The 72,089-nt window shown below is 38.4% G+C and overlaps 1 protein-coding gene across 1 annotated transcript; it reads right to left on the minus strand.

Moving 5' to 3' along the window:
- Positions 1–32,686: 32,686 nt before the first annotated feature.
- On the minus strand, positions 32,687–33,637 carry LOC110285928 (olfactory receptor 9I1-like). The gene has a single exon (XM_021152406.2). The coding sequence runs from the start codon at positions 33,635–33,637 to the stop codon at positions 32,687–32,689; it is 951 nt and encodes a 316-aa protein (XP_021008065.1).
- Between the last annotated feature and the right edge of the window lie 38,452 nt (positions 33,638–72,089).

Consider the following 72,089-nt stretch of genomic DNA (forward strand, 5'->3'; position numbering starts at 1 on the left):
CATCCTGACCAAGTAGGTTTCATCCCAGGGATGCAGGGATGGTTCAATATACGGAAATCCATCAACGTAATCCAGTATATAAACAAACTCAAAGACAAAAACCACATGGTCATCTCCTTAGATGCGGAAAAAGCATTTGACAAGATCCAACACCCATTCATGATAAAAGTCTTGGAAAGATCAGGAATTCAAGGCCCATACCTAAACATGATAAAAGCAATCTACAGCAAACCAGTAGCCAACATCAAAGTAAATGGTGAGAAGCTTGAAGCAATCCCTCTAAAATCAGGGACTAGACAAGGCTGTCCACTTTCTCCATACCTATTCAACATTGTACTTGAAGTCCTAGCCAGAGCAATTCGACAACAAAAGGAGATCAAAGGGATACAAATTGGAAAAGATGAAGTCAAAATATCACTTTTTGCAGATGATATGATAGTATATATAAGTGACCCTAAAAATTCCACCAGAGAACTCCTAAGCCTGATAAAGAGCTTCGGTGAAGTAGCTGGATATAAAATTAACTCAAACAAATCAATGGCCTTTCTCTACACAAAGAATAAACAGGCTGAGAAAGAAATTAGGGAAACAACACCCTTCTCAATAGTCACAAATAATATAAAATATCTTGGCGTGACTCTAACTAAGGAAGTGAAAGATCTGTATAATAAAAACTTCAAGTCTCTGAAGAAAGAAATTATAGAAGATCTCAGAAGATGGAAAGATCTCCCATGCTCATGGATTGGCAGGATCAACATTGTAAAAATGGCTATCTTGCCAAAAGCAATCTACAGATTCAATGCAATCCCCATCAAAATTCCAACTCAATTCTTCAACGAATTAGAAAGTGCAATCTGCAAATTCATCTGGAATAACAAAAAACCTAGGATAGCAAAAACTCTTCTCAAGGATAAAAGAACCTCTGGTGGAATCACCATGCCGGACCTAAAGCTCTACTACAGAGCAATTGTGATAAAAACTGCATGGTACTGGTATAGTGACAGACAAATAGACCAATGGAATAGAATTGAAGACCCAGAAATGAACCCACACACCTACGGTCACTTGATCTTCGACAAGGGAGCTAAAAACATCCAGTGGAAGAAAGACAGCATTTTCAACAAATGGTGCTGGCACAACTGGTTGTTAACATGTAGAAGAATGCGAATCGATCCATTCCTATCTCCCTGTACTAAGGTCAAGTCTAAGTGGATCAAGGAACTTCACATAAAACCAGAGACACTGAAACTTATAGAGGAGAAAGTGGGGAAAAGCCTTGAAGATATGGGCACAGGGGAAAAATTCCTGAATAGAACAGTAATGGCTTGTGCTGTAAGATCGAGAATTGACAAGTGGGACCTCATGAAACTACAAAGCTTCTGCAAGGCTAAAGACACCATCAATAAGACAAAAAAACCACCAACAGATTGGGAAAGGATCTTCACCTATCCTAAATCAGATAAGGGACTAATATCCAATATATATAAAGAACTCAAGAAGGTGGACTCCAGAAAGTCAAATAACCCCATTAAAAAATGGGGCTCAGAACTGAACAAAGAATTCTCGCCTGAGGAATACCGAATGGCAGAGAAACACCTGAAAAAATGTTCAACATCCTTAATCATCAGGGAAATGCAAATCAAAACAACCCTGAGATTCCACCTCACACCAGTCAGAATGGCTAAGATCAAAAATTCAGGTGACAGCAGTTGCTGGCGAGGATGTGGAGAAAGAGGAACACTCCTCCATTGTTGGTGGGATTGCAAGCTTGTACAACCACTCTGGAAATCAGTCTGGCGGTTCCTCAGAAAATTGGACATAGTACTACCGGAGGATCCAGCAATACCTCTCCTGGGCATATATCCAGAAGATGTCCCAACCGGTAAAAAGGACACATGTTCCACTATGTTCATAGCAGCCCTATTTATAATAGCCAGAAGCTGGAAAGAACCCAGATGTCCCTCAACAGAGGAATGGATACAGAAATTATGGTACATTTACACAATGGAGTACTACTCAGCTATTAAAAAGAATGAATTTATGAAATTCCTAGCCAAATGGATGGACCTGGAGGGCATCATCTTTAGTGAAGTAACACAATCACAAAAGAACTCACACAATATGTATTCACTGATAAGTGGATATTAGCCCAAAACTTAGGATACCCAAGATTTAAGATACAATTTGCTAAACGCATGAAACTCAAGAAGAATGAAGGCCAAAGTGTGGACACTGTGCACCTTCTCAGAATTGGGAACAAAACACCCAGGGAAGGAGTTACAGAGACAAAGTTCGTAGCGGTGATGAAAGGATGGACCATTTAGAGACTGCCGTATCCAGGGATCCATCCCATAATCAACTTCTAAACGCTGACACCATTGCATACACTAGCAAGATTTTGCTGAAAGGACCCAAATATAGCTGTCTCTTGTGAGATGATGCTGGGGCCTAGCAAACACAGGAGTGGATGTTCACAGTCAGCTATTGGATGTATCACAGGGCTCCCAATGGAGAAGCTAGAGTAAGTACCCAAGGAGCTAAAGGGATCTGCAACCCTATTGTTGGAACAACATGATGTACTAACTAGAACCCCGGAGCTCTTGTCTCTAGCTGCATATGTATCGAAAGATGGCCTAGTCAGCCATCAATGGAAAGAGAGGCCCATTGGACTTGCAAACTTTATATGCCCCAATATAGGGGAATGCCAGGGCCAAAAGAATGGGAATGGGTGGATAGGGAAGTGGGGGGGCGCTATGGGGGACTTTTGGGATAGCATTGGAAACGTAATTGAGGAAAATATGTAATAAAAATATTAAAAAAAAAAAATTTGGGCCCTTCTGCCAGAGCATTATGAGCTCGGAATTACTAAGCCATTGCTTCAACCACATTTAACTTTGTTTTGAGACAGGCTTTCTCAATGAAACTAGAGATTACTAATGGACTACACGGATTAGCTACCATGTCTCTGAGATTCTCTTGACGCTCTGCCTCCCATAATCAAGATCTCAGGTGTACCATTGCATGCCTCTTTATTCACATGTGTGCTGAAGATCTGACCTCAGATATTTATATTTGTGCAGCATCTCTCCATCCACCATATCACCAAATCATTTAACAAGAAAGATATTTTATATTTTAATGGTTTAAAAACTATAAAAGAGTTCATGTTAAGGTGAAATGTTTAAAATATTCCTTTAAAAACCAGGAGCAAAAAAGAAGATATCTTTTATGTAAGGTGTTTATTATTAGGCCTACAAAATGTAATAGGAAAAAGGTAAAATATACTAAGAAATGTTATTCATTTGCTGATGATATGATGGTTTACTTATAATTGTATCTAATTCTACTAGGAAAGCATAAAGGAACATGTACAAAATGCACCAGAACTATTAAAAGAATTTCGGGAATTAAAGGTTGCTATACAAAAGGAAATGACAGAACTTTTACTTTTGTATCAATTACAAGAAAATAAGCCGGGCAGTGGTGGCGCACACCTTTAATCCCAGCACTTGTGAGGCAGAGGCAGGTGGATTTCTGAGTTCGAGGCCAGCCTGGTCTACAGAGTGAGTTCCAGGACAGCCAGGGCTACACAGAGAAACCCTGCCTTGAAAAACCAAAAAAAAAAAAAAAAAAAAAAAAAAAAGGAAAAAGAAAGAGAGAAAGAAAATAAAAATAAACTCCTCTCTTTCTGAGCAGCCATCAGGTAGACATACTTGATTATTTGTACCCTTCAAGACTTATGCTGAAGGTTTATTCCTTCATATTACATTGCTGTGGAGTGGAGACCGGTAGAGATATGATACTTTTTCTTGGTTGTTAACCTTGCTACATTTTTAATGAACTACAATCATTAATTACCTGAACTCTATTGTTTTCCCCAGGTGAATAGTTTTAAATCTCTTTTGCCACTGTATGTTGGTAGGCATAGTCAGAGGTACATGTGCAAAGAAAAACATTTCCTTGGTAGAGATATATTGTGGAACTAGTATAGCTTCAAATCCCAAATCAGGCCTCTGAAATTGGAGAAAAGGAAACATTGTTTGATGAATGTCTAATGATTCAAATATAATGTATTCAAATAAAAAAAAAAAAAAAAAAAAAAAAAAAAAAAAAAAAAGAATGCGAATCGATCCATTCCTATCTCCTTGTATTAAGGTCAAGTCTAAGTGGATCAAGGAACTTCACATAAAACCAGAGACACTGAAACTTATAGAGGAGAAAGTGGGGAAAAGCCTTGAAGATATGGGCACAGGGGAAAAATTCCTGAGTAGAACAGTAATGGCTTGTGCTGTAAGATCGAGAATTGACAAGTGGGACCTCATGAAACTACAAAGCTTCTGCAAGGCTAAAGACACCATCAATAAGACAAAAAAACCCAACAGATTGGGAAAGCATCTTCACCTATCCTAAATCAGATAAGGGACTAATATCCAATATATATAAAGAACTCAAGAAGGTGGACTCCAGAAAGTCAAATAACCCCATTAAAAAATGGGGCTCAGAACTGAACAAAGAATTCTCACCTGAGGAATACCGAATGGCAGAGAAACACCTGAAAAAATGTTCAACATCCTTAATCATCAGGGAAATGCAAATCAAAACAACCCTGAGATTCCACCTCACACCAGTCAGAATGGCTAAGATCAAAAATTTAGATGACAGCAGATGCTGGCGAGGATGTGGAGAAAGAGGAACACTCTTCCATTGTTGGTGGGATTGCAAGCTTGTACAACCACTCTGGAAATCAGTCTGGCGGTTCCTCAGAAAATTGGACATAGTACTACCGGAGGATCCAGCAATACCTCTCCTGGGCATATATCCAGAAAATGTCCCAACCGGTAAAAAGGACACATGCTCCACTATGTTCATAGCAGCCCTATTTATAATAGCCAGAAGTTGGAAAGAACCCAGATGTCCCTCAACAGAGGAGTGGATACAGAAATTATGGTACATTTACACAATGGAGTACTACTCAGCTATTAAAAAGAATGAATTTATGAAATTCCTAGCCAAATGGATGGACCTGGAGGGCATCATCTTGAGTGAAGTAACACAATCACAAAAGAACTCACACAATATGTATTCACTGATAAGTGGATATTAGCCCAAAACTTAGGATACCCAAGATATAAGATACAATTTGCTAAACGCATGAAACTCAAGAATGAAGACCAAAGTGTGGACACTGTGCACCTTCTTAGAATTGGGAACAAAACACCCAGGGAAGGAGTTACAGAGACAAAGTTCGTAGCTGTGATGAAAGGATGGACCAATTAGAGACTGCCGTATCCAGGGATCCATCCCATAATCAGCTTCTAAATGCTGACACCATTGCATACACTAGCAAGATTTTGCTGAAAGGACCCAAATATAGCTGTCTCTTGTGAGACGATGCCGGGGCCTAGCAAACACAGGAGTGGATGTTCACAGTCAGCTATTGGATGTATCACAGGGCTCCCAATGGAGAAGCTAGAGAAAGTACCCAAGGAGCTAAAGGGATCTGCAACCCTATTGTTGGAACAACATGATGAACTAACCAGTACCCCGGAGCTCTTGTCTCTAGCTGCATATGTATCGAAAGATGGCCTAGTCGGCCATCAATGGAAAGAGAGGCCTATTGGACTTGCAAACTTTATATGCCCCAATATAGGGGAATGCCAGGGCCAAAAGAATGGGAATGGGTGGGTAGGGAAGTGGGGGGCGCTATGGGGGACTTTTGGGATAGCATTGGAAATGTAATTGAGGAAAATATGTAATAAAAATATTAAAAATAAAAAAAAACAAAAAAACAAAAAAAATAAAGGTAAAAGGGGAAAACTGAAAAAAAAAAAAAAAGAAAATAGACTTTTTCTTTGATGCAAATATCTGGATTATTGTTTCTCCTCCCCGAAGTTCTGCCAGATTCTCCCAACCTTTTATCCACTCAAATACATACATTTTTCTCTCTTTCTCATTAGAAAGCAAACAGGCATCTCAAAAGTAAAATAAGATAAAATAAAAACAAACAAACAGAGACTCTTAGCTGGTCTGCTCCAGTGAAGACACCATATCCTGATTGATCCTAGAGAACCTGCTAAAATTAGAGCAGTTGGTTAGGACCCCTCCCCCCCCACCCCCCCTGCCTGAGTCTCAGAGTTGCTGCTGGGTGCCCTGTGGACTCATAACCCATCACCCACCAAAACTTCCACCGTCCCGAACACAACTCTTCTACCCAGTCCTTTCTGCTGGGGCAGACTCTTAGCTGATTTGCTCCAGTGAAGACACCATATCTTGACCCATCCTAGAGGACCCACTGCACTTACAGCAGTTGAGGATCATCTGAACTCAGTGCAGCAGGACAACAAACAGCTTGACAGCTCCACTGAAGACCAAGAGTCTGAAGGCCTCCCAGGAGATCTACTCCAGTCAGGGCAACAGATCAGCAGCTTCTCTGCCCCTGTGAAGAGCCCCCAGTTGGAGGCCCCACAGGTGGTGTGCTACAGTCAAGACTGGAGACCTACCAGGAGACCTGAAGCAAACCAGGGACAAAAGAGGCAGATTCTAGACAGTCCCCCAGACCAACAAACACTAGGGATATCCAGATGGTGAAAGGCAAGTGCAAGACCATAGGCAACAGAAGCCAATAAATGTGGGCATCATCAGAACCCAGTTCTCCCATCACAGCAAGCCATGAATACAACACACCTGAAAATCAGGAAGCTGACCTAAAATCCTACCTCATGAAGATAATAGAGTCCTTTCAGGAGGATATCAATAACTCACTGAAAGAAATACAGGAAAACACAGGTAAACAGGTGAAGGAATTGAATAAAGTGTTCCAAGACATAAAAGCAGAAGTAGAAACAATAAAGAAAACACAAATGGAGGCAAATCTGGAAATGGAAAACCTAGGAAAGAGGTCAGAAATTACGGATGTAAGTATCACCAACAGAATAGAAGAGATAGAAGAGAGAATCTCAGGTTTAGAAGATACTATAAAAGAGATTGACACAACTGTCAAAGAAAATTCAAAACATAAAAAACTCCTAACCCAAAGCATCCAAGAAATTCAGGACACAATGGAAAGACCAAGACTAAGAATAATTGGAATAGAGGAGAATGAAGATTACCAGTTCAAAGAACCTGAAAATATCTTCAACAAAAATCATAGAAGAAAACTTCCCCATTCTAAAGAAAGAGATGGCCATAAAGGTTCAAGAAGCCTACAGAACACCAAATAAATGGGACCAGAAAAGAAAATCCTTTTGTCACATAATAGCAAAGACACTAAACACACAGAAAAGAAGAAGAAGAAGAAGAAGAAGAAGAAGAAGAAGAAGAAGAAGAAGAAGAAGAAGAAGAAGAAGAAGAAGAAGAAGAAGAAGAAGAAGAAGAAGAACATGATGATGATTAAAAGCTGAAGGGGAAAAGGGTCAAGTTACATGCAAAGGTCAACCTATTAGAATTATACCAGACTTCTCAATAGAGACTATGAAAGCCAGAAGAGCCTGGTCAGAGGTAATGCAGACTCTAAGAGAACACAAATGCCAGCACAGGATACTATACCCAACAAAACTCTCATTCAACATAGATGGAGAAACCAAAATATTCTAGGACAAAACTAAATTCAAACAGTATCTATATACGAATACGGCCTTACAGAGGATCCTAGAAGGAAAACTCCAAAGACAAGGAAGGTTCCTGCACCAAAGAAAGAACAAGGTATTAAGATCTCACAACAAACCAAAAGGAGAGAACCACAAGCACATAAAGCCACAAAAACAAACATATCAGGAACTGACGGTCATGTCTCTTTAATATCTCTGAATATTCATGGACTCAACTCACCTATAGACATGTTAACAGACTTGATACACAAACAAGATCCAGCATTTTGCTGCATACAAGAAACACACTTCAATAACAAAGACAGCCACTATCTCAGAGTAAAAGGATAGAAAAAGGTTATCTAAGCAAATAGTCCCAGGAAACAAGCAGGAGTTGCTATCCTAATATCCAATGAAATAGACTTTTAACCAAAAGTTATCAAGCATGATGAAGAAGGACACTTCATATCCACCAAGGGAAAATCCACCAAGAGAAAGTCTCAATTATAAACATCTATACCCCAAATGCAAAAGCACCCACATTAATAAAAGAAGCTTTACTAAAGCTCAAAACACACATTGAACCCGACACAATAATAGTGGGAGACTTCAATACCCCACTCTCACCAATGGACAGGTTATTTAAAAAGAAAGACCCAAACTAAACAAAGACACAGTGAAATTAAGAGAGCCCTTGAACCAAATGGATTTAACAGATATCTACAGAACATTTCACCCTAAAAGAATACAACTTCTTAGCACCTCATGGTACCTTCTCCTAAATCGCACATATAATTGGTCACAAAAAACCCTTCAATTGATACAAGAAGATTGAAATAATACCAAGCATACTATCAGATTGCCGTGGTCTAAGGCTGGGTCTTCAAGAACAGCAAAAACTACAGAAAGCCCACATACACGTGGAAATTGAACAACTCTACTCACTGATAACTTGGTCAGGGAAGAAATAAAGAAAGAAATTAAAGACTTCCTGAAATTTAATGAAAATGTTGGCACATCATACCCAAACTTATGGGACTCAATGAAAGCAGTGCTAAGAATAAAGTTCATAGCACTAAGTGCCCTGGTAAAAAACTGGAGAGATCTTTCACTAAAAACTTAACAGCACACCTCAAAGGTCTTAACAATGAAAGCAAACTCACCCAAGCTGAGTAGAAGACAGGAAATAGTCAAACTCAGGGCTGAAATCAACCAACTAGAAACAAACAAACAAACAAACAAACAAACAAACAAACCACAAAGAATCAACAAAACCAGAAACTGACTCTTTGAGAGAATCAACAAGACAGATAACCCCCTATCCAAACTAACTATAGGGCCTAGAGACAGTATCAGACATAACAACAGAAACTGAAGAAAAAAAAAAAACCCATAAGATTCTAATACAAAAGCCTGTACTTGACAAAACTGGAAAATCTAGATGAAATGTATTATTTTCAAGACAGATACCAGGTGCCAAAGGTAAATAAGGACCAGATAAACCATCGAAACAATCCCATAACCTCTAAAGAAATAGAAGCAGTCATTAAAAGTCTCCCAACAACAAAAATGTTAGAATTAGTTAATGGGCAAGTTTTAGGGTAACAATTTGGGTGAAATTTTAGGTAACAGGGTTAATTGATATCAGTAAAATTTGGGTCATAGTAGTCTTTGATAAGTTCTAAGTTAGGCTTTGTATGTTATAGGGTTAGCTTCATGATGAAATTTTAGTTTTCAAGATTAAGGTAAGGTTTAGTGAAAAGGGATAGACTTAGAATTAGGGTTAGGGATTAGATTAGGCTTAGACAATGGGTTAGGGTTATGGCAAGGCTTAGGGGAAGAGTTAGAATTATACATTGGCTTAGATTTAAGTTTAGTTTTAGCTTTAGGGTGAGGTTTAGATCAGAGAAAGTTTTAAGTTAGTGCTATGATTAGGCATGGTTAGGCTTAGAGTTAAGAGTTAGTACTTGGGTTATGGTTATAATAAGGGTCAGAGTTAGCCATACATTTCAGTTTAAGATGAGTGTTTGTGTTAAGATTTATATTTATGTTTTAGCTTAGGGTAAAGGAAGTTGTTATTGTAAAATTTACAGTTAGATTTAGCATTTAGACATAGGATTAAACTTAAGAGTTGTAGATACATTTGAGGTTAGAGTAAAATCCTTTTTTTTTTTCAATTTTTATTAGATATTTTCTTTCTTTACATTTTAAATGTTATCCTGAATGTCCCCTATACCCTCCTCCCACCCGCCTTCCCTACCCACCCACTCCCACTTCTTGGCCCTGTACTAGGGTAGCTAGAGACACGAGCTCTGGGGGTACTGGTTAGTTCATATTGTTCATAATGTTGTTCAACCTATAGGGTTGCAGACCCCTTCAGGTCCTTGGGTACTTTCTCTATCTCCTCCATTGGGGGCTCTGTGTTCCATCCAATAGATGACTATGAGCATCCACTTCTGTATTTGCCAGGCACTGGCATAGCCTCACAAGAGACAGCTATATCAGGGTCCTTTCAGCAAAATCTTGCTGGCATATACAATAGCATCTGTGTTTGGTGGCTGATTATGGGATGGATCTCTAGATGGGGCAGTCTCTGCATGGTCCATCCTTTCCTCTCAGCTCCAACCTTTGTCTCTGTAACTCCTTCCATGGGTATTTTGTTCCCCATTCTGAGGTATGAAGTATTCACAATTTGGTCTTCCTTCTTGAGTTTCATGTGTTTTATAAATTGTATCTTGAGTATTCTAAGTTTCTTGGCTAATATCCACTTATCAGTGAGTGCATATCACGTGTGTTCTTTTGTGATTGGGTTTCCTCACTCAGGATGGTACCCTCCTGATCCACCCATTTGCCTAAGAATTTCATAAATGCATTGTTTTTTAATAGCTGAATAGTACTCCAATGTGTAAATTACCACATTTTCTGTATCCATTCCTCTGTTGAGGGACATCTGGGTTCTTTCCAGCTTCTGACTATTATAAATAATGCTGCTATGAACATAGTGGAACATGTGTCCTTCTTACTGATTGGAACATCTTCTGGATATATGCCCAGGAGAGGTATTGTTGGATCCTTTGGTAGTACTATGTCCAATTTTCTGAGGAACTGCCAGAATGATTTCCAGAGAAGTTGTACAAGCTTTCAATCTCACCAACAATGGAGGGGTGTTCCTCTTTCCCCACATCCTCTCCAGTGTCTGCTGATACCCGGATTTTTCAACTTAGCCATTCTGACTGGTGTGAGGTGGAATCTCAGGCTTGTTTTGATTTGCATTTCTCTGATGATTAAGGATGTTGAACATTTTTTTTTCAGGTGCTTCTCAGCCATTTGGTATTCCTCAATTGAGAATTCTTTGTTTAGCTCTGTGCCCCATTTTTTAATGGGGTTATTTGATTTTCTGGAGTCCAGCTTCTTGAATTCTTCAGTATAATTCTTAAGATTAGGGATAATATATTGTCTGGGTTTATGTTTACTGTTTGTTTTTATGTTAGTGTTTGTGCTAGAGTAGGGAAAATGCTTTGGGTTAGGGTTAGAGTTAAAGATATCATTCAGATTAGGAAAAGGGTTCAGAGTGAGGTTGTGGTTAGAATGGGTGTCATGTTTAGAGAACTAGGATTATCACCAGGTTTTTGTTAATGTTAGGTACAAGGTTTTATTTCACTGTCAAGTTTTGTGACTAAGGATAGACTGTTAAGCTTTAGAATTAGGGTTATGGTTAGGGTCTTTGAGTTTGCCTTTGGTGTATTGTTCCACCCTCTCAGAATTTTCATTCACTCATTAATTAATTTATTTATTGACATTACATCTCAATATCATCCCTGCATTTCCCCCAGCCCCCTCCTCACACATCTCCCCATACCGCCTAGCAGGTGTGTGTATCCCCCCCACATTCAATGGGTGGGAGAGAGAGAGAGAGAGAGAGAGAGAGAGAGAGAGAGAGAGAGAGAGAGAGAGAGAGAGAGAGAGAGAGAGAGAGAGAGGGAGAAGGCTAGCAAGAGAGAGTAAGAGGGAGAGAGGAGAGGAGAGGAGAGAAGAAGACAAAGAGAGAGAAGAGAGGAGAGAAGACAGAGAAGAGAAAGAGGGTGAGATTGAGAAGTAAGAGAGACAAGTAAGAGAGTAAGAGAGCGAGCAGTGGCTGAACAGCCCTTTTTATGGTCTTTACTGTTGCTAGGTAACTGGGGAGGAGTTAAGCCTGAAGGTCAGAAGCTTGGGCCATTGCCTATGTGACTTCTAGCCATGCTTCTTCTGTGGGCACTGTGTGGGGAGTAACTTAGGCAGGGGCCAGAGTTCCAGGAGCATAAGGGAATGCCTACTGTGTCATGTAGGTGAATTATCACCATTTTCAGGGTTCAGACCTCAGCTCAACTGGAGACCAGCCTACAATTCCCCACAGAATGGTTCTCAATTTGGGCCAGACATTGGTTAGCTATTCTGTCTGTCTCTCCTTCATATTTGTCTCTGAACATTTGTAGGTAGGACACATTTTGAGCCTAAGGTATTGTGGATGGGTTCTGTCCTTATCTCTCCACTTGGATTCCTTCCTAGCTACAGGAGGTAGGCACTTTAGACTTCATATCCTTCACTGCTGGGAGTCTCAGTTAAAGTCACTCCTGTCGACTCCTTGGGACCTTCCCCATTCCATGTCTCTGGCATGTCCTAGAGATGCCCCCCTCTGTCCACTGCAGATTTAATTCTCTCCCTTGCCCTTCTTACATCTGATTCCCCCCACCAGGCTTCCTTCCTCATCTTCTATACAAACTCCTTTATTTCACCATCTGAGAAAGATTCAACCATCCTTCCTTGGGCCTTCCTAGTTATTTGGCTTCTTTGGGTGTGTGGACTGTAGTATGGTTATCCTGTATTTTATGACAAATATCCACTTAAAAGTGAGTGCATACCATGTATTTTCTTTCGGGTTTGGGTTACTTCACTCAGGATAATATATCCTAGTTCTATCCATCTACCTACAAATTTCATGACATCCTTAATTTTAATAGTTGAGTAGTATTTCGTTGTGCAAGTGAACCACGTTTTCTTTATCCATTCTTTGGTTGAGGGCAGTCTGGGTTGTTTCCAGTTTTTGGCAATTATAAATAAAGCTGATATGAATATAGTTGTGCAAGTGTCCTTGTAGGATGACGGAGCACCTTTGGGTATATGCCTAGGAGTGATATACCTGTTTTTTGAGATAGAGCTATTCCCAGTCTTTTGAGAAACTGCCAACTCTATTTCCATAGTGGTTGTACAAGTTTCCACTCCCAGAGCAATCTAGAAGTATTCTGCTTGCTCCACATCCCCGCCAATGTGTCCTGTCCCTTTAATTTTTGATCTTAGCGATTTCAATGGGTATAAGATGGAATCACAGAGTCATTTTGATTTGCATTTCCCTGTAACTAAGGATGTTGAACATTTCTTTAAGTATTTCTTACCCATTCTAGATTCCTCTGTAAGCAATCTCTGTTTAGCTCTGTATCCCAGTTTTCAATTGGGTCATTTGGGTTGTAAGCATCTAACTTCTTGAGTGCTTTATGTACTTTGTATTTTAGCTCTCTGTCAGATGTAGGTTTGATGAAGGTAGGTTCCCAATCTGTAGGCTGCAATTTTGTCCTATTTATAGTGTCATTTTCCTTACAGAAGTTCTTCAGTTTCATGAGGTCCCATTTATTAATTGTTGATCTTACTGCCTGAGCCATGGGTTATTTGTCCAAAAAGTTGTTTCCTGTACCAATGAGTTCAAGACTATTCTCCACTTTCTAGTTTTCTGGATTTTAATGTATTCAGTTTTACATTGAGGTCTTTTATTCTCTTGGACTTGGGTTTCTGCAGGGGGATAAAATATGGATCTACTTCTGCTTGCTGACATCCAGTTAGATCAGTATCATTTATTGAAGATACTCTCCCTTTTTCACTGTATGATTTTGGCTTCTTTGTCAAAATCCAAGTGTCTGTGGGTGTGTTGCTTTATTTCAGGTGCTCAATTTGATTGCATTAGTCAACATGTTTGTTTATACACCAATACCACATAGATTTTATTACTATGGTATTGAGGGAATTTATTGTGATGAGATAGAGTCTATAGTCCAACTAACCCAACAATGATTAGCTGTGAATGGGAAGTCCAGGAATCTAGTAGTTGCTCAGTCCCATGACTCTAGTTGTTTCAGCTGGTCTACTATAGAAGTAGGTTCCAATAGATGTACTGGCAAGTAAGTGCAAGCAGGTGAAGAAGAGTGAATTTTCCTGTTTTCAATGTCCTTACATAAGCCTCCAGCAGAAGGTATGGCCCAGATTAAAGGTGTGTACCACCGTTCCTGGATTGGGACTTGCTTTGTCTCAGGCTGACATTAAAACTCAGAGGTGTTCTTTCCTTAGTCTCTTGGGATTAAAGGCATGCACTACCTTGCCTGGGCCTTTTAATGGTCACTATGTCTCAAGATCTCCATGCTAAAATCCAGGTCAGAAATGTATGTCTTCCAGCCTCATGATCTGAATCTTCCATGAGCCCTCCAATTCTGTACTGTAGTTAATTCCAGATATTCTCAAGTTGACAACCTGGAATAGCCATTATTGAACTAACCTTGCTATCCTGGGATGAAGCCTACTTTATTGTGGTGAATCGTGGTTTTGATATGTTCTTCGATTCAATTAGCTATAATTTTATTCAGTAATTTTTGCATTGATATTTATAAGCAAAATTGGCCTGAAGTTTATCTTTCTTTGTTGGGTCTTTGTATTGTTTAGGTATCAGGATAACTGTGGCGTCATAGAACAAATTAGGTAGTATTCCTTCTGCTTCTATTTGGTGGAATAGTTTGAGAAGTATTGGTATTAGGTCTTATTTGAAGGTCTGGTAGAATTCTACATTAAAAACATGTGGTCCAGAGCTTTATTTTGGTTGGGAGATTTTAATGATTTTAATGCTTCTATTTCATTAGTGGTTATGGGAATATTTAGGTAATTTATCTCATCCTGATTTAACTTTGATATCTGGAATTTGTCTAGAAAATCATCCATTTTTTCTACATTCTCCAGTTGTATTTAGTATAGGCTTTTGTAATAGGATCTGATGATATTTTGGATTTTCTCAGTTTCTGCTGCTGTGTCTGCCTTTTCATTTCTGATTTTGTTAAGTTGGCTAGTATCTCTGTGCCCTTTAGTGTTGCTAAGGGTTTGATATTCTCAAAGAACCAGCTCCTAGTTTTGTTGATTCTTTGTATAGTTCATTTTGCTTCTAACTGGTTGATTTCAGGCCCAAGTTTGAATATTCCCTGCCATCTACTCCTCTTGGATGTGTTTGCTTCTTTTTGTTCTAGAGCTTTCAGGTGGGCTGTTAAGTTGATAGTGTTGATTCTCTCCAATTTCTTTACAAAGGCACTCAGTGATATGAATTTTCCTCTTAGCCCTGCTTTCATAGTGTCCCATTAAGTTTGGGTATGCTGTGCTTTTTCTTTTTCAATTAGAGAAAACCTTTAATTTCTTCCTTAACCAGTTTATCATTGAGTAGAGAGTTATTCAGTTTTCATGAATATATCGGCTTTCTGTTGTTTTTCTTGTTATTGAAGACCTGTCTTAGTTTGTGGTGATTGGATAGAATGCATGGGATCCTCTCAATCTTCTTGTATCTGTTGAGACTTGTTGTATATCTGATTACATGCTCAGTTTTAGGGAAGGTGTCATGAGGTGCTGAGAAGAAGGCATATTCTTTTGTTTTAGGGTAAAATGTTTTATAGATAGCCATTAAAATCAGTTGGTTCATAACTGCTGTTAGTTTCACGGTGTCTGTATTTTGGTTCTGATTCAATGATCTGTCCATTATTGAGAGTGGGATGTTGAAGTCTCCCACTATTATTATGTGAGGTTCAATGAGTATATTTTGAGCTTCAGTAACATTTCCTTTACAAATGTGGTTGCCCTTACATTTGGGAGATAGATATTAAGAATTGAGAGTTCCTCCTGGTGGATTTTTCCTTTGATGAGTATGAGGTGTCCTTTCCCATTTCTTTTGATAATTTTTGGTCTATTTTGTTGGATATAAGAATAGCTACCCCAGTTTGTTTCTTGGGAACAATTGCTTGAAAATATTTTTCAGCCTTTTAGTCTGGGGTAGTGTCTGTCTTTATTACTGAGGTGTATTTCCTATATGCAGAAAATTGTGCACCCTTTTTATTTACCCACCCCATTAGCCTATGTGTTTTTATTGGGGAATTGTGTCCATTGATATTGAAAGATATTAAAGGCCAATGATTTTTGGTTCATATTATTTTTGTTGTTAGAGGTGTTGTTATGTTTATGTGATTCTCTTATTTTGTGGTTTTTGTATTTCGTTGGGTGTAATTTCTTTCCTTATATTGAAGTTTTTTCCTTCTATTATCCTCTGTAGGGCTGGATGAGTGGAAAGACATTGTTTATTTATTTATTTTTTTTGTAGAATATCTTGTTTTCTACATCTATGGTGATTGAGTGTTGGGTTGGGTATATTATCTTAGCATGGGCTCACATTTGGTTCTCTTAGGATTCACATGACATCAGTCTAAGATCTTCTGACTTTTAGAGTCTCTGTTGAGATGTCTGGTGTAAATCTGATAAGTCTGCCTTTATATGTTACTTGGCTTTCTTCCCTTACATCTTTTCATGTTCTTTCTTTGTTCTTTGTATTTAGTGTTTTGATATTCATGTGATAGGTGCAATTTCTTTCCTGGTCCAATCTATTTGTTGTTCAGTAGGCTTCTTATACATTTATGAACATCTCTTTATTTAGGATAGGGAAGTTTTCTTCTATGATTTTTTTGAAGATATTTTCTGGCACTTTGAATTGTGAATCTTCTCTGTCTTCTATTCCTATTATTCTTAGATTTTTTTTTCATTGTGTCCTGAATTTTCTGAGTTTTGGGTTAAGAAGTTTTTGCACTTTCTATTTTCTTTGACTGATTTTGTCAATATCTTCTATGTTATGTTCTACTCCTGAGATTTGCTCTAGCTCTTGTATTTTGTTGGTGATTCGTGCATCTGTAACTTCTAATCACTTTCCTCATTTTTCCATTTCCAGGTTTCCCTCCCTGTGTGATTTCTTTGTTCTTTTCTCTTTCTTCTTTTAGATCCTGGGTGGTTTTGTTTAATTCCTTCACGTGTTTGTCTGTGTTTTCCTGTATTTTTTGAAAGGATTTATGTGTTTTTTCTTTAAGTACGTTTACCTGTTTACTTGCCTTATCCTATATTTCTTTAAAGGGGTTCTTTATATCCCCCTTAAGGTCCTTTATAATCTTCATGGACTGGGGTTTTAGGTCAGCATCACGATTTTCAGGTGTGCTGGGGTATCCAGGCCTTACTGTGGCGGGAGAACTGTGTTCGGATGGTATCAAGTGGCATTGGATTCTGTTGCTTATATTCTTGTGTTTGCCTCTCACCATCTTGTTATCTCTGGTATTAACTGGCCTTACTGTCTCTTTACTGGAGTCTCTCCCTCCTATGAGCCTGGTTTGAAGGACCTTCTATGAGTCAAGATGTCTGTATGTGTGTGTGAGTGTGTGTGTGTGTGTGTGTGTGTGTATTACATGCTGGAGGACCTGATCTGTGAGCCTGACTGTGATGGATCTCCTGGGAATCAAGCTGTTTTTGGGTGTGGAGGGGATTTGGAGTACAGTCTCTCCCCATTGCAGCTTTTAATAGTCTTTCTTTGTTCTATGTATTTAGAGTTTTGTTACCTAATGTGGGACAACTTTCTTTATTGGTTTACTCTATTTGCTGTACTATAAGCTTCTTATAAGTTTATAGGCATTTTTTTCTTCATGTTAGGGGAATTTTCTTCTATGGTTTTGTTGAAAATACTTTCTGGTCATTTGAGTTAGGTGTGTTTCCCATTTTCTTTTCCTTTTCTTAGGTTTGGTATTTTCACAGTGTCCCAAATTTCCTGGATGTTTTGTTAGAAACTTTGTGATTTAGTGTTTCTTTTGATTGATATATAAATTTCTTCTATGGTTTCTTCTTCCATGTCTTTGTTTTCTGTTAGTGATGCCTGCATCTGTAGTTCCTGTTCCCTTTCCTAGAGTTTCCATCTCCAGGGTTGTCTCAGATTGTGTTTTCTTTATTGCTTTTATTTTCATTTTCAAGTCTTGAGCAGTTTTACTAAGGTATTTCACCTGTTTGATTATATTTTTCTGTATTTCTTTATACTTAATTCATTTCCTCTTTAAGGGCACCTACCTCTTTGATTACATTTTCCTGTATTTTCTTACCTGATTTATTTATTTCCTCTTTACGGCACTTTATTATCTTAGTCAGAGGGCTTTAAGGTAAATTTTTTGCAATTCAGGTGTGTTAGGATACTCAGGGCTTGCTGTGGTATATAGCTGGGTTCCGATATTGTCATATTACTCTGGCTTTTTTTTTTTTTTTTTTTTTTTTTTTTTTTTTGATAGTGTTCTTACATTGACCTTAAACGATCGGCTTGTCCCTAGTTTTGGAAGGCCTGGTATTCCCTTATGGGGACAGACATCTGGGACTGCAAGTAGAGTTTTTAGTCCCTGTGTCAGCAGATCTCTGGGATTGTGGTAGAGCTGGTTTTCCCTGGTGGCAGCAGGCTTGTTCTTGATGGCTTCATGCTACTGGTTGTCCTGGATGGGGCAAGCCTCCAGGGTTGCAGGTAGAGAGCTAGCTAGTGATCCCTAATGGTTGCAGGCCTCCATTTGTCCTGGGAAGCAGCAGGCATCCAGGGATTCAGATGGATTTGTGGCCCTGACAATAGCAATGCAGAGGAGGCAGGGTGGAGCTTGATGCTGCTAGGTTTCCCAGATGGGCTGGCAGGTATGCTTTTGGGACTTGGTGATTTCACCTTGTTGTCCCTGCCAGGCCTCCAGGGATTCAGACAGGGCTATGATCCATGAAATTGAGTGCAGAGGGTGCAGGGAAGAGCTTGTTCTACAGAATTTTCCCAGAGGGGATGTCAGCCAGGGAATTTGGGTATGGGTCTCACCTGGTGGTTGCTGATAGCTACAGCCAAGTGTGACTTGGGTGAGAGGTATGGATTAGAAGTCAGAGCACACACAGTCATTGGATCGATCACAGGGTCCCCCAATGGAGGAGCTAGAGAAAGTAACCATGGAGCTAAAGGGATCTGCAACCCTATAGGTGGAACAACATTATGAACTACCCATTACCCCCCAGAGCTCGTGTCTCTAGCTGCATATGTATCAGAAGTTGGCCTAGTCGGCCATCAGTGGAAAGAGAGGCCCATTGGTCGTGCAAACTTTATCTGCCTCAGTACAGGGGAATGTCAGGGCCAGGAAGTGGGAGTAGGTAGAGGAGCAGGTGGGGGACTTCTGTGATAGCATTGGAAATATAAATGAAATAAATACCTAATTTAAAAAAAATCAGAGCACAGAGGAGATTGGGTAAACCTCAAGGCTGCTGGGCTGGCTAGTAGACAGGGGTTTGGGACTTACCGATCTCACTTGGTTTTCTTTGGCAGCAGCAGGCCTCCAGAAATTCAGGCAGAGCTGTGGCCTGGGAAATGAGTGCTTCAATATATTGTTAAAGTGTTAGATTTAGGATTAGGATTAGGGTATAAGCTCTAAGTATTGAGGTAATTATTATTATTTTTTATTTAGAGGGCTTGACTTAAAGGTAGAATTAGCTTTAAGTTTATAATTCATATTCAGGTTGGGTTTTGTTTAGGGTTAAGGTTATATGTTTAGCCAAAATTTTATAGGTAGAGTTTTGTATCAGACACATCGTTATTGTTAGGATTAGATAAAAACTTAGTATTAGATTTAGAATTAATTTTGTTTTAGGGATAAGGGTCACAGTTAAAGTTACTCTTATAATTAGGGTTACATTTCATAATTAGAGTTTGTATTATCAAGGAGTTCAGGTGACAGATAGAGAGAAATGGTTATGGTTAGTATTAGGAATAGAAAATGATTTTGGTTAGAGTGATTGTTAGGATTAGGTCTAATGTTAGGGTCAGGCTGCTAGGCTTGCCAGTAGACAGGGCTTTGGGACTTAATTTTTCACTTGGTTTTCCTTGGCAGCAACAGGCCTCCAGGGATTCAGACAGAGCTGTTAATTTAAATAAAGGGTTAATGTTAGGGTCAGAATTAGTGCTAGGATTACGACTGGCTTGGTCAGGATTTGTATTGCTGCACAAAACATCATGACCAAGAAGCAAGCTGGGGAGGAAAGGGTTTATTTAGCTTACACTTTTATATTGCTGTTCATTACCAAAGGAAGTCAGGACAGAAACTCAGGCAGGTCAGGAACTTGGAGGCAAGAGCTAATGCAGAGGCCATGAAGGGTGCTGCTTACTGGCTTGCTCAGCTTGCTTTCTTATAGAACCCAGGACAACTGGGAATAGCCAGGAATAGTACCACCCACAATGGGCTGAGCCCTCTCCGATTGATGTCTAATTGAGAAAATGCCTTACAGCTGGATCTCATGGAGGCATTTCCTCAAGAGAGGCTCCTTTCTCTGTGACAAGTCCAGCATGTGTCACGTTGACACACAAAACCAGCCAGTACAATGGTTATATAAAACACTAGTGTTTTATCTATTTAATGCTAATATTTTAGCCAAAATTTTGTGGATAGTGTTAGAGTTAGTGTTGTGGTTAGAGTTATAGTTACACAGTGCTTTAGGGTTAAATTTAGGGTTTCTTTTAGACTTAGAGTTAGTTTTAAGATTATTGTCTTTATCAAGATTTAGGGTTGGTGTTGCAGGTAGGTTGAGTGATGCATAAATAGCTATAGTTATTGTTATATTTATATTTAGCTTTAGAGGGTGAAAGTTAAGTTTATGGTTAGTATTAGTTCTTGTTTTTAGTTAGTGATAGGTTTAGGTTTAGAGATTAGCTTAGGGTTTGTGTTTGGTTAGTGTATAGAGTTACTGTTCTCATAATATTGGTCTGTGGTTAGGGTTTTAAGATTAGCATAAGTATTGTGGTTGGACAAAGGGGTAAGTTAAGTTTTAGGAATAAGTATGTGGTTTATGAATAAGTATGTGCTATGATTAGCCTTAGGTTTTGGATTAGTGGTGTGATTACTTTTAGTTAAATGTATAGGGTGGTATTGTTAGAGCAGGGTTTAGACAAAATGATAGGGTTGTGTTACTGTTTGGGTTAGTGGAAGGTTATGGTTAGATTATAGGTTTCTCACTGGAATTATGGTTAGGTTCTTTTTTAGTAACCTAGTTTTGGGAATGGACTTAAGGTTAGACAAAGGTGAAGTGTTAGACTTAGGGTTAGTTTGAGGGTTTGTAGAATAGAAAAAGATTTGGGTTATGGTAAGGATTAGCCTTAGACACAGTGTTAGGTTATGATTAGCACTAATGTTAGATTTAATTTTACATTTGCAGAGTTTGTGCTAGTCTTAGAATTAGTATTAATGTTAAAGGCATGGAGTTACATGTAAGATTTACATTTTTTGGTTTGTTTTGCCTAATTCTGCTGCATTACGTTTTAAAATATTATATCTCATTTTATAATTATCCCAGAGAAGCCTCTTGATTTTCCTTTTTTAAAAATATTTTTAAAATATGTTTTATTAGGTATTTTCCTCAATTACATTTCCAATGCTATCCCAAAAGCCTCCCATATCAACCCCCCCCCCCACCCCCGACTCCCCTACCCACCCACTCCCACTTTTTGACCCTGGCATTCCCCTGTTCTGGGGCATATAAAGTTTGCATGTCCAATGGGCCTCTCTTTCCAGTGATGGCCAACTAGGCCATCTTTTGATGCATATGCAGCTAGAGTCAAGAGCTCCCGGCTACTGGTTAGTTCATAATGTTGCACCTACAGGGTTGCAGATCTCTTTAGCTCCTTGGATACTTTCTCTAGCTCCTCCATTGGGGGCCATGTGATCCATCCAATAGCTGACTGTGAGCATCCACTTCTGTGTTTGCTTGGCCCCGGCCTAGTCTCACAAGAGACAGCTATATCAGGGTCCTTTCAGCAAACTCTTGCTAGTGTATGCAATGGTGTCATCGTTTGGAGGCTGATTATGGGATAGATCCTGGGATATGGCAGTCTCTAGATAGTCCATCATTTTTTCTCAGCTCCAAACTTTGTCTCTGTAACTCCTTCCATGGATGTTTTGTTCCCAATTCTAAGAAGGGGCAAAGTGTCTACATTTTGGTCTTCGTTCTTCTTGAGTTTCATGTGTTTTGCAAATTGTCTCTTATATCTCGGGTATACTAAGTTTCTGGGCTAATATCCACATATCAGTGAGTACATATCATTTGAGTTCTTTTGTGATTGTGTTACCTCACTCAGAATGATGCCCTCCAGGTCCAACCATTTGGTTAGGAATTTCATAAATTCATTCTTTTTAATAGCTGAGTAGTACTCCATTGTGTAAATGGACCACATTTTCTGTATCCATTCCTGTATTGAGGGACATCTGGGTTCTTTCCAGATTCTGGCTATTATACATAGGCTTCTATGAACATAGTGGAGCATGTGTCCTTCTTACCAGTTGGAACATCTTTTGGATATATGCCCAGAAGAGATATTGCGGGATCCTTCGTTAGTACTATGTCCAATTTTCTGAGGAACTGCCAGACTGATTTCCAGAGTGGTTATACAAGCTTGCAATCCCACCAACAATGGAGGAGTGTTCCTCTTTCTCCACATCCTCGCCAGCATCTGCTGTCACCTGAATTTTTTATCTTAGTCATTCTGACTGGTGTGAGATGGAATCTCAGGGTTGTTTTGATTTGCATTTCTCTGATGATTAAGGATGCTGAACATTTTTTCAGGGGCTTCTCAGCCATTTGGTATTCCTCAGGTGAGAATTCTTTATTTAGCTCTGAGCCCCATTTTTTAATGGGGTTATTTGATTTTCTGGAGTCCACCTTCTTGAGTTCTTTATATATATTGGATATTAGTCCCCTATCTGATTTAGGATAGGTAAAGATCCTTTCCCAATCCGTTGGTGGCCTTTTTGTCTTATTGATGGTGTCTTTTGCCTTGCAGAAGCTTTGCAATTTTATGAGGTCCCATTTGTTGATTCTTGATCTTATAGCACAAGCCATTGCTGTTCTATTCAGCAATTTAATATTTACAGTTTTAATTGTTGTATTTGTTTTATTCAAAATGTTATGGTTATGTCTAGGGTTTTATGATTGAGAAAGACTATGGTTAGGATTATGATTATGATAGTGTAGGTGTAGAAACATATTTATGTTTAGGTAGAAAAATATTTATGATTAGAATATGATTAGATAAAAACTTTGTTTTAGGATTAATTTTAGGGTTTGTGTTAGGGTTAATGTTAGATAATTAGGGTTAGACAGGTATCTTGACTTAGTATTCATTTTAGGATTAATGTTTAGACAATGATACCACTATCATTATGGTTATATCTATAAGACAAATGATTATATTTAATGTTACTCCATGAGCTATGCCTACGAACATACTAAGCTTTAGTTTTTTTTTTTTCTGAGTTATTTTAGTGTTAGTAAAAACGTATGATTATAGTTATGGGAATATGTTTGTGTTTCATTGCCTAGAAACATGGGTACTTTAATACCTTGAGACATACTAGAGATATATCATGATGTTCTGTCTCTTCCAATGGCCCAGGCCAGATACACACCACACACACACACACACACACACACACACACACACACACACACACACACACACAATATATATATATTTACAGATGAGGGAACTAATATAGAGATGATAAGGAAGAAGAAGATGATGAAGAAGAAGAAGAACGTCATGAGGCCTGCTCCTGATGTCAAGATGACAAAGACCTCCACAACTACTGTGTCCTTAACTTGGGTGCTCTGGTGGGTAGGTATGAAGAACACCCAGACACAGAAGCAGACTAACAGACTAGCATGCTGACAGTGATGTGCATTGCTTCTTTGAAAGTGTTAGGCAGCCTGCGGGCAGGAATTGCCCCAAGTGAGCTGACCAGACCTAGTAGATCCAAATATCCCATAAAACAGCTCTAAGGAGCCCCATCACACTTGGAAATTACAGTGGGCCCAGAATCTGTAGGTTTTATAAGCTGTGTGGGCCTTTTGGTCACCCAGAGGATACACAATACTGCTTGGATCAGGGAACAGATACTAGGAACAGTGAAAAGGAGGACTGGTTCTGCCCACATACTGACACTTGTGTCTGGCCTTGTGGCCTGGAAGGCTATCACTACTACAATGGTATTGGCCATCAAAGTGCACACTGTGAAGATGACTCAAAAGGCTGTCTGTTGCACAGCACAGGTAAGGGGTTTGTGTATGCAATGAACAGGAAGGGGCAAAGAAAACAATGTCAAGGAGGACAGCATAAGCTAGCTGAGCTGGTAGTTACTGGGGTCAGACAATGTAGGTGTGAGGGTAATACATGAAGATGCCTAAGGTATGCAGGCAAAGGAGGAAAAGCAGGGTGGTTCAGATGGCCAACACTGTGCTGATGGGGTCATGGTAGGACAGGAAGTCAAGGGTTTTAGTGATGCACTGGCTCATCTCCATATTGGGTCACTGGTTCTGAGGACACTTTTGAAACACTGTACTATCTGTATGGAGGAGAAACTGGGTCAATGCCTTGAACATGGACACTCTGGAGCCCTTCCCAGGATTAAGTAGTCATGAGACAGCTGATGGCTTTTCAGATAACTCATTATATTGCACTCTCATTGCCGCACACTTTCCTGATTGCCTGATGTTCCTAGGCTGAGGGCCAAAGGAAAAACTGGCAGAATTCCTGACTACAATCTATTGACATGCATCAGAGGTTCATGAAACAACATTGGACAACCTACAGAAGTTTGTAGTCATATGTGGTCTTCATCTCTTTGAACTAACATAATGAACTTGTCATAATTCATAACCATCAATAATTAGTTGACAAATCTATTCATCCATCATCCTCTTTAAGTTTAACAGTCTTTATGGAGGCTCTATTGAATACACAACCTGTGTCATTCCTTCTGAATGAAGCCATCAATCTAAATCAATGGTAGAATTTGTATTCCATAGTAAATTTTGGTATGGGTTTTGTGGTTGAAGCACTGGAATAGTCTGCATTTCTACTTAACCTATTTCTTTCATTTTTTTTCTGTTTTTCTTCTATTTTTGAAGTTTAAGTATTTTTCCATAGTTATTTTCTTCACATTTTCTTTGACATCTGTTGTCATTTCTCAGTTTAGTTTATGGTTTCTTTGTCTTTAAAAGAGAGAAAGGGTATTTACCAAATCTCTGCCTTCCTGAGGAATGTTTTTGGTGTGAAAAAGGATGTTTTTCAAACCTGCAGCTTTAACAAATACTGAACCTGGTCTTCCTGCTCCAATCACTCTTTCAGTCCATCTGTTTCCTGTTCATCTCCCTAATCACATGGAGAAATACACACTGCTTGTCAGCAATAGTCAGCAAGCCACCTCCTAAAATGTAAACTCTATGCCCTTAAATGTGGCACATAAGATCCACTTTGACATGGACACATGCTTTCTGTATAACTACTGTCAAAATCCATAGTAAGTTATTATCAATTCTTTATTGCCTTTTGCCTTGAATAATCACTTATTTATTCTTTATCCTAGAGTCTCAGCTAGTATTTTCATGCTTCCTTTCCTTAGAACTTGATTTATTGTTTGAGGCTTTTATCAAACACCAATCCCTTCAGTAAGATGTCTCTTTACATATTGTTCATTGGTGCTAACAGTTTTACTATGTTCTTGTAGCTCAGTGCTTGAAATTTATTCTATTACTGTGACTTTATTTTGTATTCCTTACACAGAGAAAAAAAGCTATGTTAGGGGCATTAGTAGATTACAATTCTTGTTTAATCCCTCATAAACTATGAGTCAAAGGATTTCACCTAACTTGTATCCAATACTAGGTGCCTGTCTCTGTCTCTCTGTCTCTCTGTCTCTCTGTCTCTGTCTCTGTCTCTGTCTCTGTCTCTGTCTCTGTCTCTCTCTCTCTCTCTCTCTCTCTCTCTCTCTATATATATATATATATATATATATATATATATATATATAGTGGAATTTTAATGAAGTAAACCTGAAGACATAGGGGGATTCATTGTATAATATAGGTGGGATAATGCTGTGTAGTAGCTGATGCACCAGGTACAGGTTTTGGATAACTTGAAATAAGTGAAAAAGAACTTGTATAAGAATTTATTTTTTTTGTATTTGTTTTTTATTAGATATTTTCTTTATTTGCATTTCAAATGTTATCTCCTCTCCTAGGATCCCCTCTGAAAATCCCCTATCTCCCCTGATCCCCAACCCACCCACATCCTTTCTTGGCCCTCGCATTCCCCTATACTGTGGCATAGAACGTTTACAGGACCTAGGGCTTCTCCTCCCATTGATGACCAACTAGGCCATCCTCTGCTTATATACAGCTAGAACCACAAGTTCCACCATGTGATTTCTTTGATTGGTGGTTTAGTTCCAAGGAGCTCTGGGGGTACTGGCTAATTCATATTGATGTTCCTCCTATGGGGCTTCAGACCCCATCAGCTCCTTGGGTACTTTCTCTAGTTCTTTCATTGGGGACCCTGTGCTTTGTCCAATGGATGATTGTGAGCATCCACTTCTGTATTTGCCAGGCACTGGCAGAGGCCCTCAGGAGACAGCTATATCAGGCTCCTGTCAGCAGGCTCTTTTTTGGCATCTGCCATAGTGTCTGGGTTAGGTGGATGTTTATGGGGTGGATCCTCAAATGGGGCAGTCTCTGGATGTCCAGAATCCTTCTTAGAAGTGGGAACAAAATACCCATGGAAGGGGTTACAGAGACAAAGTTCAGAGCAGAGACTAAAGGATTGACCATCTATATAAGGATTTTAAGTGGTTGTAGCATACGATGTATGTTGGTGGCATTGACATTTTTGGTCATATATTTCCAGATTTTAAACACCATTACAGGATTCTTTTCTGATGTGAACATACATTTCATCTGAAATCCTTTATGACTACCTGCTGGCCACTGGTGGAAAAGGTACCATCCTCTCTCCTTACCTGGAGACATAGTAATTTCACTTCTGGGACTTGGAAGGAAGCTGTAGCAGCATTGTGATTTCTCATGTTGTGGTGACTTTCTGCTTCCAACTGGACATGTTCTATTGACGATTGAATGAGGTGCCTGTACACAAGAAAAGAGAGTGACAATGAGAGATATTGACGAGGAGACTGAGCTACAAATGTGGTTGGAGTTTAAGTTTCATTGTTCTCACTTCTGGGTCGTTCCCTCTCTTCTTTCCTCTTCTTATTCATTCTGTCTTCTTAATTAAAATATTCCCTCCCCTCCTGTTCCTTTTCTCTATCCCTTCTTTAATATCTCCATTTTTCTTTCCTTTCTCTTTTACATTTACTTTCCCTCTTCCTTCTAGTGTTTAAATATCAATAATAGAAATAAGATTTATGTATCACATTCTACACATGGTGTTAAGAGATATTTCCTGGTGTTGGTAGAAAGCAAGGTACCTTTAACTGGAGTTAGACTTGGGGGTAGAATTTCTGTTCTGCTTTTTATAAAGTGGATACATTGGCATTGCCTCTGTGAACCTTAGTTTTCTTACTAATAAAACACCATTTCAAGATGGTCTGCAGATTAATGAAGTGCTATAAGTGAGTTCACACCACAAATGGTCACCATGCTAGGAAATCACATGGAAAAACCATTGGGGGCGGAAAATAACCCAAAGTATATACTAGGGGAGTATGTTTTTCATTATCAGCTTAATGAATTCCTTTGTTTCTGATCAAAGTACTTCTATCCCAATGTCCCAGATCATTCTGTAGTGCAATATTCCCAGTGAATCAGAAACAAGACCATTAACATTACCTCAGGTTCTTAGAGACTCCTAGAGTGCAACCTAAACTCTACTGATGTTAGTATTATATATATATTTTTTGTTGTGGAGTAATATTTTGGGGTAATATTTTTGCCTTTATTCACTGAATTCCAGGGATAGTCTTTACATTTTGGACAGTTTGTAAAGTTTCCAAAAACTTCCATTGACCCCTGAGAAATATAAGTACCCTAATTGGCAAATCATTGTGTGTGGCTTGAATGAATTTCAATATGAAAATCCACTGCAGGGTTTTGTAGCACTATGATGTGCAGGTTAGTGGTAAGTATCTAAAGTGAGAGGTCCCTGACAATAGAAACTAAGGACCTCATCATTAATGATCACCACATTGTGAAAAAAAAATACTGGCTCTTGTTTGGAACACTGTTCCCTTCTTCATCAGCAATCTTTGTCCCCACTTCTTTGAGTGGAAAATAATTCTTACATGGAAGTATGATAGGCTTCTAGACGCAACACATTATGTTGAATGAAAGTAAGACTAGAGTAGTTTGAGCTGGTACTGATTTGGAAACTTTCTTTTTACTGTCTAACTCCTATAGTGCTGGAAGGTACTAGGCATGTTACTAGAGGAAGTGATCATCTTACTCAGCTTTGAACCCTGTTTTTCACCATTAAACTAATTCCTAATAATCTATTTTTTACTCATATATTAATGTATTTTCATCTCTCACCAGAGAAGCTTCTTGAAGTAGATGGCAGTTAACACAAAGGCTCACAACCACTCAAAATGCAGAAAATAAGAGACTGCAGATTGCCCGGTCCTAAATGAGACATCCATATAAAACTGCTTCCTCCTAAAGGTCAGGGATCATTGTGGAAGAGAGGTAGAGACATTGTAAAAGCCAGAGGTGATAGATGACTACCAGGAAACAGTGTTTTCTCAGCACAGTAGGATGCATATATGAATTCACAAGCAACTGTAGCAAAATGTCTATCTGTGCAAGCTTAAGCTAGACCAAATCAAAATATGGAGACAGCAGGTATGCATCCAACCATTGGAGACAGGAGGTGGGCATCCAACTCAAGCAGAGGAGCTCTTGGCAACTGATAGTTGCTTGGAGAAGAAAAATCAGTTGTCTTTCAGAATTTTGCCCCATGTAGATTGCTTCAGTGGGTGGCACCACACCTGAGAATATATAGGCAGTGCAAATTTGACTTGATGGGATAAAAAAACTGAGGACACAAAATTGTTTGTGTGTGTGTGTGTGTGTGTGTGAGAGAGAGAGAGAGAGAGAGAGAGAGAGAGAGAGAGAGAGAGAGAGAGAGAGAGAGAGAGAGAGAGAGAGAGAGAGAGAGAGAGAAGCCTGGAATTTGGAGAAGTTATTGTGAGATAATATGATGAAAATAAATTTTATGAAATACTATCAAGTTTTTTTGAAGTTCTTGTCTTGTGCTTTTGCTATATTGCACTTCTCAGGGCCTAATGTATTAATATTATTATGTTCTGCTGGAGATATTGTTCTTGGTGTTTCTATTTGTGATTTTTGTTCTAAGGTCTAAATATCCAGAATTATATTTAGGTGTTTCTTGGTGTTAAATCTGGTCCTATTTGTTTGTTTGTTGGATGTTCTGACCTTTGATTTGTGGTCCCCTTTCTGTCCTAGGAAATCATGATGGCTGTGGGTTCTTCAGTAGAGACAGCTTCTGCTTTGGTGGGTGTCAGAAAATAATGGAGATTTGATTAGGAGGAAAATCTCAGGTAGGCTGTGGGAAAAAGTTAGAGGTATCTTTTCTGAACCAAGAGGTTAGGTTCTGAGAACATTAAAATGTGTTAACAAGAGGGGTTTCTTCAAGCAGGATGCAGTAGGAAAAGGAACCAGTCTAGACTGAGAAGAAAGGTCTAGGGGTACTGTAGGTTTGTACCAAGAAGTGTATTCCTCAGTGAATGGAGATGTGGTAGGGAGAGTTGTTCCTCAGAGAATGCTGCTATAGTCCTAAGAGCAAATATGGGCAAAGCATAAAGTAGATCAGGAAATTTAGCAACAGTTTCCTATCTAATTTTCTGTCCAATGGATCCTTGGGGGTCACTGCTAGACAGTGTTCTTGGGCATAAACATTGACACAAAGAAATGGACATGGATTAGAAGGTTGAGAGAGTTGACAGGAAAGTGAGGAAATGTTTCCTAATTGCAACATAGAAATCATAGAAATCTTTTCACCTTTTCCTTTATTTATTTATTTATTTATTTATTTATTTATTTAACATTTCAACACCGGCCCCATCCTCCCAGTTTCCCTCTCACAACTCCCCTGTCTTTCCTTCTACACTTCTCTTCTGAGAAGGGGGAACCCAGTGGGTTTCCCCTCCACCATAAACAAATCAAATAAATGCAGGACCTCTCAGTGAGGAATGACACAGCAGCCTAGTTAGGGGATTGGGATCCAGAGGCAGGCACTAGATTCATTGAGAGATCCTACTTAGTTGTTAGGGGATCTGTATAATGAACCAGCTGCACATTTGCTACTTATGTGCAAGGGGTATATGTCCAATATATGTTTACTCTTTGGTTGGTGATTCAGTTTCTGGGGCACTCCAAGGTCCAGATTAGTTGACACTTGTTCTTCCTGTGGGGTTCCTATCATCTTTGGGTCCTCCAGTCCTTCCCCCCAGCTCTTCCAGGACTCCCAGAGCTCCATCTAATGTTTGGCTGTGGGTCTCTACATCTGTTTTGGTCAGGTTTGGGTGGATCCTCTCAGAGGACAGTTATGCTATGATCCTGTCTGCAAGCATAACGTAGTATCATTAATAGTGTCAGTGATTGGTTCTCACCCATGGAATGTGTCTCAATTTGGGAAAGTTATTGGTTAGACATTTTTTTAGTTAACCAAATCTTTATTTACTTGGCAGAGTTACTATGTAAAGCAAACAGAACCATTCATGCCATTCACAAATTTCTGCAAAAGCAGTGATGGAACACTAATCTACTTTGAACTTTTAATGTAGAATAAAAGAATATGCACAGCTATGAAAGATCTCAAAGTTTAGTGAAGGAGTTACAATTATTTTCAGGGAATCTGTGAGTAAATGAGATTCAGTTGTATATATGTCTCTGTACTCACTAAAATCCCTATACCAATACAATACCTGGTGAGAACTTCTTACAAATTAGACTGTATGATGATAATCAACAGCAAGTCATGGTTCTTTCAGAATCTATATTTGGCCATTGTGGAATCCTTCACATAAGTAACTGCTTAACTTCATCTCAATGATACCATACTAACATGAAAGAAGAAAGCTAGTGAGTTATTAACAGGCAAGACATTTTTAAAAAAGATTTTTATTAGATATTTTCTTCATTTACATTTCAAATGCTATTCCCCAAACCCCCTATACCCTTCCCCCACCCTGCTCCCCAACTCACCCACTCCTGCTTCCTGGCCCTGGCATTCCCCTGTACTGGGGCATATGATCTTCGCAATACCAAAGGCCTCTCCTCCCATTGATGGCCGACTAGACCATCTGCTGCTACATATGCAACTAGAGACACAGCTCTGAGTTCATATTGCTGTTCCTGGCAAGACATTTTTAAGTTGTCCCAAACTGAGCAAGTAAGAAGACACTATATTGATGAAGGGACTTATATTGTACAATATTTCTTGGAGTTTTGGGTGACATATTAAGAAGAAAACAAAAAGTTCAATTAGTTTAATTAGATTCTCAGATAAATTCTTTGATATAGAAAACACAGTAATGTTAAGAGAATATTCTGAGTGAAGTAATCCAATCACAAAAGGACACACATGGTTTGCACTAAGTGATAAGTGGATATTAGCCTAAAAGCTCAGAATACCCAGAATAAAATTCACACACAACATGAACCTCAAGAAGTAGGATGACCAAAGTGTGGGTGCTTCAGTCCTTCTTAGAAGGTGCGGGCGGGGGGGACGGGACGACAAAATACCCATGGGAAGAGATACAAAGACAAAGTGTGGAACAGAGACTGACAAAAAGGGCATTCAGAGACTGCCCTACCTGGGGATCCATCCCATATACAGTCACAATGCACACACCATTGTGGTTGCCAAGATATAGCTGATATAGCTGTCTCCTGAGAGGCTCTGCCAGAGACTGACAAATACAGAAGTGAATGCTTGCAGCCAACTGTTGGACTAAGCATGAGGTCCCCAATGGAGGAGTTAGGGAAAGACCTGAAGGATCTTAAGGGGTTTGCATCCCCATAGTGAGAACAAGAATATCAATCAACCAGATACCCCACATCTCCCAAGGAGTAAACCACCAAACAAAGAGTACCCATGGAGGGATCCATGGATCCAGCTGCATATATAGCAGAGGATGGCCTTGTTGAGCATCAGTGTGAGAAGGGGCCTTTAGTCCTGTGAATGCTTGATGCCCCGGTGTAGGGGAATATGAGGGTCCATAGGCAGGAGTGGGTGGATGGATCAGTGTCTCAGTCAGGGTTTCTTCCTGCACAAACATCATGACCAAGAAGCAGTTGGGGAGGAAAGGGATTATTCAGCTTACATTTCCACATTGCTGTTCATCACTGAAAGAAGTAAGGACTGGAACTCAAGCAGGGCAGGAAGCAGGAGTTGATGCAGAAGCCATGGAGGGATGTTCCTTACTGGCTTGCTTCCCCTGGCTTGCTCAACTTGCTTTCTTATAGAACCCAAGACTACCAGCCCAGAGATGGTCCCACCCACAGAGGCCTTTCCCCCTTGATCACTAGTTGAGAAAATGTTCCACAGCTGGATTTCATGGAGGAATTTTCTCAACTGAAGCTCCTTTCTCTGTGATAACTCCAGCTGTGTCAAGTTGACACCTAAAACCAGCCAGTACAGTCAGGAAAACACCCTCAAAGAAGCAGGAGGGGAAAGGTATAGGGGGTTTTCTGGAGTGATTGAACCTGAAAGGGGATAAAATTTGAACTGTAAATAAAATATCCAATATAAAAACAATAATGAAAATAAGAAAAGAAAACACAGTAATGTTAAGAGGGGAAAAGCCAACAGAAAAATGTTAAGGATTAGTATCAGGTGAGGCAACCTTGGGCCTTAGATTCTCTAATTCTTTAATTAGAGGAAAGCAGGGATTAAGTGACTGACATGGTGAACTGAATGTTAGTAATGGGGGAAAGAATAAAGCATTGCAGAATGTTTTAGATACAAAGTTCACCACATTCATATATTTCCTTGCCTGGAATGACTTGTCTGCTTTATTTCTGTTCATGGGTTCTGCATGCATGTAGTGCCGTTGTCTATTAGGATACACTGACAATCTTTATTAAGATGAGAAGCCTCTCACTCAGTATTGTATGCTGTGGGAGACCTGCCATTTACCAGTAACCTTCTTGAATGCAGCCTTGACATCCTTGTTTCTTAGGCTGTAGATTAGTGGGTTCAGCATGGGAATGACCACAGTGTAGAAGACAGACACAACCTTATCTTCTTCTAGGGATTTCTTTGAACCACTAAATATGTACATAAAGATGAGTGTCCCAAATAAAAGAGCCACAGCAGTGAGGTGGGAGACACATGTTGAAAAAGTCTTTGCTCTTCTACCTGAAGACTTCATTCTCATGACAGCTTTGATGATGAGCATGTATGAAATGAGGATGACTAAGGCATTGGCCGAAATTACAAAATTCCCAAAGAAGACAATGATGATTTCAATATTTGTTGTGTCACTACAGGCCAGCTTCAGCAGAGGTGGGAGGTCACAAAAGAAGAAATTGATCTGATTATTTTCACAGAAGGAGAGAGAGAAGGTGCATGTGGTACGCAGAATGGCCCCACACACTCCACAGACATATGCTCCTACTACTAAACTCCAACATTTTCTAGGGCCCATGGCCACAGTGTAGAGCAGTGGATTGCTAATAGCAACATAGCGATCATAGGCCATTACAGACAGCAGGAAACATTCTGTAGCAGCACAGATAGTGAAGAAGAAGAACTGGGCAGCACAACGTCCATAGGAGATGACTGTTTTATCTGTAGCCAGCGTTGCCAGTATCTGAGGGGTGATGACTGAGGTATAGCAGGCATCCAACACAGAGAGATGACTCAGAAAGAAGTACATTGGGATGTGGAGTTGGACATCTACATGGATAAGAATGACCATGCCCAAGTTTCCCAGCATGGTGATAAGATAAAAGCTAAGAAATACCAGAAATAGTGGAATCTCCCACTTGGGGTGGTCATTAAAGCCTATTAGAATGAATTCCGTTACTGTGCTAATGTTATTCTTGGCCATGGATTCAATGTAGTGACTTTGTTCATCAGAACTTAAGAGTGATTTGTAAAGAAACCACAACTGAAGGATAGTCTTTTTCCTTATGATGGAAATTAAATATATAATCCCTGAGTATTTGTAGACGTTATTTTCAGAAATCTTGAATCTTCATTTCATACATCAGAGTTTTGCTCTTTCAAATTTCTGTTTCTAGTTAATTCTGGTATAAATTGGGAGATTTCTGTAAAGATAAGAGGCATATACTTCTCAGGTTTAGAAGGTACAAAGATGTCTGTCCCTCTCTTCCAATTTAAATACTCTCACATCTGCTCTGTAGGCATCTAGTTCACATATGACCCTCTATCCACCAAAAGTTCAATATAATATATCTCATTTTGGACTTGGGTTTTATTGCTTTTTATAATATTTGTACTGACCTTAGTTTTAGTCTTCAAACACTGGTATTAGTTTAATCTCCTTCCCCCACAATGCCTTTCTGGAGTACATAAACAGAGGCCTGACTCTTCATATTGACTCATCCCTTACAATGCACATTCACATGTTTTGTTATCATTTAACTATTTAGCAAAACAAATTATCTATTCAAGTATTAATAACTAAAATTCTTTATTTTATTTCAGTATTTATTACTCCAAATCAAAATGTATCTTCTTTAATATATTACACTTCACTTTTTGCACTGCTTGTTACATCACATTTACAAGTATGTTCAAACTTGTAGTTATTTTTAATGTCAGAGCCTTTGGTCAAGTCACGTTACTTTGTACCTCAATTGCTTTTGGATATAATTTACTTAGCATATAAAGGTTATTGGTTTCTTTACACACACACACACACACACACACACACATATATATAAAATATAACATATTATACACATGTACACACATACCCACACACAAAGTATGTGTGTGTGTTTGTGTGTGAGATGGTGTCTTTTCTTGTTCTTATTTTTATGCTCCCCCTACTTGTCCCTGTCTTCCTCTATGTATTATTCTGTTCCCTTTATTCCTTCAAATAGTCTCTTTCTATCATTTCATGGTAGGAAACCAGAGCAGGTCTGTGCATACTTCCCCCCCCCTGCCCCCATACACATACAATGGAGAGAGAGAGAGAGAGAGAGAGAGAGAGAGAGAGAGAGAGAGACTCTTCTTGTTAAAGGAATGTCATATTTTGCCTTTTACCATATTACCCTTTTATCTCTGCTCCTCCTAGATTCCTTCTTCATATTTTCCTATCCAACATATCATATTATCTGTCTTTCTATCTATCCATCTATTCATCCAATATATCTATCTAAATACAGGTTTCTGGACTTCAATTTTATATCCCTCATAAGGATATAAAACATAAGAAAAAAATCACACTTGTATCATTAGGGTATTTGAACATAATTTTCTGCCAGGATGTAGAGAAGAGCACTTTCCAGCACATAGAAAGAGCTAAATAATGTCAGCTGTTTGCCAATATTACAATCAGATTTAGCTAGCATAATATATTCATTTCTATTTATACATCTATTTGTTATCATTTCTGCATATACACATATATAACTTCATGCCAATAATTGACAAAGAAATTTATGTCACTAAATATAGTAGGAAATTCTTCCCCACTTATTTTCTTTTATGTCCCATTAAAATATTTTGTGCATTTACTTTGTTCATGTAACAATCTATTTAAATTTAATATACTTTGCTTATAGGCTCTAAATGTTGTAAGTGATGTTTCCTTTATATGACTGCAAATATGCTTTCTACCAAAGACAAAATTGTATAATTGACAATCTAGAGGGAGTCTGTTCCCACATTTCTCTTGCTTCCAGAAGTTTTCAAATACCAAGACAATGAATGTTCTTTTCCTTTTATGTACCAATTGCTCAAAGAAATTATACTTAAATTTCTACACACTGAGTTATAACAATTTTGCATTCCTCTAATACCATTTTACCATATGGCTCAGTTCTTACATCATTTCACAATTGTGCTTTGCTGACCCTTTAACTATTCTATCCAGAATTGCCATGAAAGTACCTTATATTCATGTGGCTCCAGGAAGCTTTTTAAAGAAAATTGAAATACTTATGTTCCATTTCTTTGAAGACATTGCCATCATTCACATTCTACTTGTAGTATTTTATCAATTATTGCCATGAAGTTTAGGTGAGAAAATAAGACCAGATATATTGACCTATCCATTGCCCTCATTTATGAGAGAACTTGAGTCCCCATCTAAGACCTCTGCTTCCTCTGCTCTATTCTGTTTCATTTGAATAATTTGAGCTGAATCCTAATTACACACTAGTTCAAGTTGGAACTTCCTAACTTGCAGTCTTTATATATACAACTAATCCTGTAATTATCCAAATTAGACCATGTATAAATTATGTTTCATTAGCACAACCTAGAATTTTATTTGGTATGACAACATGAGACTTCCACTGTGAAAATATAATCCACACAACAAAACCTAAATCAACATAATACCTCTATTTTCATAGATTTTAATATTTGTGAACAGTTTTGTTTACTTTCATGTTCTGTGACATGATTTAATATTGTTATTATTTTGCTAATGAGAACATTGGCACAAGTTAAGGGCTGTTCAAAGTCAAATAATTAATAGTCTGTCGATCTGAGACTAGCAGCAGGCTCTGTGGCTTGCAAGGATCCCTGCTGTATTTCCATGTTTCACACATAAGGGTGAATTTCACTGGGATCTAATCTTCAAATGAGGCCTGACTAAGTCTGGACATCTGTAAGATCATCATGGTCTTATTAATTACCATACTTGATTTATAAACAACACAGACTTTTAATGAAGGGTTAGTGGAAACTGCTCTTGTGTCCAATGTCCCTTTAAGATCAATTCCAGGTAACATGCCATAGAACACAGGATAGGTTTTTCTGTGTTATTCCCTCCATCACTCTCCAGCAGGAGCATCCAGGGATGAGTTAGCTTCTTTGTAAGGTACTCTTCCTATTGTTCAGGCTCCACGGTTGTGGTCTCTAGATAAGAAATCATTAAGTAAATCTTAGAAGTCTGTTTTTCATCCTTGTTTACATTGAGAAAAGAGTAGAGATAGATCAGATGATGATTAAAGAAATTTCTGTTTTCACAATCTATGCTTTTTGTGATGAGGAGTACAGGCTCACTGGGGCCCTTGAAAAGATTTACTCAATATTTACATTATTGAAAACTTACACTTGTATGGTAGAAATTATTGAATTTAGAGAGCATGTAGGGATTGTCTACAAGGATTTATAGTTACTTCAATATAATATTGTTGGGTCTAACATCCAAAACTAAATGCCTTCCTACTTCCTGATCATAGTCACCCTGATCAAGACAAGGCTTGTCTTTATTTTATTGAAATTGTTCATGCTTGGTCACACTGTCTCACTCCTGGACACTATCCTGATGGCTATGACTCTAGTATAGTTAAACGATATATCCAGATATGTACATTTCTTTATATTTATATGTTTAAAAACACATATGTTTAAAATATGTTAATTGTGTCCTTAAATTTATATATCCAACTTAATGATGTAATGTTCCCTCATTTAATTTTCTATATCATTATATTTTTGAGAATTGTATATGCAGAGCAGGAAAGCCTGGTTAGTTACTTGTTACTTTGGAATAGTCTTTCTTGTTATGATTATGGAGCATTTAAATTATCAATGTGGTCAAATTGTTTTGTTTGTATGGTACCATTTAAAGCAGTTATCTATTATCACTAAGAGGAAGTTAAATCTCTATGTATCTAAGATTATCCAGCAGAGAGAAGTTCAAGTGGGTTAGTATAAATTCTGCTCTTTTTGTTATAAATCTTTTTCATTCTTTCTATATACTTTGTAACATCTTTATAATTTAAATAAATAAATCTCCCCACAGTTTATCAAATGTTTTTCATTTTCAATGTAGAAAAAATGGTATATTTCAATACCTTTCTTAAAAATCTATTGTGAAATTTTCAAAGTCCTTTTATGTTTTGTGGTTGAAAAGTGGTATCTCTGTGAAAGATAGAGAGGCTAATCAAAGTTGTTGAGTGGAGAGTAGGTGACTACAGGAGGGTGCCAATGCAACCACACTGAGTCTGTGCAATTCCCACTATGTCTACCTGAATATTATGTGGATAAATCCTAGAGATGTTAATGAACTTTGCCATTAGTACAATAAAATATATTTGAATGTAGAACTTCCTAACTTCATACCAAATAGAACAACAAATATATACCAAACCACCTTGCCTGTTTAGGAGAAGAGAAGGTCCTTTCCTTCAGACTAAACCCCCAAATTATAAATATTAAAATTCTTCTCTAGGACCATCAAGCATATTACTTCTGTGGAAGAAGTATATTAACATTGATTTTTGGAATTTTCTTTAGTATATGTTTTTATTCTTCTGTCTTGTTTTACCATGTTTTCTTTGTTATGCTTTTAGTAAAATTGTTTAGCTAATACAAACTTCAGTTTTCTGAACAAAGTAATTTGAGAATATAGAAATGGTAAAAAAACAAAAAAACAAAAAAACAGGACTTTTACATAACACAATTACTATGATATTTTACAGAAGGAAATCCTTTGAGACAAGGCTACTGAAAGCTAGTTTTATACTATGTTATACTGGAAGGTGTGTTATGTACTGTCATCCTGGAATGAGCCCAGAGTACAGGAAGGTAACATATTTCTAAGCAAAGAATACCTTAAAAAGAGGAAAGAAAAATTGTATGGTTAGTTCACATTTCAGACAAGGACACTTTCAGGATTAACATTTCTGTTATTTGTACAACAGAAAACTATGTGATATCTGCACTACATAGAGAGGGAAAAACATTTCTCACCCAAGAAATTTTCAGGGAGTGAATGGTTCCAACATCTTGTACTTATTTTTAACTTACAACCATTTCTCAAACTCTTTCATTTTCTTCAAAAGTTTGAGTTTCATTAGGGACACTGAAAGAGTACAACAATGTTAATGTTGTTCGCTCTAGTGGAATTAATGCCTCAATATGTAACAGAATCTGTATTGAGATCTTGCTTTGAAATAAGGAAATGCTAAACACATCAAATGTATTCAATTCAACTTCACAACAAAATTGAGAGTTTTCCAAAAGTTGACTTAGTGATGAATAGGATCCTTCCTCAATATAAAAACAAAGCAGGAGTTATCAACAAGAGTGAACCATTCTTACCTTTGTATCCCATACAAGACTTGAACTTCCTGAATAGACACGGCATTATTTAATTATAAATTCCAATGGCAAAGACCAGATTCTCTGTGTAGTTATCTTTCTTAGTTTGCATAGATGTTATTTTGGAGCTAGTATCTTTGCAGGAATTTAGGGATGAGGTAGTTATGTCATAAGTGCCTGGTTGGATATTACATCTGAGTTCATTTGGTCTGATTTGGAACTAATACGTGTTTGTTTAAGCATTTTGTAGAAAGCAGGTAGGTTGGTCAGATGGCCAACCTAAGTCATAAATATACTTTCTTACAATACAACGTGGCTGGTATATAAAATGAACTAGAAATTGGTTCTGTTATAATAATACAGTGGAAAAGAATGCCCTGGATCATTATTCAGCTCCAGGGAGGCCAAAGGACTCCGGGGAGAAGCTGCTCCTCTAGAGAGAACAAATACCCAAAGAGACAAGACTCATTATCACATCTTCTCTATACATCCTAAGGGATAAAATAAAACATTTTGGGATTTCATGACTACTCCTAAGCTGTTAACACTCAGAACTCAACAGCAGCTCCTGCTGTAGTACACTCGTTTTTTTGTCACTGACCATCATATTCTGGCTGAAATTAGTCAGGGATAATAGTGGAACTGTAACTCAGATCTGGGGATTTTAGGGGAATGTCTTTTTTTTTTTTTGTAATATAGACTTTTTAGTCCTCATGTGGCTTTTTGACCCTAAAAGTCACTTTCAATGTTTTATTAGAATTCCACAAGGAAGCACGATTACATACTCTTAGGAGTAAGTCTGGCATGTGGCCTGAATATAACTCATTTGCTTCTGTACCTAGTTGATTACTAGCTCATCATCCTTCAAGATCCACTTCCAAGGTGTCTATGTTACATTTAGTATATTGCAGTTCTCATCTTATCACCATATCTACCACTTACAGTATCCATGTTAGAAGAATAGAATTTGAGTTTCTGAGTGTTTTGTGCAGTGGTAAGTGATTATCCAGTACAGAAACTAAAATCTGAAGATAGTGAGAACAGTGAGTATCAGTGGAGGTCTCAACCACAAATGGGACATTTATATCATTTCTTTTGTCAAAGCTTTTGGTCCACTGTGTAAAAGAGGATAGTAAGATCATAGAAGCCAAAGGTTATGGAGGACTGAAGTAAAGCTAAGTTTTCTGGATATGACAGGGCCATTGCACTGCCACTTTCAGCAGCTGTCTTTGGCTGAACAAGGCCTGCACAAGATGAAGACAGTCAGCATTTCTGAGTGGAGCATGAGGGGTTCATAAGTCCTATTTACTTACTTGTTTATTGCTGGGAAGAGACACCAATATCAAAGTGATATAAAAATGAAAGGATTGACCATCCAGAGAATACCCCATCAGGGGACCAATCCCATAATCAGCAACCAAACCCAGACACTATTGCATATGCCAGCAAGATTTTGCTGAAAAGACCCTGATATAGCTGTCTTGTGTGAGGCTATGCCAGTGCCTGGCAAATACAGAAGTAGGTGCTCATAGTCATCTATTGGGTGGAAACACAGGGCCCCCAATGGAAAAGCTAGAGAAAGTTCCAAGGAGCTGAAGGGGTCTGAAACCCTATAGGTGGAACAACAATATGAATTAACCAGTACCCACAGAGCTCATGTTTCTAGCTGCATATGTAGCAGAAGATGGTCTAGTCAGCCATCTTCTCTTCGTCTCTTCAGGGAAGAGACGAGCCTTGGTCTTGCAAACTTTATATGCCCCAGTACAGAGGAATGCCAGGGCCAAGAAGTGGAAGGGGGGTATAGGGAACTTTCAGGATAGCTTTTGAAATGTAAAAAAGAAAATATCTAATAAAAAAAAAAGGAAAAATAAAGAAGGCATTTAAATGAGTCTTGCTTACAGTTACAAAGAGTGAGTTCAGAGAATTATGACAGATGGTGACAGGCCACCGGGCATGGCTCTGGAGCAGTAAACTTATTAAGACAGATAAAGGGCCATCTTATTCTAGTAAAAACTTTATTTCATTCTCTAAAGAATTTGGTATCAAACATAAAACTGGAATTCCTTACAACCCCATGGGAAAAGGAATAGTTGAACGTGCTCATCGCACCTTAAAGAATTGGCTTTTTAAAACAAAAGAGGGGCAGCTATATCCCCCAAGGTCACCAAAGGCTCATCTCGCCTTTACCTTATTTGTTCTAAACTTTTTACAAACTGATACTAAAGGTCAGTCTGCAGCAGATCGCCATTGGCATCCAGTTACTTCTAATTCTTATGCATTGGTAAAATGGAAGGACCCCCTGACTAATGAATGGAAGGGTCCAGATCCGGTTCTAATCTGGGGAAGAGGCTCGGTTTGTGTCTTTTCACAAGATGAAGATGGAGCGCGGTGGCTGCCAGAGAGATTAATTCGTCAGATGAACACAGATCCTGACTCTTCTCGTAAGTATCATTCTGAAGACTAAAATTCCTCTTGTGCTTAGAATTCAGCTGGGAATGGAAGCTCCCAGAAATGCTGTTTTCCTCTGAGCCAACTCCCCTACAGGAGGTTGGAGACTAGCCATAGCTTTACAATTTGCAACTGAATAAAGTACCTGGACTTCCCTAAAAAGAAAATTTGCATTGCTACTTTCTCATTGTCTAGATCTCTTTCTTTTTTCAAGCAGGTCAATCTACATTCTCCAGCTGGGCCTGCAGGCGTACCTTCCCCTCCCCCAAGAGCACACAGGTGGCAACTACTATCTTCCTTCCAAGGACATTCCAGCACATGGCTTTCAGTCTGAGTTAGAAATCTGGCTTACCAAGAGGGCTAGGGAAGTAGAAATTTCAAATATTAATAGAGATTAGATTTTATTTTGATAGAGATGGGCTTAGTCCCTTAGCTGGCCTCTGGCTTTTCACCCTTGCTGTTACTGCAAGGTGTCCTTAGTTCCTCAGGTTATGGGAATAACAGGGATGAGGAGGAAAGACTTCCAGCTCCTATTTTAGCCACAAATTGTGGTGTTACTAATGACATAATTCTTGCCTAGGCATTGCTAAATCTGACGTTGACAATTTTCCTTTAGGAGCTGCACAGTACTCAGAATTGTGCATACTGGTTCGTGACTATACGAATACAGTATGGGTACCGCTTGGTGCAGAGAACCACTGCAGGGGAAGGTCCAGCTTGACCGTTTCTGAGTTCCCTGTGCGACCTACTTGGTTCAAAATGGAGGTTGGTATCAAATATATATATATATATATACTTAAGGCTCTGCCTCCCCCTCCCCAAAAGGTACCAAGAGCCACAGGTGTGGGTCGTGATAGCACCCACAGGAGGAATCGGGTCAATGTCCACCCAAGCCAAGATTAAAAGCCCACTCATCTATGGATGAGAAAATCATTTGATCACCTCAGTTAAGCGTTGCCTTATTAAACTTAATTAATAGGTGGGAGAGAGGTTGGAGACCGTACTGTTGAAAGGGCAAGCCCTTCACTGCCTCCCACCCAAACTAAAAAAGCCAATTGGCCTTGTACTACGGAGCCGGTCATCATATACCTTCTCCCTGTTTCCCCGCCTGTCATCCAAAAATGCGGAGGAATATCAACTCAGTGTTATTCTTAATAAAGTGTATTGCAAATTTGTTCAGTCAAACTTAGCCAGGGTTCCAAAGCCCTACTTAAAATGCAACCAGGAAGTTACCTATTCAGCACTAATTAGCATTATAAAGTCAGAGCCTACAGCTCAGCGCTATTCTGTTAGTGGTTTACTAGGATAATAAGGACAGTCCTTGCCATATACAGTTTACCATATGAAAATTTAGGGAATCCCATGGAAACAGGTTTTTTCTTTAGCCCTAAGAACTCAGGCAGAACTATTGAGCATAGATAAATTTTTTTGCCTCAGCCCAGCCTTTTCTTTTTTTTTTCTTTTTTGTTAACAAATGGGAGGAGATGTAGCCTCCCCACCCCCAGCCTGGAACCTGCTGGCTCAGGGGTAGAGTTTCCTGCTCATTCGCTCTGCCACGCCCACTGCTGGACCCTGTCGCTTTGCTGCTTGGAGCTACACATGTGTTCATCCTGCTACTGGACCCCCGAGTTATTTGGCGGGAAATCGGGTTCCCTCCCCCTTCCTTTATAACTGGATGTCGGTACTAGTAAAATTGGGCTTTGAACAGGATGAACTTGTCTTGGCCTCATTTCTTCTTCCTCCCCATCTAGCTTCCTCTCTTTTCAGCTCGGAGCTGCCATCTCAGTGGAACCGTTCACATTGCAGGCTGCTGGCCGGCCCTCAACACCTAAGAGCTTACTTCTGATTCACAAGCAGGAGACAGAAAGGAGAGAATTTGGCCTGGATTTGGACTTTGAATGTTCAAAGTCCATCCTTAGTGAAACACCTCCTTTACAAGGTTATACCTCCTATTTCTTCCTAAGCAGTGGAACAACTGGCAATAAAACATTCAAAGATATAAGAGTATAGGAGCCATCCTCATTTAAATTATTCAAACCCTTCACCAGTAACTGAAAATTTCTGGGTGAAGAAGAGTCAATTTTCTTACTCAATGGGTTATTATATTAATAAAAAATAGACCAAAGCTTGGAGAATTATGGAGGTGGTGAGAATCATGGAGGAATTGGGGATGAATATGGTCAAATTGCAGTGTACAAAACTGTCAAAGAATGAATGAAAAACACACAGTTTGACCTTGTTTTCTACAGTACTATATTTCTTTTGTGGTTATTACTAACTTCTCAATGCACTTATGAATGATATTTCTTGATTTCCTCTAATAATCTGTGTTCTCCTTCAGTGGACACACCTCTATCCTATTTTGCTTTAATCCAGTCCCTAATATTTGGTCACTGCTCTTCCAGCAGAAAAACTCCCAAAGAGGTCAATGACCATCAGCCCAGCTAGGCAGTTTCAATCTTTCCCTCCCTCTTCCTCTTTTCTCCTCCTCCTCCTCCTTCTCCTCCTCCTCCTACTCCTCCTCCTCCTTCTCCTCCTCCTCCTCACTCCTCTTTTAAAATTGCAGATGACAGATGGTGGAATAATATTGCAGAAAAGAAAAGCTACCATAGACCAGGAATCTTAGTCATTTAGGGAATTACACAGAACATTTGGAAAATCTATGCATTTATTTCCCAAAATATGTATGTGGTAGGATTGTGTCTATTGATTTAAGTTTTTCCTACATTGAATACAAATTTGAGTGGAAGTTGATACATTGTAGAGAAGAATAAAAAAATATGAAATAATGAAACATTTCTGAATACATGTTAGGAATTTGTAAAAATGAGTGATTCTGTAACGTTGATTGCTCTCCTAGATATTTTTATTCTAATTTAACACAAGCTGTAATCATTTTGGAAGTAGCACTACTGGTTGAAAGTATACCTCCAAAGGACTTTCCTGTAGGTAAATCTGTAATATAAATTTTCTTAACTACTGATTAACATGGGAAAACATAAAAAAATATGATGGCCCACTAAGACTAATATACCCAGCAAAAGTATATGCCAGAAATGAACAAGAAAGAAAAACTTTTCACAACATAAATAGCCTACAAATGTTATATGCAACAACCTAACCTTGAAGAAAATACAGAACACAGTATTTCAAGCTTAAAAGAGAAATACATATAGCAGAGAGACTGAAAAGAAATATCTATTAAAGCACAAAATACCACTGGCAACAAAAACAGCACTACCAAAAAGCAACATGATCATCATAACTAGCACACACCTTTCAATAATTTTAGATGTCAGTTCCTTACCTTCTCCAATCAAAAGACAGAGGCTGAGTCAATGGATCAAGACATTTGGTTTGGAGCCGTAGAATCTGGACAACCTAACAGCTTCTCTGCATACTCCTCACATGGATATAGGCTTACACACCAGCCATGGTTACTACTTTGAATGAATGTGGTATGGGGAGGTAGGAAAGATGGAAAAATGGCTGGAAAAAGTCAGAACAGAAGACAGGATTGTAGTAACAGGTGTGAGAGACCACTGAGATGAACTGTGGAATAGGCCATTGCCCTATGTTGTTGACAAGGTGGTGTACAAGTCTGTAGCTTACACATATGCAGATCCAGCCCATGAAAATGTTGCCCATGCATGAAATCACCATGGCTCTGGGCTATGATAGAGTCTAAGATGAGGAATGGTTCACTTCCTCGATTAGAATCCATTGAAGGATCACAGTGGTCCTTAATACCATTGAAGGCCCTGTGTGAGTCAGTGGTCATGATGTGGGAGGGGACTGCATCGATATGTGTGGCCCATGTTACCACTTAACTGTGCATATGTCTGTGGTCTAATATGCAGCCTAAATATATATTCATGGGCAGTGCTGTTCTCAGGGTCCATATGGATGCCTCCTGTGACCATGATGATGTTCAGGTTCTTTACACCACCAAAGGCTGTATTTGTGTTGGAGGTCCTACTGAATCCAGGGTATCTGTTGATGTATAGGATCCTTGCTACAACCAAAGGCTATATGGATGTCCATAGTCTTTCCTGTAGCCTGTGTCATGGTAGTGTTGGTGGTCCAGGTGCCTTTGAGGATGTTGCTTGGCTGTATGATACTACTGAAGCCCTGGGGATTGATCCTGGTCTGTGCTGTCACTGAAACCATGAGGTCACTCATGATCTGAACTCCAGAAGAATGAAAGAGCAAGGACTACTTTGGCTGCAATATTGATAACTGGAGATGTACAACTGCAAAAGAGGAACTTGGGCAGCTTTTGTGACAACTCCAACCCAGCCACCTAACTGCCCCTAAAGTAATAGTCTAAAAAGGAAGCCATCAAAGAGATCTAATAACAGTGGTAAGGATGCCGAGGTGTAGCTCTCCACAAATGAAGGTGGAAAGCACTCATTTTCTTTTGGAAGCAGACTACTAGGATTTTAACAATGCTCCAATATTTACATGGAAAAAACAAATTGAACTTTTGAAATATTTGTTGTGGGGGAACATCTCAAGGGATTGGAATGATGGACATAGAAGGACTGAGAAGTGAGTGTAATTAGGGTGGTCAAAACTACTCCAATCAAATGGAACCAGGAATCAAGTAGGCATCATTATCCTAATGTTTGACATAAATAGAAGTCAAAACTAAAGAGAATAGTTATAAAGAGAAACTTTACTCCAATAGAAAGTAACCAAGTCGATATTACTAGTCTAACCATGTATGTACTAAACTCTAGATTGCCCAAATAACAAATACGGTACTACTGGATTTAAAGACAGAGAATAATATCAATCCGTTCATAATAAGTGATTTCAATACCTCCTTTCTTCAATACACATGTAATATGGGCAAAAACAAGACAGTATTCTCATAACTCATTGACACTAATATCAGACGGATTTAACAGATATCTACATAATGTTTTACCCAAACTCCAAAGAATACACATTCTACTTAGCAGCACACTGATGTTTTTATAAAACTGACTTCATCCTGGAACACACAAAAAAATCTTCACAAATTCATAAAGATTAAAATCATTTCCTTTTTCATGCCTGAACACAATGCAATAAAATTTAAATTCAAGTGTAAACAAATATAGTACCTACAGAAATAGATGGTGATTCAGTACTGGAGGAAAGAAAGCATATTTATTAAATGATTCTGGGGAAACTAGGTATCCACATGTAGAAAATTAAATTAGTCTTTTGCATATGTAGACCCATGTAAAACTAACTCCACATGGATCTAAGTCTTTATCATGAAACCCAAAACACTGAAACTTCTAGAAGAAAAGAATGGCAGTACCTGACATTATATAGCTATAAGAAAAAATTTCCTGGATAGGACTTCATTTGCAGAAGAAATATAGTCAACAGTTAACAAATGGGACTTGATAAAACTAAAATCTTCCGCTCAGGTAAAGAAACCATCAATGGGGTGAAGACAACACCAGCAGAGTGCAATACAATCTTTAACACATCTACATCTGACAGAATATTAATAACCAGAATATGAAAAGAACTCACAAAAAGTCCAAAACAAAGAATAGTAAAAACAATTGCCCCGTTAGAATACTGGGCCTAAGACCTAAAAAGAAAGACCTTAAAAGAAAAAAAGAATGGCTAAGACATTTCTCAAAAGTGTTCATCAGCTATAGCAGTGCTTCTCAACCCTCGTAATGCTGCAGCACTATCATATAATTCCTCATGGTCTGGTGAACCCCAATCATAAAATTATTTTCATTGGTACTTCTTAATTATAATCTCTACAATTATGACTTAAAATGCAATTATCTGATACAAAGGATATCTGGTATGCTGCCCTTGTAAAATGTTTATTCTATCTTTAAATAGGTAGAGTCTTACAAGTTGGGAATGCTCTGAGTGTATGTGAGAGTGTATTACAAATTTAAACTACAATTTTGTGATTACATATATATATATATACATATATATATATGTATATATATATATATACGTATACATATACATATGATATATACATGCAACCAACCATCTTCAAAAATATCTTACTAAACCAAAGATTCAGGGAGACATGCAGTCCCCTCCTGCCCTAGAGTAATGAGGAAAATGTAGATTCCCTAGTATCTGTATAAATAGAATGAGTTTGAAAACAAGAATGAGGAACTGAAATATTGAGGGGACAAGAAGAGTTTCTCAAAATTCTATTTGCAGGTTGAGAACTGCTGATCTCTAGCAATAAGGAATTGCAAATCAAAACAAATTTCAGATTTCATCCTACCTCAGGAAAAACATCAACAAAATAGTTAGCAATAAATATGGAGAGGTTTCAGGGAATTGGCAAGCCCAATTGACTGTGGGTAGGATTATAATCAGGTGGAGGTCACTATGGAAATCAGTATAAAGAATGTTCAATAATCTAACATATCACTCAGACATATCCGTCCCTGGCATATGCTCAAATGACTAGATGTCCTACCCCACAGATACTTGCTCAGCATGTTCATTTCTATTTTATTCACATTAGCTATAAAATGGAAAGAATTTCAATGTCCTGCAATCTATGAATGGCTAATGAAAATGTAGTACATATATGTTATAGAATACTATTTAGATAAAAAGGAAAATGAAAACATGAACTTTTCAAATAAATAGATGGAACTAGAAAAGATGATATTGAGTGTAGTGATATGGAGGCAAAAAGACAAATGTGGCATGCTATTTCTCATTGGAGGCTCCTACTTCCTAATTTCAAATCTGAAGATGTAAGTACATATCCTCAAGTAACTGAAGAAGGAAAGAGAGTAAAGGGGTATCATTTCCAAGGAAGGGTGTTTGCTGTGAGAAAGTGGGGAGAATAGCATGGTACAAGTCATCTCAACAGTGCAATGTTGAGGGCACAATGCTTTCTAGAATGGGGTTTAATTGAGATGTATCTTTTTCCTTTATACCTTGAGCATCACTGAAGTTTATTAATAATTTGATTAAATTCAGAAAATTAATATGAGGAAGTGTATAGCATAGAGGCACTAGGCACCTAAAACCAGAACCCATGATTCCAGTCTTAGTTGTTCTTTTCAAAAATGGATTTTATTCAAGGGTATGAGTGAATTGCTTATATATATGTGTGTACATCATATGTGTGCATTTCACTTGTAGGCCAGAAGATGATGTCAGCTCTCCCAAAACAATGTGGATTTGGGGTATTCTATAAAGTAGTGCTCTAAGCTGTTACGAAGCTGTCCTTTTCAGCTCTTCTTAAACCATTAATTGATGTTACATCACTTTGCCTTTCAACTTATTTATTTGTACAATGTAATAGTAGTAGGATCTCCCTTAGAGGGTTTTTTCCAGGACTTGTTGGGTGTAATTAAATTAATTTAATATGGCATGTCACATACTGCTCCTATGTACTTTATATATTGCCAATTAAATATTAGTTGAATAAAGGAGTAAGCAGGCTGCTAGGATTTTTCCGTAGCCAAGTTAATTCATCTATATCACATACATGAAATTCGGCAGGGTAAGTCAGTTTAGATTGCTGAGAAGTCCTCAGAAAGCAAGACACAGTAGAATCTCCCTCGTCTTCAAAATGAGATTGAATCATTGGTGGGGCTTGTAAGTAACATAAAGGTTGACTGGAGAAGAATTAAGACTGGAAATGTAGAGGACCTTTTTTGAAGTGTCTTTCTTCTGAGAGCTAAGAGAATCCTAATTAGAAGCATAGGGCCTGATTAGAAACTCTTTTCAAGGTAATCCCCTAGCCGCAGTCTTCTAATTGCTTTGTGGGGATGAAGGGTCCAGGCCAGGATAGCATAGAAGTCCCACATCTAAAAGCAACTGCTTGTGTTAGGCTGGGGATGCAAATGCCCAAGATGCCTATTTCTTCTCAAAGACCCAGTTAGATACCTGATTCTTCCCACATTCACAGAGCCTTCTGTATTTGACATGAACATCTGGTTTTGCTGAAGGTGAATGTAGCTGTAGTTCAGAGAGAGTAAATTGTAGCCTAGATTTCAAATGTACTAGACAACATGAGTCTTACTTCCCTCTCATCTAATATAGGGTTTTCATTTTGTTCCTTTGTAAAGCAGTGTCAAAACTAAGCATGGTTTTCTTGTAGATTGCAAGTATGCCTATCACTTATTGTCTTTAGCTCTCATCTGTAGCTGATAATTGTTCTAATACCAGATTTTTTTTGTTATTGTTTTTAGCATCAGGACACTTGAGATCAAATGGTGAAATTATATAGAAAGGTGAGAGGCTGTGTATGGACTCCTGTTGATATTACTAGAAACTTGTACAGTTTCATAGTATTTGGAACAATTAAATATGATGGCCTCAAGAATAAAAAGAGAAATAGAAGCTCTAGATAGGCTGCAAAATAAAACCTTTCTTTTTAAAATATTATTATTATCCTTGGAATTGTTGGGGATCCATAAATATGCCTAGTCAGAAAGGTGTTCTGTCAGTTTAGAAATTGGCTACCAGCAATGCTAACTAGCATTTGTAGTCTGGGTGGAAAGTAAATCTCACATCAGTGAAGGTCATGAAACTACTTTCTGAGTTTAGCTTGGCCACCAAGTTATAGAGAACTGAGATGGGTCCTCTAGAAACTGGTCATATAGGCTCTGGTTTTGACAGAAACTCTAAGCCTACCGGAGGGTTAAATTGAAGAAGGCGGAACTAAAGAGGACTGACACCCATTTCGTGATAGTTTGGCTTGCCCTATGTAGGAATGCACACCCCCACTGTACCTTTTTTTTTTTTTTTTACCACCATCCCTAACAGAATGAAGTTATCTGCTTCTTTCATTTTCTGAGAAGTACAGATAGTGATAGCTCTGGGAGCAGAGGCATAGTGCTAAGTCTCTAAAAATAGTGATAACTAAGCAATGGAAGAAAACATATTGGGCTGCAGGACACCTAGGAGTATGGGTATCCTAGACATTCCCGTTGGTTGATTGTATCTGGACAAGACCATCTTCACTGAAAGACATCCCTTTCCTCAACTGTAGGAGAGGTCCAATGTATTTCATGTCTGAAGGCAGGAAGGTGGCACAAGAAACTTCTGGAGTTCCTTTGAGTTTCAAGCATCTAATGCACATTCAGTGTGAGCAGAAGATGAGGCAGGGTGAGTAGGATCCAGGGAAGAAAACAGGGGAGAAATTTGATCTCAGCATCTGTTCAAATGTTATGTTCTCCTAGACCAGAGCTTATTATAGTGTGGAAAGTGAGAAAAATATATATGATCTCGAGATTTTACATCTCCCTGCCACTTCTGGCAGGACAAGCATATCTATTTGGGACCTGGGGAATAATCTCTCAGAACTTGTGACCTTTTCTTCCTTGCTCTCATAACTCTTCTACACAACAGTTGAGATCTTTGTTTCTTACTCCCTTCCTCCTAAAGTGTGCTATATGAGGATCTGGTGAGATAACAGGTATGCAATATTCTAAAATAAGGGACTGTGAATAATTTATAGTTTGGAACAGAGAGGAGTCTCCATTGGGTACTACAGAATCAAGTCTAGCTCAACATTAAATATATTTTCTTATTTCATTCTCATTAGATTCTCATGGGCTGGATCATGCTAGGACTGCTTTATACAACATAAAGCTGACATTCAGAGAACTGAAGCAACTGACTGGGATTTGAGCAAATGTGATAGAACTTCAAAGGATTATGGTTCTCTGACAGTGTTCTTACTTCTGGTGTCCCTAGTGAAAACCTGCTGCCACAACATTTTTTTTTTTCATGATTTTTTCATTTGACTAGAAATGGTCATTTTTTCCTAATCAAATTTCCGAGGGAATTAATTAGCTCTCTTTTTATGTTGTATGTATTCACACATATATACAATTGTGTTTGTGTGTCTTCATGATGTGAGGTAAGCACTTTACTCATTAATATATTTAAACATCCTTGCATCTCTTGGTTAGATACCATTTTCACTCCTAGTTTAATTGTTTCAGAATGGTTTAGACAGTTGCTCTGCTTCTCACATTTTAAAACCCTGAGGAGACACATATTTACCAACACACTAAGAGGAAGCCACAACATGCTGCCTCATACTTTCTTACCCTCTTTCACCTTTATGTCAGGCCAGGCAAATGATGCCAATCAGATTTTAGGAACAGAGGGAGAAGGGCAGTCATCTGTATCACTTGTTTTATGTCTTTATCAGCATTTCCAGTGTGTGGAATTAAACACATGTGTTCACCATTGCATAATACAAAAATGAAACTGTGAGGAGTCTTAGTGAATAGAGCACTTACTGTACAAATGTGAGAACTGGAGCTTAAGGTTGAAAGCATGATGACCAGTGGAAATTCTAGAAATTGGGAGGCAGAGGGAGGGTCCTTAGGTAAAGGAGTTGGCTGGGTAGCTGGATCTGTGAGCTCTGAGTTCAGTGTGTAAGCCTGCCTCAATCAAAAAAAGTGAAAATTGACTGAAAAAAAAACATTGAAAAAGAGTGTCCAACTTCCACATAGGCCTGTACACATGTGCAATTTCAACTTACAGGCATGCCCAGAAGTATATTTGTGTGTAAGTACATCATATTCTCGTGTAAATACAAGGCTGTGTGCCTTGGTAAAACATAACTGGAGTTCTTGAAGAGTAGCCTAGTTAAAGGTATCTGCTGCTCGAGGCCCAGAAGTGAAGTGTTTCTTCATTTGGTGAAAATTGAGTAACCTAGAACTGTGAACGGAAAATGTGTGAGTTTGCTCAGCTTAATGGAGGCTGGAGGGCTCAAAAGGCATTAAGGATAACTTTCTTCTGTTGTCTCTCTTCAAACCAACAAGTCCATGTGTGGGATTTAAAAATGGGACACTGATATTCCAGTGTTCTGTTTGCTCACTCTCAGCAACCAATTTCAATAACAGAGTTTTTTGTTGTTGTTGGTTTGTTTACTTACTTGATTTTTTTTTCTGTGACCCCACACAGCCATGGCTTTTTTTTCCTACACAGAGATTTTATGGTATTACTGTTTGTTTTCCATACTCTTAGCTATGAGGAAGTTAACTGGCTATTCCATTTAGAAATAAAAACCATTTTGGTTTAGTTAAAGAATTCATACAGTGCATTCCATGGCAAGGTGGTAGTATTTAAAACACTATACAGCTCCACTGACTTTCAGCAGCCATTGAAAAATAGTCAAATAATTTGAAAAACTATTTTCAGTCATTCTAAAATAGACATAATGATTAATATACTCTGACCATACTCAGCCATGTATGCACAGAGACCTCCCTTCTTACTCTTCTTTCAAAAACATATTTATTTTGCTTTTAATTATGCTTGTGTGTGTGTGTGTGTGTGTGTGTGTGTGTGTGTAATCCTGGAAATGACATTCCAAGTGGGGCTAGTAGAGAGTTTCAGATCTCCTGAAGGTGTAGGTGCAGGCAATTGAGAACCAGGACTTAGTGTGGATACTAAGAACAGAACTCAGGTCCTCTGCTAGAGTTGTGTGTGCCCTTAATAGAGAGAAATCTCTCTATCCACCCTGCCTTGCTTCATGGTGTATCCTGACATACTCTCTCTCTCTAAGAGACAGACCACATAATTGTTATTATGAATTAAATTCCATTGTATTCACTTGTAATATTTTGGAGGAAGTGGCTCATATGTCATCAAATATGTGTGGATTTCAGAGGACAACATTCAGGACTTGGTTCTTTCCTTCTACCATGTGGGTCTTGGGTATTAAACTCACATTATCAGGTTTGTCAGTAAGTGTCTTTACCTGCTAAGGCATCTTGCTAGTCCTTGATTAAAAATTTCAGATGTCAGTTGTAGTAGCAATGCCTAGTGTTCTCCTTAAGCTTTTTAACTTCTCTTCTGAATATTTACATTTTCCCTCATAATCTATGCATTGGTTAGTATGGTTTATTGAATCAGTTTATGAGCTATCTTTACAGAATCCATTTGGCAAAGACCTTTGGAAATATTCTTTTTTTATTAGATATTTTCTTCATTTACATTTCAAATGCTATCTCCAAAGTCCCCTTCACCCTTCCCTGCCCTGCTCCCCAACCCACCCACACCTGCTTCCTGGTCCTGACATTCCCCTGTACTGGGGCATATTATCTTCACAAGACCAAGGGTCTCTCCTCCCATTGATGGCCAACAAGGCCATCCTCTGCTATATATGCAACTAGAGACAGAGCTCTGGTGGGGTGGGTACTGGTTAGTTCACATTTTTGTTGCTCCTATAGGGATGCAGACGCCTTTAGCTCCTTGGGTACTTAGCTCCTTCATTAGGGGCCCAGTGTTCCATCCAATAGATGACTGTGAGCATCCATACTGTATTTGCCAGGCACCGGCATAGACTCAGAAGAGAGAGCTCTATCAGGGTCCTGTCAGCAAATCTTTCTGGCATGTGCAATAGTGTCTGTGTTTGGTGGTTGTATATGGGATGGATCCCTGGGTGGGGCAGTCTCTGGATGGTCCTTCCTTCCATCTCAGCTCTGAACTTTGTCTCTGTAACTCCTTCCATGGATATTTTGTTCCCCATTCTAAGAACAAGCAAAGTATACACACGTTGGTCTTCTGTCTCCTTGAGTTTAATGTGTTTTGGAAATTGCATATTGGGTAGTCTAATTTTCTGGGCTAATATCCACTTATAAGTGAGTGCATATCATGTGTGTTCTTTTGTGATTGGGTTACCTCACTAAGGATGATATCCTCCAAATCCATCCATTTGCCTAAGAATTTAATGAATTCACTGTATTTAATTGCTGAGTAGTACTCCATTTTATAAATGTACAACATTTTCTGTATCTATTCCTCTGTTGAGAGACATCTGGGTTCTTTCCAGATTCTTGCTATTATAAATATGGCTGCTATGAATATAGTGGAGCATGTGCCCTTATTATAAGTTGAAAAATCTTCTGGGTATATGACCAAGAAAGGAATTGCTGGATCTTTTGGTAGTACTATGTCCAGTTTTATGAGGTACAGCCAGACTGATTTCCAGAGTGATCTTACCAGCTTGCAATCCTACCAATAATGGAGGAGTGTTCATTTTTCTCTACATCCTTCCCAGCATCTTCTGTCACCTGGATTTTTTTATCATATCCATTCTGACTGGAGTGAGGTGGAATCTCAGGGTTGTTTTGATTTTCATTTCCCTGATGATTAAGGATGCTGAACATTTTTTCAGTTACTTCTCAACCATTCAGTATTCCTCAGTTGAGAATTCTTTGTTTATCACTGTACTCCATTTTTAATAGGGTTATTTGATTTACATTTCCCTGATGATTAAGGATGTTGAACATTTTTTTAGATACTTCTCAGCCATTCAGTATTCCTCAGTTGAGAATTCTTGATTTAGCTCTATACCCTATTTTTCACTTTATTCTGTTTTGTTTTATTTTTTTTAATTTTCTTTTAATATTTTTTATTATGTATTTTCCTCAATTATATTTCCAATGCTATCCCAAAAGTCCCCCATACCCTTCTCCCCCATTCCCTACCCACCCATTCCCATTTTTTGGCCCTGGCATTCCCCTGTACTGGGGCATATAAAGATGGCGTGTCCAGTGGGCCTCTCTTTCCAGTGATGGCCGACTAGGCCATCTTTTGATACTTATGCAGCTAGAGTCAAGAGCTCAGGAGTACTGGTTAGTTCATAATGTTGTTGCACCTACAGGGTTGCAGATCTCTTTAGCTCCTTGGATACTTTCTCTAGCTCCTCCATTGGGGGCCCTGTGATCCATCCAATAGTTGGCTGTGAGCATCCACTTCTGTGTTTGCTAGGCCCCAGCCTAGTCTCACAAGAGACAGCTATATCTGGGTCCTTTCAGCAAACGCTTTCTAGTGTATGCAATGGTGTCATCGCTTGGAGGCTAATTATGGGATGGTTCCCTGGATATGGCAGTCTCTAGATGGTCCATCCTTTCGTCACAGCTCCAAACTTTGTAACTCCTGCCATGGGTGTTTTGTTCCCAATTCTAAGAAGGGGAAAAGTGTCCACACTTTGGTCTTCATTCTTCTTGAGTTTCATGTGTTTTGCAAATTACATCTTATATCTCGCTATATTAAGTTTCTGGGCTAATATCCACTTATCAGTGAGTACATATCATTTGAGTTCTTTTGTGATTCTGTTACCTCACTCAGGATGATGATCTCCAGATCCAACCATTTGCCTAGGAATTTCATAAATTCATTCTTTCTAATAGCTGAGTAGTACTCCATTGTGTAAATGTACCACATTTTCTGAATCCATTCCTCTGTTGAGGGGCATCGGGATTCTTTCCAGCTTCTGACTATTATAAATAAGGCTGCTATGAACATAGTGGAACAAGTGTCCTTCTTACCAGTTGGAACATATTCTGGATATATGCCAAGGAGAGGTATTGCGGCATCCTCCGGTAGTACTATGTCCAATTTTCTGAGGAACCACCAGACTGATTTCAAGAGTGGTTGTACAAGCTTGAAATCCCACCAACAATGGAGGAGTGTTCCTCTTTCTCCACATCTTCGCCAGCATCTGCTATCACCTGAATTTTTGATCTTAGCCATTCTGACTGGTGTGGGATGGAATCTGAGGGTTGTTTTGATTTGCATTTCTCTGATGATTAAGGATGTTGAACATTTTTTTAAGGTGCTTCTCAGCCATTTGGTATTCCTCAGGTGAGAATTCTTTGTTTAGCTCTGAGCCCCATTTTTTAATGGGGTTATTTGATTTTCTGGAGTCCACCCTCTTGTGTTCTTTATATATATTGGATATTAGTCCCCTATCTGATTTAAGATAGGAAAAGATCCTTTTGGAATCTGTTGGTGGCCTTTTTGTCTTATTGATGGTGTATTTTGTCTTGCAGAAGCTTTGCATTTCATGAGGTCCCATTTGTTGATTCTTGATCTTATAGCAGAAGCCATTGTTGTTCTATTCAGGAATTTTTCCCCTGTGCCCATATCTTCAAGGCTTTTCCCCACTTTCTCCTCTATAAGTTTCAGTGTCTCTGGTTTTATGTGAAGCTCCTTGATCCACTTAGATTTGACCTTAGTACAAGGAGATAGGAATGGATCGATTCGCTTTCTTCTACGTGATAACAACCAGTTGTGTCAGCACCATTTGTTGAAAATGCTGTCTTTCTTCCACTGGATGGTTTTAGCTCCCTTGTTGAAGATCAAGTGACCATAGGTGTGTGGCTTCATTTCTGGGTCTTCAACTCTATTCCATTGGTCTACATGTCTGTCACTATACCAGTACCATGCAGTTTTTATCACAATTGCTCTGTAGTAAAGCTTTAGGTCATGTATGGTGATTCCACCAGAGGTACTTTTCTCCTTGAGAAGAGTTTTGCTATCCTAGGTTTTTTGTTATTCCAGGTGAATTTGCAGATTGCTCTCTCTAATTCGTTGAAGAATTGAGTTGGAATTTTGATGGGGATTGCATTAATTCTGTAGGTTGCTTTTGGCAAGATAGCCATTTTTACAATGTTGATCCTGCCAATCCATGAGCATGGGAGATCTTCCCATCTTCTGAGATCTTCTTTAATTTCTTTCTTCAGAGACTTAAAGTTTTTATCATACAGATTTTTCACTTCCATAGTTGGAGTCATGCCAAGATATTTTATATTCTTTGTGACTATTGAGAAGGGTGTTGTTTCCCTAATTTCTTTCTCAGCCTTTTTATTCTTTGTGTAGAGAATGGCCATTGACTTGTTTGAGTTAATTTTATAACCAGCTACTTCACCGAAGCTGTTTATCAGGTTTAGGAGTCCTCTGGTGGAACTTTTAGGGTCACTTTTATATACTATCATATCATCTGCTAAAGTGATATTTTGACTTCATCTTTTCCAATTTGTATCCCCTTGATCTCCTTTTGTTGTTGAATTGCTCTGGCTAGGACTTCAAGTACAATGTTGAATAGGTAGGGAGAGTGTGGGCATCCTTGTCTAGTCCTGATTTTAGTGGGATTGCTTCCCGCTTCTCACAATTTACTTTGATGTTGGCTACTGGTTTGCTGTAGATTGCTTTTATCATGTTTAGGTATGGGCCTTAAATTCCTGATTTTTCAAGACTTTTTTTCATGAATGGGTGTTGGATTTTGTCAAATGCTTTCTCCCCATCTAACGAGATGATCATACTGTGTTTGTCTTTGAGTTTATTTATATAATGGATTACGTTGATGGATTTCCATATATTAAACCATTCCTGCATCCCTGGAATAAAAACTATTTGGTCAGGATGGATGATTGCTTTATGTGTTCTTGGATTTGGTTAGAGAGAATTTTATTGAGTATTTTTGCATCTATATTCATAAGGGAAATTGGTCTGAAGTTCTCTATCTTCGTTGGATCTTTCTGTGGTTTAGGTATCAGAGTAATTGTGGCTTCATAGAATGAGTTGGGTAGAGTTCCTTCTACTTCTATTTTGTGGAATAGTTTGTACAGAACTGGAATTAGATCTTCATTAAAGGTCTGGTAGAACTCTGCACTAAACCCATCTGATCCTGGGCTTTTATTGGCTGGGAGACTATTAATGACTGCTCCTATTTCTTTAGGGGATATGGAACTGTTTAGATTTTTAACTTGATCCTTATTTAACTTTGGTACCTGGTATCTGTCTAGAAATTTGTCCATTTTGTCCACGTTTTCCAGTTTTGTTGAGTATAGCCTTTTGTAGAAGGATCTGATGGTGTTTTGGATTTCTTTAGGATCTGTTGTTATGTCTCTCTTTTCACTTCTGATTTTGTTAATTAGGATGTTGTCCCTGTGCCCTCTAGTGAGTCTAGCTAAGGGTTTATCTATCTTGTTGATTTTCTCAAAGAACCAACTCCTCATTTGGTTAATTCTTTGAATAGTTCTTCTTGATTCCACTTGGTTGATTTCACCCCTGAGTTTGATTATTTCCTGACGTCTACTCCTCTTGGGTGAATTTTCTTCCTTTTTTTTCTAGAGCTTTTAGATGTGTTGTCAAGCTGCTAGTGTGTGCTCTCTCCAGTTTCTTTTTGGAGGTACTCAGAGCTATGAGTTTCCCTGTTAGAAATGCTTTCATTGTGTCCCATAGATTTGGGTATGTTGTGGCTTCATTTTCATTAAACTCTAAAAAGTCTTTAATTTCTTTCTTTATTCCTTCCTTGACCAAGGTATCATTGAGAAGAGTGTTGTTCAGTTTCCACGTGAATGTTGGCTTTCAATTATTTATGTTGTTATTGAAGATCAGCCTTAGTCCATGGTGGTCTGATAGGATTTATGGGAGAATTTCAATATTTTTGTATCTGTTGAGGCCTGTTTTGTGACCAATTATATGGTCAAGTTTGGAGAAGTTCCCGTGAGGTGCTGAGAAGAAGGTATATCCTTTTGTTTTAGGATAAAATGTTCTGTAGATATCTCTTAGATCCATTTGTTTCATAACTTCTGTTAGTTTCACTGTGTCCCTGTTTAGTTTCTGTTTCCATGATCGGTCCATTGATGAAAGTGATGTATTGAAGTCTCCCACTATTATTGTGTGAGGTGCAATGTGTGCTTTGAGCTTTACTAAAGTGCCTTTAATGAATGTGGTTGCCCTTGCATTTGGAGCATAGATATTCAGAATTGAGATTTCCTCTTTGAGATTTTACCTTTGATGTCCCCCCTTGTCTTTTTTGATAACTTTGATTTGGAAGTCGATTTTATTCGATATTAGGATGGCTACTCCAGCTTCTTTAGACCATTTGCTTGGAAAATTGTTTTCCAGCCTTTCACTCTGAGGTAGTGTCTGTCTTTTTCCCTGAGATGGGTTTCCTGTAAGCAGCAGAATGTTGGGTCCTGTTTATGTAGCCAGTCTGTTAGTCTATGTCTTTTTATTGGGGGAATTGTGTCCATTGATATTAATAGATATTAAGGAAAAGTAATTGTTGCTTCCTTTTATTTTTGTTGTTAGAGTTGGCATTCTGTTCTTATGGCTGTCTTCTTTTTGGTTTGTTGAGGGATTACTTTCTTGCTTTTTCTAGGGTGTGATTTCTGTCCTTGTATTGTTTTTTTTTTTTTTTCTGTTATTATCCTTTGAAGGGCTGGATTTGTGGAAAGATAATGTGTGAATTTGTTTTTGTCGTGGAGTACTTTGGTTTCTCCATCTATGGTAATTGAGAGTTTGGCCGGGTATAGTAGCCTGGGCTGGCATTTGTGTTCTCTTAGGGTCTGTATATCATCTGTCCAGGATCTTCTGGCTTTCATGGTCTCTGGTGAAAAGTCTGGTATAATTCTGATAGGCCTGCCTTTATATGTTACTTGACCTTTCTCCCTTACTGCTTATAATATTCTATCTTTATTTAGTGCATTTGTTGTTCTGATTATTATGTGTCGGGAGGAATTTCTTTTCTGGCCCAGTCTATTTGCAGTTCTGTAGCCTTCTTGTATGATCATGGGCATGTGTTTCTGTAGTTTTGGGAAGTTTTCTTCTATAATTTTGTTGAAGATATTTGCTGGTCCTTTAAGTTGAAAATCTTCATTCTCATCAACTCCTATTATCCGTAGGTTTGGTCTTCTCATTGTGTCCTGTATTTCTTGGATGTTCTGAGTTAGGATCCTTTTGCGTTTTGTATTTTATTTGATTGTTGTGCTGATATTCTCTATGGAATCTTCTGCACCTGAGATTCTCTCTTCCATCTCTTGTATTCTGTTGTTGATGGTCGCATCTATGGTTCCAGATTTCTTTCCTAGGGTTTCTATCTCCAGCGTTGCTTCACTTTGGGTTTTCTTTATTATGTCTACTTCCCATTTTAGGTCTAGTATGGTTTTGTTCATTTCCATCACCTGTTTGGATGTGTTTTCCTATTTTTCTTTAAGGACTTCTACCTGTTTGGTTGTGTTTTCCTGTTTTTCTTTAAGGACTTGTAATTCTTTAGCAGTGTTCTCCTGTATTTCTTTAAGTGAGTTATTAAAGTCCTTCTTGATGTCGTCTACCATCATCATGAGATATGCTTTTAAATCCGGGTATAGCTTTTCGATTGTCTTGGGGTGCCCAGGACTAGGTGGGGTGGAAGTGCTGCGTTCTGATGATGGTGAGTGGTCTTGATTTCTGTTAGTAGGATTCTTACCTTTGCCTTTCGCCATCTGGTAATCTCTGGAGCTAGTTGTTATAGTTGTCTCTGGTTAGAGCTTGTTCCTCAGGTCATTATTTGTCTCTATCAGCAGACCTGGGAGACTAGCTCTCTCTTTAGTTTCAGTGGTCAGAGTACTCTCTGCAGGCAAGCTCTCTTCTTGCAGTGAAGATGCCCAGATATCTGGTGTTCGAACCTGGCTCTTGGCAGAAGTTGTGTTCCACTCATCAGAGGTCTTAATATCCCTTGGAGCATCCTGTGATCCTGTGAGGACCTTGGGGGTGTCCAGAAACTCCATGCACAAGGAACCCTGGTGCTGGGGTGGACCGGAAGGGACTTGTGCCTCTGATCAGGCCGGGTTATCTGCTTCCTTAATTAATGCAATCTCAGGTCCCACGTGATTGGATTGGAGCAGACACTGTGTTCCACTCACCAGAGGTCTTAGGATCCCATGGGGGATCCTGTGTGGGTTCTTCCGGGTGTCCAGAGACTCAGTGGGTAAGGAACCCTGGTTCTGCAGTGGACCGGAAGGGACTTGTCTGTACCCCATTTTTAATAGGTTATTTGTTTTTCTGGAGTCCAGCTTCTTGAGTTCTTTATATATATTAGATATTAGTCCCCTATCTGATTTAGGATTGGTAAAGTTCCTTTCCCAATCTGTTGGTGGCCTTTTTGTCTTATTGACAGTGTCTTTTTGCCTTACAGAAGCTTTGCAATTTTATGAGGTCCCATTAGTGGATTCTCGATCTTACAGCAGAAGTCATTGCTGTTCTGTTCAGGAATTTTTTCCCTGTGCCCATATGTTAGAGGCTTTTCTGCACTTTCTCCCCTATAAGTTTCAGTGTCTCTGTATTCATGTGGAGTTCCTTGGTCCACTTAAACTTGAGCTTTATACAAGGAGATAAAAATAGATCAATTTTCATTCTTCTACATGATAACTGCAAGTTGTACCAGCACCATTTGTTTAAAATTCTGTCTTTTTTCCACTGGATGGTTTTAGCTCCTTTGTCAAAAATCAAGTGACAATAGGTGTGTGGGTTTATTTCTGGGTCTTCTATTCTATTCCATTAGTTTACCTGTCTGTTGCTGTACCAGTACCATGCAGTTTTTATCACAATTGCTCTGTAGTACAACTTGAGTTTAGGCATGGTGATTCCACCAGAAGTTCTTTTATCCTTGAGAAGAGTTTTTGCTAGCCTAGGTTTTTTGTTATTCCAGATGAATTTGCAAATTGCCCTTTCTAGCTCTGTGAAGAATTGAATTCGACTTTTGCTGGGGATTGCATTGAATCTATAGATTGCTTTCAGCAAGATAGGCATTTTTACTATGTTGATCTTGTCAATCCATGAGCATGGGAGATTTTCGAGATCTCATCTTCTGAGATCTTCTCTCTCTCTCTCTCTCTCTCTCTCTCTCTCTCTCTCTCTCTTTCGTTCCTTTTCATTTCTTTTTTAAAAGACTTACTTATTTATTATATGTAAGTACACTGTAGCTGTATTCAGACATGGATAATTGTGAACCACCATGTGGTTTCTGAGAATTGAACTCAGGACCTTTGGAAGAGCAGTCGGTGCTCTTAACCACTGGGCCATCTCGCCAGCCCCTTTTATTTCTTTCTCCAGAAATGTGAAGTTCTTGTCATACATATCTTTCACTCCCTTAGTTAGAGTCATACCAAGGTATTTTATATTATTTGTGACTATTGTGAAGGGTGTTGTTACCATAATTTCTTTCTCAGCCTGTTTATCCTTTGTGTAGAAAAAGGCCACTGATTTGTTTGAGTTAATTTTATATCCAGCTACTTCATTGAAGCTGTTTGTCAGGTTTAGGAGTTCTCTGGTGGAATTTTTAGGGTCACTTATATATTCTATCATATCATCTGCTAATAGTGATATTTTTGACTCCTTCCTTTCCAAATTGTATCCCCTTGATCTCCTTTTGTTTTCGAATTGCTCTGGCTAGGACTTCAAGTACTATATTGAATAGGTAGGGAGAAAGTGGGCAGCCTCGTCTAGTCCCTGATTTTAATGGGATTGCTTCCAGCTTCTCTCCATTTAGTTTGATGTTGGCTACTGGTTCCCTGTAGATTGCTTCTATCATGTTTTGGTATGGGCCTTGAATTCCTGATCTTTCCAAGGCTTTTATTATGAATTGGTGTTGGATTTTCTCAAATGCTTTCTCAGTATCTAAAGAGATGATCATGTGGTTTTTGTCTTTAAATTTATTTATATAGTGGATTATGTTAATGGATTTTCATATATTAAACCATCTGTGCATCCCTGGAATGAAGCCTACTTGGTCATGATGTATGATTGTTTTGAAGACTCCTTGGATTCGGTTTGTGAGGATTTTATTGAGTATTTTTGTATCGATATTCATAAGGGAAATTGGTCTGAACTTCTCTTTCTTTGTTGGATCTTTGTGTGGTTTAGGTATCAGAGTAATTGTGGCTTCATAGAATGAATTGGGTAAAGGACCTTCTGTTTCTATTTTGTGGAATAATTTGAGAAGAATTGGAATTATGTCTTCTTTGAAGGTCTGATAGAACTCTGCACTAAACCCATCTGGTCCTGGGTATTTTGTTTTTGTTTTTGTTTTTGTTTTTTGTTTTTTGTTTTTTGTTTTTTTTTGGTTGGGAGACTATTGATGACTGCTTCTATTTCTTTAGGGAAAATGGGACTGTTTAGATAGTTAATCTGATCCTGATTTAACTTTGGTACCTGGTATCTGTCTAGGAAGTTGTCCATTTCATCCAGGTTTTCAAATTTTTTTGAGTATAGCCTTTTGTAGTAGGATCTGATGATGTTTTGAAATTCCTCAGGTTCTGTTGTTATGTCTCCTTTTTCATTTTTGATTGTGTTAATTAGGATACCATCCCTGTGCCCTCTAGTTAGTCTGTCTAAGGGTTTATCTATCTTGTTGATTTTCGCAAAGATCCAACTCCTGGTTTGGTTGATTCTTTGAATAGTTCCTTTTGTTTCCACTTGGTTGATTTCCGCCCTGAGTTTGATTATTTCCTGTTGTCTATCCCTCTTGGGTGAATTTGCTTCCTTTTGTTCTAGAGCTTTTAGGTGTGCTATGAAGCTTCTAGTGTATGCTGTCTCTAGTTTGTTTTGGGGAGCAATCAGAGTTATGAAATTTCCTCTTAGGACTGTTTTCCTTTTGTCCCATAAGTTTTGGTATATTGTGGCTTCATTATCATTAAACTCTAAAAAGTTTTTAATTTATTTATTTTTTCCTTGACCAAGGTATCATTGAATAGAGTGTTCAGCTTCCACTGAATGTTGGCTTTCTATTATTTATGTTGTTATTGAAATCAGTCTTAGTCCCTGGTAATCTGATAGGATGCGTGGGATAATTTCAATATTTTTGTATTTGTTGAGGCTGGGTTTGTGACCAATTATATGGTCAGTTTTGGAGAAGGTGCCAAGAAGTTCTGAGAAGAAGGTATATCCTTTTGTTTTAGGATAAAATGTTCTGGAGATATCTGTTAAATCCATTTGTTTCATAACTTCTGTTAGTTTCAATGTGTCTCTGTTTAGTTTCTGTTTCCAGGATCTGTCTATTGGTGAGAGTGGGGTATTAAAGTCTCTCACTATTATTGTGTGAGGTGTAATGTGTCCTTTGAGCTTTACTAAGCTTTCTTTAATGAATGTGGATGGCCTTGCATTTGGAGCATAGATATTCAGAATTGAGATTTCATCTTAGAAGGTTTACCTTTGATGGGTATGAAGTGTCCTCTTTGTTTTTTTATGATAACTTTGGGTTGGAAGTCGATTTTATTTGATATTAGAATTGCTACTCCAGCTTCTTTCTTCAGACCATTTCCTTGGAAAATTGTTTTCCAGCCTTTTACTCAGAGGTAGTGTTTGTCTTGTTCCCTGGGGTGGGTTTCCTGTAAGCAGCAAAACGTTGGGTCCTGTCTATGTAGCCAATCTGTTAGTCTATGTCTTTTTATTTGGGAATTGAGTCCTTTGATATTAAGAGATATTGAGGAAAAGTAATTGTTGCTTCCTGTTATTTTTGTTGTTAGAGTTGGGATTCGGTTTTTGCTGCTTTTTCTTTTAGGTTTGTTTAAGGATTACTTTCTTGCTTTTTCTAGGGCATAATTTCCTTCCTTTTGTTGGAGTTTTCCCTTTATTATCCTTTGCAGAGCTGGATTCGAGGAAAGATATTGTGTGAATTTGGTTTTGACATGGAATATTTTGGTTTCTCCATCTATGGTAATTGAGAGTTTTGCTGGGTATAGTAGCCTGGGCTGGCATTTGTGTTCTCTTAGGGTCTGTATAACATCTGTCCAGGATCTTCTGGCTTTCATAGTCTCTGGTGAGAAGTCTAGTGTAACTCTAATAGGTCTGCCTTTATATGTTACTTTACCTCTTTCCCTTACTGCTTGTAATATTCTGTCTTCATTTAGTGCTTTTGTTGTTCTGATTATTATATGTCTGGAGGAATTTCTTTTCTGGTCCAGTCTATTTGGAGTTCTTTAGGCTTCTTGTATGTTCATGGTCATCTGTTTATGTTAGGGAAGTTTTCTTCTATAATTTTGTTGAAGATATTTACTTGCCCTTTAAGTTGAAAATCTTCATTCTCGTCTATAGCTATTATCCTTAGGTTTGGTCTTCTTATTGTGTCCTGGATTTCCTGGATATTTTTGGTTAGGATCTTTTTGCATTTTCTATTTTCTTTGATTGTTGTGCTGATGTTCTCTATGGAATCTTTTGCACCTGAGATTCTCCCTTCCATCTTTTGTATTCTGTTGCTGATGCTTGCATCTATGGTTCCTGATTTCTTTCCTATGGTTTCTATCTCCCTTTTGGTTTTCTTCATTGTTTCTACTTCCGTCTTTAGATCTTTGATGGTTTTGTTCAATTACATCACCTGTTTGTTTGTGTTTTCCTGTAATTCTTTAAGGGATTATTGTGTGTCCTGTTTAAGTTTTTCTACCTGTTTAGCAGCGTTTTCCTGTCATTCTTTAAGGACTTCTACCTTTTTAGCAGTGTCCTCCTGTATTTCTTTAAGTGAGTTATTAATGCCCTTCTTAAAATCCTCTACCAGCCTTATGACATATGATTTTAAATCTGAACCTTGCTTTTCAGGTGTGTTGGGGTATCTAGGACTCACTGTGGTGGGTGTACTGGGTTCTGATGTTGCTGAGTGGTCTTGGTTTCTGTTAGTAAGATTCTTATGTTTGCCTTTCACCATCTGGTAATCTTTGGTGTTAGATGATCTAGCTGTCTCTGGCTGAAGCTTGTTCCTCCTGTGATTCTTTAACCTCTTTCAGCCCTCCTGGCAGTCCAACTCTCTCCTGAGTCCCATTGGTCAGAGCACTCTTTGCAGGCAAGCTCTCCTCTTGCAGGGAAGGTACCCAGAAGTCTGTAGCTCAGATCTACCTCCTGAGTCCTGGGGTCAGAGTCCTCTGTGGATGCAGACTCTCTTCTTGTGGGGAAGGTGCCCACGGGTCTAGGTCTGAGGTCTTCCTCCTGGCTGAGGATGAAGGCCCTAATGGATCCTGTTTAAGAAGCTCTGCTGCTTCTGCTGATCATGTGCTCTCCTGAGTAGACTGATCTCAGTGCTTCCAAGTTCCTGGGTGTGCTTTGGCCTGGTGAGTTTGTGCCCAAGTTTGTGCCCGACATGGGGCGGGCGCTGAACAGAATGAACCCCAGCTGCTGGTTGATAGGGTTTCCTTTGTCCCTGTTCCTGCTGGCACAAGACCTTCTGAGATTTTTGGAACAGATGTTGGGTTCCACATACCAGTGATCCCAAGATCCTGAGTGTGCTAGGGCCCACTGAGTTCTCACCCAAGATGGCACAGGTCTGGTTATGACTGGAATGAACCTCAGCAACTGGTTGGGCAGATTTCCTTTGTCCCTGTTCCTGCTAGCATAAGACCCTCTGGGTTTTTTGGAGCAGATGTTGCGTTCCACTAACCAGTGATCTCAAGATTCTGGGTGTGATAGGGTGCCTGCAGACTGGAGAGTCCTTTGGGGACCTTGGGACCCTCTGCCGAATTTGTACCCAAGATAGCACAGGGCTTGGAAATATTCTTATTGGTCTGATGCTGACAGATCTGATTATTCTGATTATCCTGGCATTCAGCCAACATAATGACATTTTTATTTTTTATTTATTTACTCATCAATATATCGTTCCAAAAGTATTTAAATATCTTATAAAATGCATAACATGCAGCAAGATAAAATAAATTGAAAATGGGGTGTGGGAGTGAAGTTTTGGCAAAGAGAGAATATCTGTAGGTAGATAGTAGTAAGGATCAAGGCATAGCCATTTATATGACATTAGTTTTGCAGGTTGGAGCAGATGGTCTCAGGTGGGAGTAGATTCTGCCCTAAGTATTTACTTTGTGAAATAAAGGAGTTTCCTCTGAGGGCAGTTCTAGACATTTTTGAGTATAGATGTTCAAAGAAAGATGATGTTACAGGGGGGCAAACCTATACAATGTTTTCAGCTCAAAATTGGAGACATATGTCAGAATTTTAGAGATTAATTAACACCATCTCCCTCCACCATTACTAGAAGTTAATATATACACAATCACTAGAAGAATATTGTGTATACAAAGTACTGTATGGTAATGCTCAGTATTACCATGCTTGTGAACAATGGAACAGTGAATGGAAGTGTAATCCTGCAGGCTGATAGGGTGTGACTTCAATACCTGCTTAGTGGGTGGCTTAAGTAAAGTTGTTGCATCACCACAGATTTCTGCCTGTCTGTCTACAAATAAGGGCAATAAGAAAGTGTATTGTGATACAGTATTTTAAGAAGTAAATGAGGCAATTTATAGAAAATATCTACAACAGTACTTATCACAATGAATAATCATTCATCAGTCATTATTATTGTTAATGGATAAAACAATAGTGAATTTGAATATAGAGTTGGCCTTTATTTTTGACTGTAGGATTTGAGAGTACCTTATTCTGGTCAATGCAGAAGATGGTTTTATAGACAAAAAGACTGAGCATACAGGTGTGATGACACACACATTCCCATATGTCAGCCTTGGGAACAGAGACTAGAGAATCAGAAGTCCAATGTCAGCTTGGTGACATAGTAAGTTTGAGAACAGCCTGGGCTGCACAGTGAGACACTTTCTCCCTCTCAATGAAAATTGTAGAAGCAGAATAAAAATCCGGCTGGTCATTTCAAAGTTATCTTTATTCTGAAGCAAATGCAACTTCCATTAAATTCCAGCCCATCTTCCCCTTTAAATGATATAAAAAAAATCCTACTTCATATTGACTCTTAATTCCAGCACGATAGAACTTATGATCTTATTCATATTGACTCTTAATTCCAAAATGACAGAACTTATGATCTTATGTCAAGATAAAGGTATTTATTTACTTTGTAAAATATATGTTGTGTATGTGTTTTTTTTTTTAAACTGACAGCTCCATGAATACATGGATCTTCCTGGTTTTCTTCAAAGTAATTAAAGAAGGCTGATGCATAATGAGCAAAATATATTCATGAATACAAATTATGTATACAAATTATTTTAACTGTTCTCAGAGCATATATATATATATATATTTAAGCCTTCATATATACTTCATATATACCTTAAACAACTTGGTCAGACTTTCATATCTTATAAAACCCTTTCAGCTTTTTATTCTGTCAAAATATATCCATTTAACATTTAGACATAAAGTCTTAGTTATTAAAATGATTACTATCCTCATAAAAGTATATATTGATTGGGAAGTAGTGGCACAAGACTTTATTTTTTTCATTTATTTATTTATTTATTTCAATATCCACTCTACATTCTTATCACAGTCCATTTCTCTCCTCTCCTCTTGGTCTTGTCCTTACCAATTCTGCCCACCATTACCACCTCCCCATCTCTTCATAGAAGGGAAAGCCTTCCTTGTGTATCACCTCACCCTGGGACATCTCTCACAGCAGCACTAAAAGCATCCACTCCCACTGAGGCCAAACCAGGCATCCCAGTTTGGGCAGGGGATCCAATGGCAGGCAACAAAGTCAGAGGCAGCCTCTGTTCCAATTGTTATGTGACCAACATGGTCAAGCTGTACATCTGCTACAAATGTGTGTGTGTGGGGGTCTACATTCATTCAGCCCTGCAAACTCTTTGGTTGGTAGTTTGGTCTTTGTAAGTCCCTAGGAGTATAGGTTAGTTGACTCTGTAAGTCTTCTTTATTATTATTATTATTATTATTATTATTATTATTATTATTATTATTGTGTCCTTGACCCTTTCAGTTCACTTACTTCTATCCCCACTCTTCTACAAGACTCCTACAGCTCTGCCTAATGTTTGGCTCTGGGTTTCTGCATCTGTTTTAATCCATTGCTGTGTGAAACCTCTCAGTAGAGATTTACCCTAGATTCCTGTCTGGAAGAATGGCAGAATATCATTAATAGTACCAGGGCTTGGGTCCCTATCCAGGTTTTTCCCTGTACATATTGGAGGCAGGACAAAGTTTAGGTGTAAGTTTTTGTGAATGGGTTAATTTTCCCCTCTCTCCTCTGGTTGTCCTCCAGTGCTAATAGCGGTGGCCACTTCATTCTCCATATCTCTTGCTGGTAGGAATATCAGTTGGAGTCATCTCCATTCACTCCTCAGAGCCTTCCCTGTAGACCAAATAACCCAATTGAAAAAAGGTGTACAGAGTTATACAGATAATTCTAAGACTTAAAAAACTGCTCAGTGTACTTAGACATTATGGGAATGCAATCAAAATAACTCTGTGCTCGTATCTTACACCCATCAGAATGGCTAAGATCAAAAGCTAGTCCTAGAGATGCCCCCCCCCATATCCATTCTAACTCACAGCTCTTTCCTGCTCCCCCCCCCCCAACCCTGGTCCACATTCTCATTCTCCTCCTCATTCCCTCTCCCACAGACACAGAGTTTCCTCTCTCAATCCACTTCTGATAACTTTATTGTTTTTCCCTCTGAACGAGATTTACACATCCTTCCTTGGGCCATCCATTTTCTCAGTTTCTTTGGGTCTCTGGATTGTAGCATGTTTATCCTGCACTTTACAGCCAATGTGTACTTATAAGTGAATACATACCATACGTGTTTTTCTGTGTCTGAGTTCCATCACCCAAGATGATATTTTCTAGTTTCATTCACTTGCCTGCAACTTTCATGATGTCTTCATTTTTAATAGCTGAATAGGATTACAATATGTATATATACCACATTTTCTTTATCCATTCTTCAGTTGAGGGACATCTAGGTTTTTTTTCCAGCTTCTGGCTATTATGAATAAAGCTGCTATGAACACCGTTGAGCAAGTGTCCTTGTGGTAGAGTGAAGTATCTTTTGGGTATATGGTCAGGAGTGGTATAATTGGGCCCTGGGGTAGAACTATTGAAAATTGTCTGAGAAACTGCAACATTGATTTCAACAATGGTTGTAGAAGTGTGCATTCTCACCAGCAATGAAAGAGTGTTTTCCTTGCTCCACATCCTAATCAACATGTGTTGTCACTTGAGCTTTTGATCTTAGCCATTCTTATGGGTGTAAGATGGGAGCACAGAGTTATTTTGATTGCATTCCCATAATGTCTAAGTACACTGAGCACTTATTTAAGTCTTAGAATTATCTGTATAACTCTTTAGACCTTTTTTCAATTGGGTTGTATGGTCTTTTAAGATCCAGTTTATTCAGATCTTAACATATTGTGGATACTAGTCCTTTCAGTTGTAAAAGTGGTCAATACTTTTCCCCCAGTTTGTAGTCTACCATTTTGTCCTATTGATGATATCCTTCACCTTGCAAAGCTCTTCCAGTCTCAAGAGATTTCATTTATTAATTATTGATCTTAGAGACTGAGATATTGGTGTTCTGTTTAGGAATTTGTTTCTTGTACTGATGCGTTGAAGGCAGTTCCCCAATTTCCCTTCCATTAGACTTAGTGTGTCTGGTTTTATGTTGTGATCTTTAGTCTGCTATATCTTGAATTTTGTGCAGAGTGATAGACATGAATCTATTTGCATTCTTCTACATACAGATACCCAGTTAGACCAGCATCATTTGTTGAAGATGCTGTCATTTTCCCACTGTTTGGTTTTGGGTTCTTTGTCAAATATCAAGTGTCCTTAGGTATGCGTATTTATTTCTGGGTCTTCAGTTCTTTCCATTGATCAACTTTTCTGTTGTTATGCTAACATCATGCAATTTTTTTTATCACTATTGCTTTGTAGTACAGCTTGATATCTAAAGGATTTATTTTATTTTACAGAATTATTTTTGGCTATCCTGTGTTTTTTGTTTTTCATAGGAAATTGATAATTTTTCAAGGTCTGTAAGAATTGTGTTGAAATTTTGATGGGAATTGCACTGAATTTTTAGATTACTTTTGGTAAGAAGGAAATTTTTACTATTTTAATCCTATTTAATAGTAAAATCCAGGAGCATTAGAGATCTTTCCATCTTCTGATATCTTGTTCAGTTTCCTTGATTAGAGTCTTGACATTCTTATCCTAAAGGTCTTTCATGTGCTTGGTTAGAGTTACACAAAGATAGTTTATAATATTTATGGCTTCTGTGAAGGGTGTTGTTTTTCTAATTTCTTTCTTAGCTTGATTGTCATTTGTATCAAGGGATGCTACTTATTTTGTTTTGATAATTTATATCTAGCCACTTTGATGATGGTGTTTTTAAGGTGTAGGAGTCTCTGGTAGAAATTTAGGGGCAATTTCTGTATAATTTCATATCATCTCTACATTTATTTATTTATTTATTTATTTATTTATTTATTTATTTATTTATTTATTTATTAGAGCTTCCAGGTGTGCTTTTAAGTTGCTAGTATGAGCTCTCTCCCATTTCTTTTCAAAGGCCCTTAATGCTATGAACTTTCCTCTTAACACTGCTTTCAATTTGTCCCATAAGTTTGAATATGTTATATCTTCATTTTTATTTAATTCTAGAGTCTTCAATTTCTTTCTTGATTTCTTCCCTGACCCAATAATTATTGTGTAGATAGTTATTCAGTTGCTTTGACTGAAGTATCAATTTCTTCTATTGTATGTTTTATGCCTGAGAGTCTCACTTCCATCTCTCATATTCTGTTGATGCTTATATATCTCTTGTTTCCTTCTCTAGGTTATTCATCTCCTGGATTCCCACAGGTTGTTTTTTTTATTGCTTCTATTTTTGTTTTTATATCTTGGTTCATTTCCTTCATGTATTTAATTGTAATTTTCTGTATTTCTTTAAGAGACTTATTAATTTCCTCTTTAAAGTCATCTATCATCATTATGTTTGGATTTATGGTAATTATTTTTGTATGGACAGGTCAATGGTGGATGGGGAAGGATCTAGAGATGGATGTTCCTAGTTCTGTGGGCCTGGTGAAGTCAGGAAGAGAGTTTGCTGGACAATATAGCTCCATGAATACAAATAATTTTCTCTTTGATTATACAGACTTTTAAAAATGTAAATATTTAATTAAAAATATGTATCTGTGTGTATATTTGTACAGCTCTCCTCCAAGGTTATAAGAAATTGTTAGGAATCTTATAGGTGAACTTTCATGAATATTTGAGCTGCTTGTCAAGTGGACTGAGCACTGAATTGGGGTCTTCTGCAAGAGTAGTGCATGCTAGTATCTCCTGAGCCACCTCTCTGCACCTCCACAAACTCCTGAGAACAGAGCAAGTTACTGATTCAGGAGAAGATAAAAATAAGATTATGCCATAAGAATACAAAAAACAAATAAAACATTCATATTAATAAGAATTCCAGATTTGGGGATGAACCTCCAGA

This window comes from Mus caroli, unplaced genomic scaffold, assembly GCF_978045245.1.
Source record: "Mus caroli unplaced genomic scaffold, Mus_caroli_1 scaffold_20, whole genome shotgun sequence".
Classification (NCBI taxonomy): Eukaryota; Metazoa; Chordata; class Mammalia; order Rodentia; family Muridae; genus Mus; species Mus caroli.

What these genes read in the sequence shown, in the direction of transcription:
- LOC110285928 (XM_021152406.2), bottom strand. Translation starts at nt 33,637, where the DNA reads ATGGCCAAGAATAACATTAGCACAGTAACGGAATTCATTCTAATAGGC.